Source organism: Neltuma alba, unplaced genomic scaffold (assembly GCF_004799145.2).
Source record: "Neltuma alba isolate B1F8T4 unplaced genomic scaffold, ASM479914v2 tig00011785_pilon, whole genome shotgun sequence".
NCBI classification, from domain to species: domain Eukaryota; kingdom Viridiplantae; phylum Streptophyta; class Magnoliopsida; order Fabales; family Fabaceae; genus Neltuma; species Neltuma alba.
The window spans coordinates 1-57,435 of record NW_021636408.1 but is presented as its reverse complement, the minus strand read 5'-3'; the positions used below and the strand labels follow the sequence as shown (position 1 = coordinate 57,435).

At 32.6% G+C, this 57,435-nt stretch overlaps 3 protein-coding genes across 6 annotated transcripts; 1 reads left to right on the top strand and 2 right to left on the bottom strand.

Annotated features, from left to right (window-relative positions):
• The first annotated feature begins 1,299 nt into the window (after window positions 1-1,299).
• LOC114717979 (uncharacterized protein At1g66480) lies at window positions 1,300-3,872 on the top strand. The gene is made up of 2 exons (XM_028903226.1): window positions 1,300-1,892; window positions 3,325-3,872. The coding sequence occupies exons 1-2, from the start codon at window positions 1,338-1,340 to the stop codon at window positions 3,382-3,384; spliced, it is 615 nt and encodes a 204-aa protein (XP_028759059.1). The 5' UTR covers window positions 1,300-1,337; the 3' UTR covers window positions 3,385-3,872.
• Window positions 3,873-5,508: 1,636 nt separating this feature from the next.
• On the bottom strand, window positions 5,509-13,949 carry LOC114717999 (putative 1-phosphatidylinositol-3-phosphate 5-kinase FAB1C). 2 transcript variants are annotated; one of them, XM_028903249.1, is made up of 12 exons: window positions 13,471-13,949; window positions 12,525-13,381; window positions 11,439-12,227; window positions 11,174-11,327; window positions 10,756-11,100; window positions 9,775-10,533; window positions 9,336-9,667; window positions 9,110-9,233; window positions 8,779-8,946; window positions 7,074-8,567; window positions 6,669-6,926; window positions 5,509-5,998 (listed from the first exon to the last, which is right to left on the bottom strand). In XM_028903249.1, the coding sequence occupies exons 2-12, from the start codon at window positions 13,049-13,051 to the stop codon at window positions 5,738-5,740; spliced, it is 5,211 nt and encodes a 1,736-aa protein (XP_028759082.1). In that variant the 5' UTR covers window positions 13,052-13,381; window positions 13,471-13,949; the 3' UTR covers window positions 5,509-5,737. The 2 variants fall into 2 exon arrangements, with proteins under 2 accessions (XP_028759082.1, XP_028759080.1); XM_028903247.1 differs by having other exon boundaries at window positions 13,588-13,949.
• A 7,741-nt stretch (window positions 13,950-21,690) lies between these two features.
• LOC114717984 (nicotinate-nucleotide pyrophosphorylase [carboxylating], chloroplastic) lies at window positions 21,691-27,134 on the bottom strand. Of its 3 annotated transcripts, XM_028903232.1 has the most exons (12): window positions 26,901-27,134; window positions 25,567-25,602; window positions 25,061-25,203; window positions 24,609-24,742; window positions 24,469-24,532; window positions 24,270-24,352; window positions 23,369-23,452; window positions 23,124-23,276; window positions 22,666-22,842; window positions 22,353-22,420; window positions 22,043-22,176; window positions 21,691-21,901 (listed from the first exon to the last, which is right to left on the bottom strand). In XM_028903232.1, the coding sequence occupies exons 1-11, from the start codon at window positions 26,990-26,992 to the stop codon at window positions 22,080-22,082; spliced, it is 1,131 nt and encodes a 376-aa protein (XP_028759065.1). In that variant the 5' UTR covers window positions 26,993-27,134; the 3' UTR covers window positions 21,691-21,901; window positions 22,043-22,079. The 3 variants fall into 3 exon arrangements, with proteins under 3 accessions (XP_028759065.1, XP_028759064.1, XP_028759066.1); XM_028903231.1 differs by having other exon boundaries at window positions 21,714-22,176; XM_028903233.1 differs by lacking the exons at window positions 21,691-21,901; window positions 25,567-25,602 and having other exon boundaries at window positions 21,996-22,176.
• Window positions 27,135-57,435: the final 30,301 nt, after the last annotated feature.

Below are 57,435 nucleotides of genomic sequence, written 5' to 3'. Positions count from 1 at the left end.
CTTTTTTCAAAAAAGTGTATACTCGGGGACAGGGTAGGGCTGGGCTTGGCCTTAACCTGATGCTAGTTTATTAAAACCCACACTCTTTTTGACGTATTAGTTGGGTAATAACTAAATCATCAATCTTCATTTATTTGTTCAAATTAAAGTCCTACGTAGAAAAGTACATGTACACCAAAATCCAGATAACATGTGTGTGTGTGTGTTTAAAAGAGAAGGCCACATGGAAGAAAGGAGTTAAATGGATGAATTAATAAATATGCAGGGTTGAATAATTGTGCGCCGCGATTACCGTTAAGAGGAAGCCTGAGTCACATCAGAAGATGGTTGGCTTTTTGTGGTTGGTGGATGCTTTACAAGGATTGGGTCCTACCGTTGAATTAACAAAAATCCCAACATACTTGATCTCCTTCTCCTACCAAATGTCTCTTCCTCTTACACATTCACATTATTTAATCTCTCTTTCCTCTCCAGATTGCGATCTGTGCTTTCTTGTTTTCTGTTTTCTGCTGTGTTTTCTCCCTTGCTTTTTCCAGTTGTTGACTCTGCCATCTCTCCCAAGTCCCAACACACATATATTCTCTCCCTCTCTCTCTCTAAATTATAAGCATTAAAAAAGAAAAACGATTTCATTAGAGCCTTGTGTATTACCTCTGGTCCTATTTATAAAATCTCGTTTATAGTCTACAAAAGAGGTCTTATAAATAGAATTGGAGGTAGTATATTTGGATGCATTATTATTAGAGAAGGATATATAGAGCTAAAAAGATCACAAGTGTATGCAATGATTAAATATGAGTTCCACAAACATGTACCATATATATTCTTCTGTGTCACTTACTTTGTTTGAATGTATAAATATAAGAATATATTATTAAAAGAATCTAATAGCTTGTCAAAAAGAGTTGGCTTGCTGAGTTAGTGACGAATTCCCTTGAATAATATTTTTTTTTTACTCTATGTTAAGGTTAAGCGGTCTTTAATTAATTCGATCACAGTAATGGGGAGACCCGTTTTGATTAGTGAATTAAATAATTAAAAAATAGTCATATTAACTGATCAAATCAAAACATAACTACTCTATACATTAAGGTTAAGTTAAGTACATCATTAATTAATTCGCAGTCATTTTTTAATCAAACAACATTATGACAATCACTCACTGATTCACTTTTTTGTCAGCCACTTGTCTAATTTTCAAACTTTGCCTTCTTTGCTGACCAAATTCACACCCTACCCCATCAACCACCCATAAAACAACGTTGTGATCCTCTCTCTCTCACACCCACCATCCCCACTTGATCCTGCTTCGTTTCTTTGACCTTCAAACCCTAACTATGGGCAATACCTTAGGAGGCAAAAAAACCACTAAGGTAATGAAAATCGATGGAGAAACCTTCAAGCTCAAGACTCCATTGAAGGCTGGTGATGTTCTCAAGGACCATCCTGGCCTGGTTCTGCTAGACTCTGAAGCAGTGAAACATTATGGTATCAGAGCCAAGCCTTTGGAACCCCACAAACATTTGTTGCCCAAGAGACTGTATTTCCTTGTGGAGCTTCCCAAAGACACTGTGACTGTTCCAAGAAGAGTTCGTTCTGAGATCAACATGAGCGCCAAGGATCGCCTCGAGAGCCTCATGCTGGCTAGGAGGTCTGTGTCAGATCTGTCCATTATAAAACAAAGCAAGATGAACGTGAATGATGTTGCCGAGAAGGACGTTAACGGCGGTGGCGTGAGGTTGAAGATGAGGCTTCGTAAGACTGAAGTTGAGAAGCTTGTAAGAGAAGCCAAAGATGAAGCAGAAGCAGCACAAAAGATTATGAGTCTTTGCATGGAGAAAACTGGTAGTAATAGCAGCAAAGAAGCAGAGACTAGTACAAAGGCACGTGAGGTATGTTTCATGAGTAAGATACATAAAATGTTTTGGATATTGTTTCTGTTTCTGTTTCTGATTCTGTCTTGTCTCCTTCTTTTGATGCTTATAGCATTTTTGTGTTTGTGTTGACTCCTAGAACTTTTGCAAGTACAGTAAAAGGAAAGAGGTTAATAATCTGAAGTAAGACAATGTGTGAAGCAAAAAGTTTTGACATGTTTAAAGGATCTCAATTTTAGTGTCTCCTAAAAGTTAATCTTCAGCCTCTTTCATTGCTCTAAACACTCCATTTTCGACTGAGTGCAGATTTCGAGTTTTCTTTTGTCTTTTTCTAAATTTATAAATATCAAAATAAAATATATAGGGACTCATGTTATTCATAATGTGTTAATAATGTGCTCGTTAATAGTTATATTATTCAACTCATTAAAACTTAAAGAAATTAAATTGTCCTTTGCTGTTGTGACTTACTGCTGCTTGGGGTTTGATTGATCAAATGGCTCGATATATGACTTGAACTGCCGGTTTATTTAGGATATATTATATTTTTGGTAAATATTTAGGATACGATTTTTTTATTTTTCCTAATTAATACAGTGATTCCGTGTACTTTTGTTTAATTTTTTATATTTTACTTTAATGATTTTTTTTAGTAATTAATATCTTTGTGTTCGCTTGTGAAGTGAGAAGCTAGCATAGTTTTTTTGGTACATCCCTTTCATAATACCTTAGAATCCGGTGGTAAGGTGAGTCCGTGACTTGTTGATAATGATCAATGAAAAGCACGTTCATATTATATATGTGCGTGTATGAACATCCATTATTTTCAAAACACAGGGACAAGATGGAGCCACAAGGAGGAATAAGATACTTAGAATATTGAATTACAGTAGGGAGAATTCCTATATGAGCTCTCAAATAAGAAAAATATTTACTAAAAAGTCCAAATGACAAGTGCACAGCTGAAATCTGTTGTCATTTCCTATTCTAAACTTACTCTTCTAGTTCTATTTACAAGGCAGAGAGAGAATAAGTTTTTTTATCCTATTTATAAGTCACTTGATCAAATTTTTAGTACGAATATACTATTTTGTCCTTAATTTGTTATAGTGTAGATAGTTTTTTTTTTTTTGAAAGGTGTATATGCTAAATAAAGGTAAAGTTAGAAGGTTGTTATTTTAATGAAGAGTTAATACAGTTTAAGATTTTTCTTGGTTTGTGTAAAATATATTGAAAGTGCCTTATAAATAGAACTAAAGGAGTATCATTTTAAGCTGCTTAGTTATTATAGGACTTTTTTTGTTAATATTTTTTTCCCTTGAGATCTTATTGCAGTTCTCCCATGATATAGTTTTTTTTATACATATTAAATTTGAAGTTATCAAATTTAAAATGTTCCAATGTAAATGGGCTTAACTATTTTTTTGTTTTTTAATTTTTTTTTTCACAGAGGAGGGTGAGTTTCGTGCCGATCAGCAAAGGAAGCAGTGAAATAGTTGTGGCTTCTTGATCATATTTCTCTAGTTTTCCGCACGAAGCCAAAACACTACCCGACAAGGAAAGCCGGTCAAGGGGGGTCATCTGAAATATAATATTTTAGTCTTGATAGATATATAGGTGAATTTTTAAATTTGGTCTTTCATACATAGTTTCTTACAATCTAATCCCTCAATCAATCATTGAACGTCTTGCAATAATATAGCGTTCCCTCATCGCATTTTCATCAGAAAAGGGTTAAGTCAACGACGTGTTAGGTTTTCTGTTGAAAAGGATGAAAATGGAACAAAAAGTTAAAAACATGTCAATGATTGAGGGATTAAATTGGAAGAAATATTATATATGGAGCACCAAATTTAAAAGCTAGCTACTTATCACGGCCAATCTAAGAGTTTTGTCTTGAATAAGGTTGATGCTACATTATATTAGGTTTGTAACTCTGCCTATAATTTGATGGCTACTTGAATATAAACTTCACGGTGCAGAAAAGTTAACGACTAATTCAATAATTATAGAAGCTATTTGTTTGGTTACTGTAAAGAACAAGCATTTTCAGGAATGAATAGATATATAGTACTCATCCGGTTTTAATATAGAACCTAATTATTAAGTTGATTTTGGTCCTAAATATAAGACCTATTTTTATATTTATCAATTTTTTAAATTACCCTTATAGATACTCCATCAACCATAATCAGTTAGAAGATGGAGGGAAGATATTAAGAAAGATGATTATGGTGTTTTAGGAAAAACATGTTATATTTCTTATAATTAACTAACTTACCTAACTTCCGTAATCTAATTAAATTAGTTAAATAGGTCTTATATTGAGGATTGGAGGAGTATTAACTATTAAACTGCTCATCATGCTTTGCGTTCCTTTAATTTGCAGCTAACTCTGCTGGTCTGTTTGATAAGTGTAAGTTTTAAAAAGTCTATTTCAATCTCATGAATTTCACACACAACACACAGTTTAATGAGATCAGTAACATCTATATAAAAAAATATAACATTCATTCCAAATTCATATTTTTCCGACTCTAAATACACGAGCTAGTAAGAAAATTAGTTTTTTTAAAAAAAAATTAAAGATCAATGAATAGGCTCTCATAAATCAGACTCAAAGGAGCAATTATTATTTATTGTGTAGTCTTCGTGGTCCATTAAAAAAGAAATCAAATCGTTTTTTTTTTTCTGAGCAGATATCATCCTTTTAAAGATAATCATATTCGAGACACTGTTAGTGATTAAATCATATTGGTTTTTGATTCTAACAACAGGTAGATTAAGAAATATGTGGCTCAAGTGGAGTTGAAATTAGAAATGAGTGTAGAACACATAAGCGCATGTCATAGGAAAGCTGAAGACCTGTTTGAAAAACCAAAATTGCCCTCGCTTTTAAGTGTGCAAAATCCAAAACCAAAAAGCAGGTGTAAAAGTGCATAAACGTGCTAGAATTTTCCTTATTGGAGGCTCAATGTCAAAACAATCCAACAACTGCATCATGGATTAAGCTTAGTCAAAGTCCAATGGAATCAAGAGAACTAGGAATCATGGGTGATAATTTCCGTTCCACATCAAAATCTGCCTCAACATTACATTAATAACAATTTGAGCTTTAAAAGTAACTCTCCCTAAAGTTATTTTTTTTCCCCAAAAGCATTTTTGCGATAATCGTCTTGATTTTTTCTATAAGGCACTTGTTATATTATCTACTGTATCAACTGTTTTTTTTATAACAAAAATATCCTTAATTATTTCATATTTTAATAATTAGGTGGAAAGAGATTAAGAAAGTGGGGTTCTAACGAATTTAAGGATAATCTTGAAAAAAAATAATGCGCTTTTCCAATGAATTTAATGTTATTAACTAAGTTTACTAAATTCTTTAATTCCCTGAATTTTTTTTAAAGTGATTGTAAGATAAATATAGGATCATAGATATTTTTCATTTCTTGGCCTATAAAAATGAGGTATTGGCATTCTCTCTCACGTCAAAAGTTTAGGATGCTAATCACTCTTTCGGACAAACTTTCAGCTTAAAATTAAATTGCCCTCTTAACTCTTAAAAATGTTCAACCAATAGTCAACGTTAGTCAAATATTACTAAAAATACCAATTCTACTTGGCAAATAACTTCTAGGAAAAATTATCCATTTAACACTAAGATAAATGAACAATTATGTTGAACAATTTTGGTGCCAAGCTCTGATCAAGGTTATTATTTTCCCCTTTATATACAAAAATTAAAGGTCTACACTTATCACCATCAAGTTTCCCCATGGATGTATGTACAATTGCCCCCACCAACACCGATATTTTTATTGACGAATCACCACACAACTCAGAAAATCAATTATGATACATTACCCTGAGGACGACAACTGATCAGGAAGAGTGAGAAAGTAGGCAGTCATGGCCTTCCGGAATCTCTTCTTGTAGAGTTTAGGAGAAACTACAGTGGGAGAATCATCCTTAGGACCACCAAATATCCCAGAGGCCTTAACCCATGTCTCCAAATGCTTGTCCCATGTGTACTGCCTCATGAAATCAATTATCCCCAACACCAGCTCCTTCCTCTCATCATCCACCCCTACCAGCAACGAGTAATCCATCACGTCCACTGACTGCTCAATCATGCGACAATGTCAGTAACAACCTTAACTAAAATCTGGGAAGAGCTCGTCTTTGAATTAGAGGGGCATGCACTAAAAGCCTAATGTTATAATTGACAACCAAAACCGCAACTCCTTACTTACGAATAAGCTTTCATACCACTAGACTATACGGCTATTAGCGAAAAGAACTCGTTTAATATACATAATGGAATAGAAGAAAGAAAAAAGAAATCGTTACATGCAGACAATATGCATGTCAAGCATATTTTTCAGTGTTGCCACCATATTGACATGCGTAGTAACTCTCTATAATTGGCTTGGTCTTGCTTAAGAACCTATTAAAAAGTGGCTGTTAAAATCTCTTTCCCCAAAGTGGTTTGGCAGCACAATTGTCAAGATACCATTTACTGCAACTACGTGGAATATAAGAATCATAAGGGATGATATATCTAACCAGTAAAGTTAGGCTTGATATGAACCAATAGGATGGGCACAAAATAAGGAACAAATTTTCAGAAACCACAGAGTGAGAAACCATTATATGTTAATGCAACCTATTATGCCTTTGTCTACCGCATGAGAACCTTCAAATTCTAAATAATTTCGGGTATATACACTAAAATTAAGCAGCCACGAATTTAGAGTTGATTTGGAAACCAGAAAACAAAATGAAGCTCACCCCCAAAAAGGCTGTGTCATTCCATACAGCTCTCTCAAGACGTCTCTTCGCCATGCTCCCAAGAAATATGGGTTTCGTTCTCAATGCTTCTAACAAATTCAAGTCTAACATTGTCCCACTTGTTTCTGAATTGTACCTAGATCTTTTTGAGCCCTTAAGATCATATACTCTAGATATATTTCTCTTGTAGAAGATATTCTCCATTAGCATCAGATCTATTTTTGTTTCCTTCCCACCTTTTGGGTATTTGACAATAACCTGCCACCACCACCAAACACGATCAAGATTATACATATAAAAGTAACATCAATATCACAATGTTGAGTTGTTAGCCAACGAAAAAACAAAAAAAGAAATATTGGGCTTGATGATGCATGCATGCACCACCCTAGAATGAAAACTAACCTGATAAATACCAAGAATTTTGGCTAGGCATGTAGGGCTTCCTGACTTAAGGGAATCCATCAGGTATGTAAAGTATTGAGGAGCAAATTCTTCAAAGGAATCCAGTTCTGTCTTTTTAACCTGTTTAATGATAAACCTATCATCCAAAGACTTAGCAAAATATACGTTGCTTTTCCCTCCTTGTGCGTTCCATCTATGGCAGCGGCTCAAGGAACGTATAAAATCAACTTCATCAGGGAAGCACAATTTTCTAAGTAAATCAAACTGCTTTGCATAATAACAAGTGACAGAAAAATTCACTTTCCCACCAGCACCCATAGAATCATCACCAAAGGAAATTCGCAAGTGTAAAGATTTCTTGGAGTCCATTAGAAGAGAAGCAACAGATGATGGAGCATCTTCTGACCTATATCCACCATAATGAATATACTCTAAGTCTGAAAGACCAACAGATTGATGTGATGAACAGGAAGAAGAAGCTGAATGTTGTTTGCTTCTCTCATGCATAACCAAGCTTCCATCACGAGGATCCAACTTATGCACAACCCCATCTTCGTATTCCTTAGAACTAAGGGCATAAGATATTATGCTAGAGTAATCGTCATCATAAACAGCAATAACTCTATGACCATGACGTGTTTGGGGAAGCAGCAACCGAACACCTTCAGCCACATGAGACGCAGCGGAGATGAATAGTGGTCTGGCGTTCAGCATTAGGTTTAGCTTCTGAACCTCCCAAGGTGACAATTGAAAGTGAGCCTGTAATGGATTAGATACAGGATCTCTAACCATATTCATGTAGTCACCATAAGCATGAAAAGATCTAACTGTTGAAAACTGTAATGAGGGGGGCAAGGCTTGCCTGCTTCTTTCTCGAACTCTTAATGCTGAATCAAAAGAATGAACTCTCACTGGTTGGATCAACCTTCTAAAAGGATGAGTATCATTTAAATTAGACCGCCTGGCACAGCCAGCCTGCAGATCATCTGCTTGAAACGCATGAAGAGGTTCGACTTTTGAAGGAGACTGGTCAGCTCCAGTCCAGGCAGAATCTATTCTCTCAGAAAGATTAGATTCCTGAGCGGGAAAACAATCAAAAGATGTTTTATTGACAACAAATTCAATATCTAAAAGTAAATTCTCTCTATTTTTATTAGATGTACATGCTTCAGAACATGGTTCAAGACACTCATCCATTTGTTTGAGAATACAACTTTCAGGATGCTCCTGCAAGTTGGATGGCCAAGGGCTACTTTGCTCGGGCCAATGGTCACAACTGTGATCCTTGCGAAATAACTCTACGAAAGATTCATCATTTTCTTGTTTGAACTTAGAACCAGAAATCTTTTTAATTAAAGAGTCCAAATAGCAAAGCCGGTGATCCCAAACATGTGAACCAATCAGAAGGGAACGTCTTAAGCGATTTAATTCCAGAATATCTAAAGCCATCTTCCTTGGTTGTGAGGTTTCTGTAGTTTCTGATACTAGCAGGCTCTGTACACACAAATAACAAAAGAAAAGAGGAAGTAGAAACATTAGAAATGAATATGTTAACCGTTAAGTATAAGAGCAGGCACACTTGCACCTATGGGCCATGTCTGCTAATATAAAAATTATACATAGAAATTAGGTGTACAATTTAGGTTTGTCCTTTTTTTTTTTTTTTAAACTCTTGGCCAAAGGATATAGTTTTTAGTTTGCTTACATGATATTCATCTCTTTCCTTCTTAATCATATCTTTGAGCTCCGCCACGTGGTTATGAATGTCACAGGTATTACAAAGCTCATATCCGACACCAAGAGATATTCTCTTCTCCATGCATTCAAGCAAATATGATATTTCCCCGTACAATGTTTCCGTTTTACCCAAAAGCTGTGAAAGAAAGGGAGTAAATTAAAATTTTAATGTGAACAAGTATTTAATAAATTAGTAAATAACAAAACCTACAACCTACACAGTATATAATTAAAGTCACTTTCAAGTTTCAAGTTTCAAGATAGAATAGCAAATATGAGCAATAGTTTCTTAAGAGCACCTCTCTTGCTTCCTTTCTTATCCACTCCTCCTGCATATGGCCAAATTCCAACACAGATGGGGGCAGATGTACTGAGAGTATATAAGAAGGGGAATACTGGAAGAAAGCAACCATGCTTCCAACACTGTTATACATCAAGATGTTTACCAAATTTAAATGTCATTTACTAACAAAATTCTCACACAAAAACATAATCAATTATAGATTCTCAATCTGAAAGCCATACCCATAAAATCGGAGGCAGTGCCTCTGCAGAGAATGACCACAAGTTGCAACTCGATTTGCAGTTGCATGGTCTGAGAAGCTAAGTTCCAGGAACTTTCCAAAAGACAAGCCCCAGGCAGCATCTGACATAACCACTCTTGGAGTTGCTGGTGGAACTCCATTTACATGAGGGCACCTAAGGCATCGATGCCACATCCAAATTTTGCCATCTCTTTCCCCTGGTAATTTTGCCGATGAAAGGTGCTTAACCTTGATTGTAAGATTTCCTTGCTGGTGCATAAAACACAGAACATGGGCCTCCATACGCTCTTTACAAGATTGACAGTGAGATGTCTGGGGAAAATAGAACAGTCATTTCTTTTCATATTAAGAGTTGGTACCAATCGTGGCAAGTGACTAACCCAAGTACCAAGCAAAACAATAAGAAGCTCAGGGGTTACCTGATCAAAAAGATTCTCACGAAGATATCTCCCAAGAGGCTTGTCATCAGAGCCATAAAACTTTATGCGAAGCAGCTTAGCATGCTCACAGACCATTCCCTTAGACACACAGTGGCTAGTAAAGTACACCAATATGCTCTGATTACCATCAGCGGCAGAAAAGTATTTAGCAGAGAATTCATTTTCATCATTTTCATATTTCTTATCATTTTCATCTTTAGTCAACTGAGTAATTTCACCATGCTGCCTCCCCTCTTGAACAACGCTTTTATGCATATTAAGTTGCAACCAGTCTCTCCTACAAGAAGGAAGTATAGGACCCCCCTCTGATTCATTAGACGGATTCAAACAACCTGATTCTACGGCGAGGTTACCTATCAAGTCATCATGGCCTGCATTAGATAGTACCTTCCCAACACTATAACCAATTGTGCTCGCATGAGAAGGAGAACTAAGGCCATCAAGATGCTCTGGTTCTGATCCCAATCCTTCAATCTCTGATTCAAGAACCGTTAATTCTTTCATGCTATCCATGTTATCAGCCTCTGACTGACTGTTAGACAATATAGATATATCATTATCAGCAGAAACCCTCTCTGTCAAGGCTACGAAGTTTTTTGATCTCATTTTAGGCAGAGTGGCACCCTCATCAGCAAGGAATGATGTCTCAAGAGATAAATGATAAGCTGCAAAAACTGCATATTGAACCACATGCTTAATTTTCTTTAGCTCTTCACGACATGCACCCTTCAGTAGGACCTACAATAAGAACCAAAATCAAAGACAGGAACCATTTCACAAATCAATTATCTGCCATTCCATCATACCAAAGTGTAGCTTACTGAAAAAGTAGAAATATTAGCGCATAAGACAAAATTATGCTCTTCATTCAAAAACAAAAGGAAGAACGTACTGCCTATGTTCCTTGATAATGAACTAATGATTTCAAAAAACTAATAATACAAAGAACATTGAAGTTACCGTACAGCCCAAACGCCTTGGACAACCTTCAAAAAACATTAAGGTTTTGGATGGCTTTTTGTTGAACTGATTGGAAGTCTCATGATCTTCTACCATTCTGTTCAATTTGAATAGTTCACAGTGCCCCAGTCGTGCTGTTGATAAATAATCTATTGATGGAGCGATAAGCGCACCACTGCAACGAGCTATACGCTCTAGCAATGACCTTTTAACATTCAACACCAGTGAAATTTCTTTTGCTAGAAGATATTCCTGGGCACATGAAGCTACAGTTTTTTCCACAAGCAAAACATTTGGTTGAAGAGCCTCAATTTTTGAAATAATCATCTTCATATGATGATTTTCCTGCCAGCATTTAAAAATTAAAATTATATTTCTACAAGAAACTTAACTTTACTTGAGGACACAATAGGGTCACCTGCTGCAACAATGTATTAAAAGAAGCCAGCTGATTTGGAGCCTTCTGATATTCCAGTGCTCCAGCTAGAAGAAGTATTCTAGGCCTTTTATATTGTGAAGTCATGCGCTTATGCTTTATACTTTTTGTACAAACTACTCCCTTTACAAAGGTACTGCAAACCAAAATCAGAAAAGACTTAATGGTTAATTGGCCAAAAAAGAAAATTCAAGGAAAATGGCTTAAATCTATACAAAATACAGGCACAATTTGAATTATAGTATACCTCTCACTTGGACTTCCAGATGCTATACATTTAACTTTCACATAATCACCAGGGTCCATACTACCCCCTTTGCTGGTATCTGGCCTCACAAAGTTGGCAGCCTGCCATGCTATTGTTGCAACAATCTCAAGCCAGTCATTAGAACTACTTTCCTTACTGACTTCAATACCCTCTCCTTGCAAAAGCTGTGAAACAAGAGCTCTATAATGCCCCTGTATAACAGCTTTTAAAGGTTCTTTATTTTCTGCACTATGTTTTTCCTTTGCTGGAAACATAGTAGACAGACTGCTACTGGATGAGAACAAGGCACCTGAATCACCAATATCATCATCTTCATCATCAAAAGCAAAAATACTTCCTTCTGTGTCATCTATCATATTATCATCAGGAGAAGGGGGAAACCAGATAGGGTCATTGTTTTGAAAATCCAATGGCCTATGAGAATTCTCATTCTGGCTCCAGAAAATTGACAGGTCATCAGAAAAATAATCAGTATTATATGCATCCTCAGTCCCTTGATCAGGCTCCATAGCTTGTTGACCAAAGGAACCACTGTACTGAGAGATGGGGCTTCTTCCTTGCCCCCATTGTACAGGAAGTCCAACCCTGCTGTAAGCAAAACCAGTCCTAGAGGGGCTCTCGATAGAATTTGGCTCCTTAGACTTATAGTTGTATGTCTCGTGGCTAGCACTAACATTACTCGAATATGTACCAGAACGAATATGGCAATATGTACTTGAAGGGCTATAAAGATGCTTCTCAGAATCAGCTATCCCATTTTCATCATTCCTACATTGATACACATGACTTCAGTAAAAATGAAACAAAATAATCAAATTATGCAATTATGCCTTCAGAAATTGATTTGCTGACAAATAACTAAATAAAACGTTTGTTAATCCACGTACGAGTGAGAAATCACAAACAAGACAGTTGATAATGCCAATGACAATTAAGTGATTTACACCTATTGCAGTATCACATAACCGAAAACAAACTAATGATGCATACTAGATTTTCCGAAGGATATAACATTATATATATGCAACTGTGTCACTTTCTCTAATAAAAAACAGAGCATAATACCTCCTTGCAGATGGATGAGCAGTTACTTGAGGAGGTGGAGAACCAGACAAGGCCATACTCCCGATGCTCATGACTTGGGGAGCATATGCATAATCTTGGGCTTGAAGATAGCTCTTACTTGATTCACTATTCAGGGAAGAACAGGATCTTTCACTTTCAATACTGAAACATGGTGATAGTGGCTCAAGACTCTGTCTTGGACTCTCTTGGGTATCGCTATACGTCTCATTAACGTCAGAACAGAACTTGCAAGAACTGATTGTTTTCCTCAACGCACTGCCCTCAGATTCAAGATTGTCAAGATCACAACCTTCAATACATTTCCCACACAACCAACGCCCACAGCTTTTGCAGTTGTATTTGAGGAACATTTCATTGTTGTTTCTATGACAATTGCAACACATTTGATAGCTACTTTTAAGCATATCGAATTGGTCAGACAAACACTGCAGATCACTTCCTCGCCAAGAAACCCAGGACCTAATCTTTACTACCAGGTCTAGTAATGAACTATCAGGTATTCCCATAAGATATGATGGTCCCAACAAAGAATTTAACCGGCACCTCAACAGATATTATAAAATTCTCCTTCTCCTCCTCCTACTAACTTCAGTACACAACTTGATGCTCAGAAAGGAAAAAGAAACAAATATTTTTCCTCTGGAACTGCATTGCCGATTGCTAAGAAGTATTAAAATTATAATACAAAAATGAAGAGAAAATTATTGAAACAAAATTCGAGGGAAATAGGGGTTGTAATCAGGCTACGAATGCTTTTTTTTGTCTTTTTGCTTTACTCTGTTTTCCTTTTCCTATTTTGATGACCAAGACATTCAGAAAAACAGAAGCAGATCCACCTGGAATCAAATAATACCAAATAAGTCGACAACTATATGACGAAAATCTACGATGCATCCACTTAACACTATCTACACCAAACTCTTACCAAAAGGACATAACACAGAAAACAATTTTGAACATTTCAACAACGAAGAACTGTGATCACCTTAAACCAAGTAAGCTCAAAACTTGTAAGCAAATGTTAATGACCTCATAGACTGACCGATCCCAGAATTATCCAGAATGCGTTCGAAGACGAGTTTAACTGTTTAAGCAGCACTCCCATGGCATAATCTCAAAAAAAAAAAAAAAAAACAGAGAACCCTCAATGGAACATGAGCTTATCTTTGAAGCTGTAGCTTTGGAAGCTTAAGTCGTTAATCCGCAATCGAACAAGAATAAGATGAAGAAGAAGTTCATTGAGACAACAGAAAAAGGAAGAATGGAAGCAAAGAGAAAGTTTAAATACTGGGAAGGATTAGAGTCATAAGAAGAAAGAGAAGAAGCACGAAGGGTCCCTTTCTACCGGAATCGACTTGCATCACCAACAATACTCCCGTTTGCTTCATCTTTTCCGTTCGTCACCTCAGTATCCTTTTCCTTTTTCTTCTCGTTCTCTCTCCTCATATATCTCCCACCTTATTATTATTATTATTATTTGATTAAGTAATTCTAAAAAACACAATAATTATCAGTATTTTATTCCTTATTCCACACAAGCTAATTAAGTCAATAAAATGTTATTGATCTTTGTGTTTAAATTAAATCCCTCTTTCTCAGTATGTATCAATATCAGTTTGGCCGGAAAAAAATATTAAAGAAAGCAAAGGGTCAATATCCTCAGGCATGCAGCCTGCTTAACCCCGGTTTGAGAGTAGCAACTTGCTCATAGCATCCTATTCTTTTTAAATAATAAAATGACTTATTAGATAATAATAAAATGATTAACTCTGGTTTGAGATCAACAACTTATTTTTCTCTAGGTAAAGGTCCAAATTTATCATTGATTTTATTTTTCAGGTCCACCCAACATCCAAATTTTTTTACTGATATAATTTTATTCATGGTCTTTTTTTGTACAGTTTCACCCATGACTATCACCGAAAAAAAGTTTCACCCATGACCTTATTTTTTAGTACAATTTTACCCTTAATCAAATTGCATTACTAAAAAGATTAAAGTGTTAGATGTATCTGAAAAATAAGATCAGGGATAAATTTGTACTTTTATCATTTTCTTTACCTTTTGTCTCATAGAAATAACTCATGCAGTCATTATTATAGTCATAGCGAGATGAAATAGCAGCCTCACGTTTAAGAAAAATTTAAAAGTGGTGTTTGGCGGTATTGAAATATTATTGAATCAGAAACATTTAATGTCAGGATATAATTTAGGATTACATGCAGAATCATAACATAAAATGTTTTTTTTAAACAAAAAGAAACGCATATATATATATTGAAATGATAATGTCTAGACATTGTAATGTCAATGACATAAAATGTGAGAAATATTTGAAACAAGACATGTGCAAATATGCCTCTTATTATTCTGGCCGCTTGACGGTGAGGAAAGGGTTTGGTTGCTTTAAGGTAATTAGGTGCATGTGCATGTGTTGAACACCGAACATTTATTTCTTTTACTCAAAATAATTGGGAAAAAAATACAAATTTACCTTTCTGTTAATGGCAAGAAAATTAGGGAGGAAAGATTTCCCAAAATAGTAAATTTCAAAGTTTTTCTTTCTGGTATTATATCTTCCTATTTTCCTTCTATTCAAACATAGTCTTAAACTTGTGCAAATTTAAGTCTAAAATCTTCTCTTCACCAAAGAGTTGTTTGTGTCATCATGGCAACAATGACAATAGGCTTTATCTGATTAGATGTGGTTAGCTACTTAAATTAAATCAAGTCAATATTATCAATAATAAACACTTTATGATCCCGTTTGGTATGAAGCATTAAAAATAAAGAATAAGAATTGTGATTGTAATTAAAAAAATCATTAAAATAGTATTAAGCATGAGCAATTGCTTGTTACATGGGATTAGACAAACTCATAAAGGTAGGATTAAGGAATACTATTTCCTTTCATGGTATTTTCTAATCTCACATCCATGGGTTTGACTAATTTTATATAAGAAGCAATCTTTCATACTAAATACTTTTTTAATAGATTTTCTCGATCCCAATTCTAATTCTTAAGCCCTTAATTTTTAATATTTTGTACCAAACAGACCTATAATCTATACCTATATCATTTGCCAACATTTATAAATACCTGACTCCTCATAAAAATAATATTTTATTTAAAATATAGGATTCATACTCTAATCTGGCCAAATTAATAGGATTATCTTCATTCAAAATTCACTTTAAATTTCAGCCGCAGAAAATAAACAAGAAATTAGAGATCTCATTTTGAAGTGGAAGGAATTTTGTTTGGAGCGCTCAAATTGGACGTAGGTTGGCAATTTTATAATGCATAAAGTTTCGTCATCCCTGCACGCAAACAGTGGCATCATTATGCTCACAAACACATACTCTTTTATTTAATTTATCCCACAAATAATTGACATATTTGTTCTGTTATACACTCCTACATCACCTTTTTATTAGCCATTTACACTTTCCCAATTGGCATTATTTGTTATAATGGTTCCGATCAAATAATATATAATATGCACTCTTTCAATCATCATATATGCTTATAGGTTCAGTTAATATTTAATGGCAATTTATTTAATTAAAAGCCTCAAAGTGTCCCTCGTACTATATTAAATTCGCCAATTGTCGCATAAGGATAGGGCCCAAAACCCCACAACTTACGTATTCTTTTTGTATAGGCATCTCTAATCTCTAATCTATAATAGTAATAGTAATATAAGATTATCTTAGTACACCATTATAAACATGTGGTCCTTGTACATTAACTAATATTAGGGACAGAACCACTATTATGAAAAGAGAAGTATCCATGTCAAAACCATTTAAAACTAGAAAAAAGGGAGAACTGTGACAAAATCTCAAGAAAGAAACATAATTACTAAGATATCCAAATAATAATTGAGCAGTCTGTAATAATAAGTTTCAGAATAATAAAAAATAACAATCTTTAACATGTCATTGAGACTTTATGATAGTGTGTGTATAAAAATATATATGTATATATATATTTTTTGAACATCATTGTAATTGTTTCAAAACGAAAAAAGAATAGGGATAGAGCCCACGCATCGGTGCCATGTTGGTATTTTATCATTATATTGTAAAATTAGCAATTTCTCTTTGGAGAATTCAGATTTTTAACAGAAACAATCCACGACGAATGTGAATAACCTTTGCCAAGCAATTGATTTGCTTTCCGATTCATAAAAGCATTACAATGAGCAGAAGATAAAGTGATTACACAATTAGTAATAATTATAAGTTGTCCTCACCTGCTAGTTATGAAAGAGTAAGTCCTTTTTGGCCAAAAAAAAAAGATTAAGTCCTTTAATTAACCAAATGGATAATTAATAACCATAATTAGTAGTACGTTTTGGGAACAGCCATTGACCAAACAAACAACGCCAAGAAGGCCACGTCGTCTTTGAGCTGAGTGCATGAATGTCACGTATGTCTCCTTACAGTATGGTCGGTTGGACATATCCTTAATTTCTGATGCCATGTTGCTTTCACTAAGGTTTCTCAATAATTAATTAGTGGGTAGCCCATGCAAATTAATTAGTCCTATTGGTGAAGATATTACTCAAGCTTTATAAGAATGATGGCTCAAATGCCTTATGTAAATGTAAAATTCTAAGGCATCTTCAACCACTTCATCAGAATCAATGAAAGGTGATGAAGTTATTAAATATGTTTGGAAATGAAAGTGTTTGCAAATTATCCCTATTGAAAATCATGAACTATATACTGAAATGTGAAAGAAAAAAAAATTGCATCAAACTTTAAGTAGAGACGATCTTAAAAAATGTAATTAATACTCCATTTATTAGTAACTTATAATGAGAATTAAAATAATATTATATGTAAGTATCTCTGTAAATGGTTTTGAGGCATGATATTTATGTTGACCCTATGAGCTTTAAGGCACAATTCTCTTAAACCTTTTGTCATAACAATTAAAATTATAATTAGTGGGTAAATATCATAATCATATAGAGGCCATGCTAATGCTAATGTAACGTCAAAATTCACTAGTCTCGATATGCTTTTATCGTTGAAACTTGAAGGAGAGGGACAAATGGAAAAGATGATTTATCAAGGGAATTATGGGGATAGTTAGATGAGGATTATGGACATATTAGAGCTGGATTAATAATAATAATTAAAGCATTTTTGCTTTCTTAAAATGTTTGGCAGCTCCTTTTTAGTAGTCAATTAGGCTATTTTATCAACGATTAGGATATATATATATGTATGTATATATAAGGGGAAAAAGCCAATAAAAATCAAACTGAAACCCATCAAACATCAAATTTCTTACGACTATAGTGTCATGTGATTTATTATATTAAATCATTGACGGTTTCAAATTCATTTTTGCTTCCATTTTCTTGTTTGTTTCACTTTCGGCAACTTCCTGAATTTTTTTTTTCCTGAGGTGCCTTTTCGATTTAAAGTCAAATTAAAATCAAATTCACTGTAGAATTACCGTTTTCCTCCTCCGTTAACAAGTGAACAGTCAACTATGCAAAATGATTTAACTTTAATCATATATGTTTAACTTTAATTACTTATATATAAAAATAAAATATATTACTAATAAAAATTTACTGTCATTTGATCCGTGAGCAGTAATACAATCAAATAGTAAATTCTATCATTAACTTGTGGACCCAACCCAACTTGGTTTAATTTTGCCAACCTCCCCCTAGTTATAACTTTCAACAACTAGCAAGCCTTGTTTTTATCTGCTTGTCTTGTGTAAGCTTTGGTTCTGCTTTTTCTCCCTTCCTCTCTAATTATTGAAGTCTTTATGATAATTATACTAATCTTTTTAGCGTTTAAGTTCAGTTGAAATTTGTGTAAAAATATTGTAATAAGAACATAAGCAAAATTATACAGGGTGTAAGAAGTACAGGGTTGGAGTGAGAAAGATTAAGAACCTTACCTTATATGCATTTGTTTAATAATTATAAAAATCAATATATAGTATAAAATCTATTAAAAAATTATATTATTCATAAGTCATGAACATTTTTTTAGGTCTTGTTTATTTTTAATATATTATTTTATGACTTATTATTTTCTCATTCTAATTGTTAATTTTTTTGCCATCTAATTACATGGTTAATAATACATAAACGTATGCTTCTTCCGATCCATTTATAAATTATATTTTTTTATAAATTGGTCTTTTTTTAAAAAAATTACACTTAAGATATCTAAAATTTTAGTGTACTTTTTTCATTTTTATCCTTAATTAACTACATATCTTTCTCATCTATTTTTTTTTTTACCATTCTCTCTCACTCACACTCTTTATAAATAGGAGTATATTTGAAAGAATATATTTCTTATATACATATATATATTTATATAAATTATTTTTAATTAATTTTAACTATGTCTTTTTAATTGATGTCATACGATTATTTGCAACCAGAGTAAATTCACCAAGGAGTCATGTAAAATGAATTCAATTCTCTTTAAATAACATCAAGATACTTAACTATTGTATTAGATATTACCTCTGATCCTAATTATAAGAACTAGTTGATTAATTTGAAGAGAGTAAAGAAGTAAGTTGAGTTAGTTATTTATCTTAAATAGGTGTTGTCTTTCCTAAAATATTCTTACTAATCAAGTGTATTGGCTAGAACTACCGTTGTTAGAAAAACTACTTTGAAAAAAATGTATAAATATATAAGAAACAAAGTAGATTAGAATCTTATATTTAGGATCAAAATAAAATTAAATAAGATTTTATATTAAGAACAGATGTAATATTATAATATATATATAGAGAGAGAGAGGGGGGGGATTCAATCAATTTTACTCTTGTTTCACACTCTTTCCCACACTACACATAGGGCATAGGATGAAAGAAAATCTCTTCTACGTCATCCTAAATCCCTAATTACAATTCACACACAAATAGACAAAATATAATACGTGGCGGTGTGTGGTGCTTGTACTTTTTCTGACTTTCTGGTGAGACAGTAAGATTGAAGCGCAGGTAAATTTGCACATTTCCCTTCCAAAAATGGAGGCAACAATATATACCTCACTCATAAAGCCGCCCAACAACGCTCACCAACTTTTGGCTATGATTCACATTCACGGTTTCAATTTTAAAACAATCAATCTAGGGTCCTGCACAGATTAAAGATGCCTACTGCTTTAATTTATTTCATGTACGGTCACACTTTGGATTAATCCTGTTGGTTAATACTAGTATTAAAGAGGTTTTGTCCCATATATTTTGAGCATTTCATTAAGGGCCTGTTTAGGAGGGTTTAAGAAACCTCCTATAAGCACGTTTCACGTAAACCAAAGCAAAACTTTTCTCACATACTTGCCTCGTATTTTGTAAATCACTATTAAAAAACTACTTATAAGTTGTTCGAAACGGGTCCTAAGACACACAAGACTTAGTATACACTGTGTATGATATCTTACACTCACTTCAACTCTAGTTAAGTTATTTATTTATCTTAAATATAAGATCTTTATCCACTTTATCTTCCAAAATTATAATTTTTCCCCCCAAATCATGCTTATAAAATGCATATAAATACGAGGGGTTTCCATCAATTGCATAATGATTAAGAGGATATTTTAGAGAAATCAAAATATATTTATTATAAATAATTAACTTCACTAATTTTTTTTAATATACATAAATTAGTTATTTATCTCTTACGTTTGAGACAAGAACCAGTATACTATTAATATTTGTGTGTCTGTCTATCAATGCTATCAACGTGTGTGCCTGTCAGCCATATGCATTTTAACAAGAGTCGTATGTATTCAGTGTTATATCTGTAATCAAGGATTTCACGAATCACTTGCCAAATGATTATACTATAGAGAGAAAAACTACTTATAGACTATAAATAATACAACTTAATCCATAGACTTCATGTAATGAGGCACAAAAAAGCATGTCTAGTAACTGAAAACATATATAAAAATGAACTTGCCTTTGACATTAGGTCATCATGTCATGCCAACAATTAAAAAATTAAAAAGGCAGATTCAGTTGAGTTTTAAACTTTTTGATTTCACTGAAGTGATCATCATCACGGGCAAAGTGGAAAATTATGGCAAAGTGGAAAATTATGGCTCCTATACACTTCCATTGAACTTACCCCATCGAAGTGAGAAGGAAAAATGACTCTTTTTTCCTAGTTGTTTTATTTTATTATATTTTTTGGTCTGGATTGACTTTGCTTCAGTAAGTGGAGTTCCATCTTATGCCGACCAAAAAGAGCAACCAAGTGATTGATATTTCAAGTCTGGCATTAAGCTAACAAGTTCATGTCATGTAGCCTCCGCACGCAGTACGGTTTTTTTTTTTTTTTTTTCTGTGGGCATATGCAATACATTTATTTTTGCTAAGCACATAATTCCCCTCATTAAAAGTAATCCTGTTTGAGGTATTACTGAGCACTAAATGTGAGTATTCATCTCAACGAGAATTTGAGTTACATTATGAGAACTAATTATTTCTGTTAAATCCAACCCTCGGTGGTTATATGCAATACAATCGACTTTGCCATAAAAGATAAACTTAGTCTTGGGCCCCCTCTAGAGCAACAATTTGGACCATTCAATTTTCTTCATTTCTTTTTCCACCCTTTATCATTTATTTATTTTATTTTGAATAAATAAAATAAAAAATATAAATTGGTTTGTTAAAAATAAAATATTTGCATATATTTTATTTGTTTAATATAAAGTAATGAATGTCGGGAAAACTATAAAAAATACAGATTGATCTCCACTTGGATGAGACTAACAAATACTCCTCCGGTCCTTAATATAAGACTTATTTAACTAATTTCATTAAATTAAAAAAGTTAAGTAAGTTGGTTAATTATAAGAAATATGATATGTTTTTCTTAAAACACCATAATCATCTTTCTTAATATCTACCATCTCTCTTCTATTTGATTATGGTTGAAGGAGTATCAATAGGGATAATTTAGAAAAAACTGATAAATATGAGAAATATGTCTTATGTTAAAATTAAAATTAACTTAACAATTAGGTCCTATATTAAGGACTGGAAGAGTATTTACCTTCCAGTATTGTCGGAAACTACAAATAATTAACCTACAACAGACCCGAGCAGGTAAGCTGGAATAAAAATATGAAAATGAAAGGGAGTTTTCTTTGCCCCTCAGGGAAAAAAACAGTTTACTTCGATTGCCAACCCTCCAGGGTCCAGCCATAAAATGGGAAAACCGTACTTCATCCTATATGTGCTAATTACTAAAAATGGAAGGAAAAAAAAGGGTTTCAAGGTTTTCCTGACGACTCAGATGAAATTTCCAGCAGCCATGTGATATATCTTTGATGCTGATCTGACCAGCATACAGACATTATATTCAGGTTACAGATAACGCTGAAATTTAGACACCATCGGCAAAAAGAAGCCACATGATTTGAAGGCCGAAAAGCGAGAATTGGCAACAATTTATTGCATCAAGAGGATAGAAACATACGTTATTTATTAAAGAGAATCTGCTATTTAGCGCACAACTAGGCTCTTCCGGTGCGCCTTCCAACTTTAAGTGCCAGCTCAGTATCAATTTTGAGTGAGATGTCAAGTGCTTTCACAGAATGCGTCAGTGAACCACTACAGAATCATTAGGTAAGTGATTATAGTAATCTTGCACAGAAATAATACAACTAGTATAATCAATTTTGAGGGAGATGTCAAGTGCTTTCACACAATAGCTCGAGGAAAAATGGAAGAAAAATGCATTCCCATATCATAGGTTCAGAGCTGTACTTGCAGGACAGTGCTTTTACCTGGAAATGTAGGTTACTCCTGACTGCCCAATTTTATGAACCGTATCAAGAGTAACATTGCCAGATGCCTGTTATCACAACAAAGACACATTGGCTAGTTATTACACTGAAAAGAGACAAGATTTACTAAACCTCGACCTATTATAAGATAGGAAGCATCATATTTCAAGCGAATGGTTACATAAACAAAAACAAAAGGAATGGAGAAGTAGCAGGTAAAGTCACAAGTGCCAAAAAGGGGACTTCTGCAAGGAAGATAATAATCTTCATGGGTACCAGAAATATCATATGGAAATTAGTTAGTATTGCATACCTCAGTCTCAAATCTCCCATCGACGAGCTGTACAGCTTCTTTAAGCATAGATATGTCAACATCCCCATTTGCTAGAGGGACAACCATATTATCCAACATAATTCGGCTCAGAGAGGTCTTTGTTTGGGATGCATAATGCAATGCTTCTTTCACCTCCTCAAGTGTCCTGGTTTCAACCTGGGAAAAACACAAGTACCTTAAAACTACCCTAGCTTCCGCAATGCTTGGTCCTGCACATGCATGGCCAGCCAGCGAACAAGCACCCAAACGGACATACATTCACAGTCATCATTTGGAGAACATAAACTTGAAGTTGGTAATTAACAAAAGAAAAATAGTTTATTGAAGTTGTTGACACAAGACATAAGACCAGAACAATATCCACAACCATTGCAGGCTAACAACAGCCTTGAAATGAGCAGATACAAGATATGTAAAAGTAACAGTGTGAGTACTACCTCTACTGGCATTTGAAGGTCCCTTTCCTTTAAATACAGGTCAGCAGCTCTAAGAGCATTAGTCACACCTCCAGCTATAGATATGTGATTATCTTTTATCATTATCATATCAAACAAACCCATCCTATGATTACGCCCACCACCAATCAATACCTACAAAAATAGATGCGTACAAACTGATCAAGTATGAACTTCATAGAAAATAAATAAGTCTACAACTATATATATAAGGAAGAGATCCAGACCGCCCACTTATCCAATAGTCGTAAACCTGGAGCAGTTTTTCTGGTCTCCAAGATATATGCTGGGTAAGCTGCATCTGCCATTTTCTACAAAGAACATGAAAGTCAGAAAGCATCACAGATACACAACAAACACAAACCAAAAAAAAAAAAAAAAACTGATCCCTATGCATGGTGAGATGACAGATTTTAAATCCTTTTCTACTTGAGATGGATGATTTTTCATATATATGGCGAAAACATAACTAAATTAACTACAAAAATACATGTAAGGCCCATATTACACATGGTTTATGATATTCCTTTAGAAAACCGATATAGCAGTGAGGTGTGGCAGCAAACATATCCTTTTTTCATGTAATGTAAAACTTTAGTTTAGAATGCAAAAGAAGCGTCGACAATAGGCTAGCCTTCTTTTCCTAGCATTAGCAAATGATCAACAAAGACACCATGATGAGTCTATTAATGACAATTAGATAGAGTATGCTCAGGTTACTTATACACTAAGAGTCTCATAAGTAATGTTTAATTAATCACTTAATGGCAGCTGGACTATAAACTAAGATACAGCCAGTGCAACTAATTGTGACTATCCTGACACTTGACAGCCTAGGTCCCTCTCCTTCTCAAAAGTTTAAAACTGGACCGCCAAAGTCATGAGCAGCTGAGCTACATACAAATCCTAGAGATCTAATCTAATTTGACCAATTGAATATATTGCAAGCATTGCTATTAAATGATATGATCACTTTTCCATATCCCAACAGGGGCAATTAGAAATGGAATCCAGTACCAGCTAATGTAATTCACTAAAGAGGTTCCATGGCAATCAATTGTTAAAAAAAAAAAGGTATATCATAGAAAACTTAATAAAAAAAAAAAAATGCACTTATAGAAACAAAACCTTAGTTAAAGTTGCAACGCCACTCATCCTCTGCATAAAGTTTAGCACTACCCTTTCAGCTACTACAATGTTGTGCGCCCTTCCTACACATAAATTATGGACAATTAGTAAAAGCCTCTCAGAATATTATTCAAATTCCACTGATGCTCTTCTTTCTTTTCTGCTCTTCTGTGGCTACTTGTCCCATTAATTTTCTTACCATGAACTTTTCCAAACTGAAGCCCTTTATGGATATAATCTCCATCGTTTTGAGACCATTCCACCTGAAATTAACGCTACAATGAATCAACCAAATGGTAACCAAACACGTAATGTAAGCTCATGCCATTACCTTCATACCCTTAAAGATGGATCAACCTCATGAAATATCATCTCTGCTAGTGCAATCCCGGCAATAATGCCATCTTCCTTCGCCAAAAAATAAGCGTCAACTTCCATGTTATAAGGAATGGTGGCCAAGCATGTCACGTCACCTACAAATGAAACACACTGTGCTCAATACCATTTATGCATTTACAAATTTTTTTTAAATAAAAAAAAATTTAGATGAGTTGGGTCCCGGGACTCACCAGGGCTAGTATTATACATTTACAATTTACTAATACCAAATAAGACAGTAAAAATCCATATTGCTTTTTAGAGAATCCCAACAATATTACAAAACAATACAGTGGTAAATTATAAGAAACAAAGCAGATAGTGACTCATCAATGTATGTATTATTATAAATTGTGCTCCAGAACAGGAAACAAGTTTATGCAAGACCCTCAGGAAAAAAGTTAAACACAAACCTTTATCACCAGCATCCTCTGCAAGTGCTAACTTGATTATGTTCTTCAAGTCATAAGTGGGATGCATGGGAGGCTTAATTGCAAAGGACTTGGGTGTTGTTGTAGAGCTTGTGACGCCAGTGGAAGACATTTTAACAACATTCCTGCAGTTGTGCATGACTGAAATGAGTTGGCCAGCAAATACGTGAAAACTGAGTTTGTAGTCATACAGAACTATTGGGCCTGTTTCATATATGATTCCAAAAACATTTTTCATGTTTTTACAAACAAAAAAACTTGTTTGACATAACAGTTTTTGTTCAGTTTTCAAGATATGTTACTATACATAGAAAACAGAGAAAAGCTGACAAGGTTCCCCCTTCCTTTCTATGTTGTCTCTCAAAAGATGATAAAAAAATTATTAACAGTCTTCAATAAATAAATTTTGAAAAATCACTAAATTAGTCATTTACATTTTTATTTTGAATTACAATTCAGAAAATAGTGAATTGATCAAAGGAACTTGCCTGATTTTAGATTGGCCAGGAAAATTAAGTGAGGAGCTGTAACAAATTTTGTATGATATAAGCATTAGAAAGGTTTCAAAAAATTGTTTATTCATTACAAACATAAACCAAGGAAACCCAACTTAGTTACCCGAAGCAGATGCATTTAAGGAATGCTTAGTAGACATAAACGTGAGAGGAGTGAAAATGAAAGGTTTGGGGGAAAGAAGGGAGGGGGAAACTAATCAATTAAAAAGACGGAATAAAAATGTAATGGTTACTATTTGCCGTTCAGCCATTAACAAGAACTTGATTGCAATGATTTTATCATGCTATTAAAAATATAGCAACTTTACTTCTTCTATTCTTTTACTAAAACAAGGGCATAAAGGAAATTTATTTTCAATAATCTCTTTCCACCTCTCTACCAAGCACACAGGAAAGAAAAATTAATATCCACTCATCCATCCATCTATCCCCATTTTAACTATCTTATCCATGTTTTAGCCTCCCATTTTCGAATTCTCCTCCCCAGCCAATTGGACTATTTTCTGTCTAAAATATGAGTGAAACAAAAGGAAAAAGAAAAGAGGAATTTCTTTCCCGAGTCCCCCGGGTGTCAGACTAAATTTTCCTCTCTCTTTTTCTTTTTCATCTTCTATATCTTTTCAATGTCAACAGTGCATCCAAGGCCTAATTTTTACCCAACTCTTGACACCTCAAGACTCAGTGGTTTCCTCCTGTTCTCAATATATCATTATTTGGATACCCTTTCTCTTGGTGCATTTTCCTTTCTATTCTATTGGCATTTAAAAATTACTTTCAAGAGAATAGTAACTCCAATGTGTATATTCAATTCTCGTTACATTGTAAAGGAAGAATGCCAAATACTTCCAGAGGGGCTTGCTCAATTTTTCTACAGAAGACACTTCCTACAACACTATGTGTTAAAAAGAATTAGGGAAAGAGTAATTCCATGTGCTAACTCAATGGGCATACAAAAAAATAACGGAATAATCATTTTCCACTTTTTGGAGCTAAAATAATTTGCCTAAAACCATATAGCTGCATAATTCTAATAACACGACAACAGGATAAAACAATTGCAGGCTTCAAGATTAATCAAAAGTTTGACTCCGTTACCTATAAATGACTCTAATTTGTGGTTTTTTTTCACCTAACACGCGTCAAAAACAGGCAAACCAGCGAATAATGAAACCACGAATTCAAAATTTAACAGAACTAAGCACGTAAAATTGACTAGAGCGCAAATTGCAGTCCTGATCATAGAAGAAAAGTATAATTACATTGGAGAATATGAAAAGAAAAATGCGGAGATGAAAGAGAAAAGCAACCGGAGGGGAAATGGAGTTCTATGACGCAGTGTCACCACCGGAATCGCGGGGGCCAGCAACCGCGACGAGGAGACCAGAGAAGAGAGAATCATCCAGAGGGAGGAGAACCTCAAGGCAATGGCTGAATTCGACGGAGAAGAAGCCGGAAAGTGAAAAACCTGCCGATCGCAGCTCAAGCTCGGCGGGGAAACCCGGCGAAAGATTCTTCTGAAAAGTTGTTCAAAGGCCGAAAGAATAAGAACACGGCATCTAATTCGTTCCTAAAATACGAGCCTGCAATTGAGAAAACAATGGACCCAATAGCATCCAGAAAAACAAAAATCTAATTAAAAATGAGAGAAAATTATTAGACTTAATATTAATTTTTATTTTCTAATGTAAGATCTAAGGAAGAATTATTGTAAGGTACCAAGAGAAGAAAAATGATTATTAAAAAGTGCTGTTGTTATGAAATTTTTTGTGAATTTTTTTTTTGAGATTTTAATATAATTCGTGAGTGTAACATATCTTCTGATATGTGTAAATGACTTATGTATTAATAATTGTTACATATCATTGATTATAGGCTGCACATAAGAAAAAATATGTTATACTCATTCAAATTTAGGTCTCTTTAGCCAGTTAAATTTTTAAACAGGAATTTTTTACCAAATTTCTTCTACTTTTTTGCAATCTTCTAGTTCTTTAGATTTTAATTTCTGATGGTCTGCTTTTGTAATTCTTTTATTTTTTTAAATTTTAAATTATTCTTCTTTACATTGTTGAATCGTTTCTCTTTTTTAATTTTTAGAATAAAATATTCTAACGTCTTTTACATTTTTACTTAATTATAAGAACATTCTCTCTATTTAAAAAACATATAGTTAAGCTCCAATGATTAACTTCGTTAAAAAAATTCTAAAAAGATGCATTTTTATTAAAATTTATATTAAAAATTTTTTTTACCATTTTACCCTTCATCATACTAAATCCCTAATTTTGACTAGAATTATTTTGAAGAATATTTCAAAGTTTTTTCCCTTAATTTTATTTTTATTTTTATTTTTAAAAAATATATTTGTTTAATTTTTTTGGGACAGAAACTTAAATAACGTAATTAATGTAGACCAAATAAATTTGATTAATATTTTAAATAAATTCATAATTAACTAAATATGTCTATAAATATTTGTAAAAAATATTAAATTTAAATTATTCATATAATCACTCAAATTTACGTTATTTATATCATATGATAAAAAAATACGTTTAAAATTTTTTTTAGCCATAAATAGATTTGAATTGATGTGGTGAAAAATTAAAATTATAAAATTTTATAATATAATCAAAATTAATAAATTTTATGACATATTAGAAGGTTTGAAAATAGGTGTATTAAAATAATTTTTGGTTGTACTAAAAAGTAGTTTTTTTACCATGTATAAATGTTTGGCATGAAAATAAGTATAAATGTTTAGATAATTCATATGTTTATGAGGGATATGTTAGTCAACATAAAAGTTCGAGAGGTAAAATTAACAATAAACTAACATTGGAATGGATGGAAATAGAATTCCAAATATATTAAAAAAGTTTGTGTAACATATATTTTAATTTTAAAAGAAGTCCAAATACGTTTTCAAAATAAATGAGAAGTATCAGAGTATTTTACTCTAATTTTTATGTACACGTAATTTAATTTTATTATATATATAATCTATTAAACTTAATCAATTGACCGGCAGTCGCAGTGACACTGCGAAAGGAATTTTTTTTTTTTTTGTTATTCTTGATAAAGAATTAGATATATCTATCATAACTATTTTATTATCAAATTGTTTTATGTTTGGACTAAACTATACTTTTTGTTCATTATTACTCATTAGCCTCGCTTTATGAAAGCCACCTAAAGCAAAACAAAATTCCAAACTACCTAATAAAACAATTTTCATAGTGCCTGTTTGGCAACACTTATTTGAAGCTTATAAGTAGCTTATAAGCTCTATAAGCTCTATAAGCTCGATTGACAAAAGTAGGGTCTGTTTGGATCAGCTTTTTTGCAATCGGGCTTTTGTCTGAAAAGCTACAATAAGCTATAAGCTAAAATTAACAGCTTATGACTTATAGTTTATGGCTTATGGCTTTTGAAATATGGAGAGAGAGAAAGTTAAGAAATTTATTACTTCTTTTGGTTCTTATTATAAGCCTCAAATAACTAATTTGTAGATAATAAAAAATCAATTAAAATTAGTTGAAAGTAATGAATAAGTTAGAAATATATTTTTATTTTTAAATATGCTCCTAAAAATATACTTTTATTTTTTCATGTTTCACTTTATATTTAAAATATTTTTTATGACTTCTCCATATTAAATTATTTTAATTTCATTGTATTATGTGAAATTATTTTTTTAATCATGTTTCATTATTTATTAAAACCCATGCCCATTTTGGTAATTTTTCAGCCAAAATTACTTTTACTCAACTATAATCCAAACAAGCTTTTTCCAATCTCATTTTTGTAAACTAGCTTGTCTGAACTCCAATCCAAACACAATTCAGCTTATCCAATTTAACTTTTACCAACTTCACTTTTCCGTAAGCTACTTTTTCTATAAGCTGCTTTTCCAATCGCTGATCCAAACGGACCCATAATCCTTAAAGTAATGTGGCTTCTCAATCTCAATTTTTCGTTCTTTTTTCTTTTTTCTTTTTTATGATCAAACAAAGGACATTCACTCACAAGTCGCAACACATAATACTAGAGGCCATATTTAAATACTCCGCCGGTTCTAATATAATTATTGAGTTGATTTTGGTCCTAAATATAAGATCTATTTATCATATTATCAATTTTTTCTAAATTACCCTATGGATACTCTCTCAACTATAATCAAGTAGAAGAGGGAGGGAGGATACTGAGGAAGATGGTTATGGTATTTTAGAAAAAAAAAATCATACTACCTCCGGTCCTTAATATAAGACCCCGTTTGACTTTTTGTTTGGTCCTAATTATAAGACCCCAATCCATTTTATCTATCATATTTATGCATTTTTTTCCAAGATAGTCCTTCTAATAATGATAGTTCTAGCCAATACACTTAATTAGCAAAGATATTTTAGGAATGATAACACTTATTTATTACAAATAACTAACTTAACTTACTTCCTTAATCTTTTCAAATAAGTCAACTGGGTCTTATAATTAGGACCGGAGGTAGTATTTCTTATAATTAACTAACTTACCTAACTTTCTTAATCTAATCAAATTAGTCAAATAGGTCTTATATTAAGGATCGGAGGAATACAATCTATAACTAATTACACGACATAACCTGGCAAAAAAATTAAGTAATGTATTATAATAGTCTATGTAATTAATTAATTAACTCTGCCCCTCACATCTTATATGGGACGCAGGAAAATAATGTCTTGTATGGAAAGGGAGCTCAAGAGATCACACCAAAATTCTACTTGCTTTATCACCCTTCTCTTTTTGGGGGAACATTAGGTGAGATCCAAAAAGAAATATTCATTACCCTAAACCTTAAATTTTGGTTCTTTCAATCTATCTCGCATAAAAATAATTTCTTTAACGTTTTAAGAAAATCATCCCAACCAAGCTACGGTCAAATGGTCTGGCCTAATTGAATGAAAGTCAAATTATTTATTTAATATATTTGAATATATATATATATATTAAAAAGCACGTATATGGTAACCAATAAACCATAAAAATATTTAAAACATACAAATTTTCAAATATTTTGCATATAATAAAAAATTCACGCCAAATAAATTGTGTAGAATCTATTAAAATATATCTACATATACACACAGCACGACAAAATATCAAAATAAACACAGAAAAGATGGATTTTGAACTTATTCAGGGGCAGATGCCTAACTACTTTATTTCATGGGCGATATAATAACTAATTAATAATAACTAATGACAGCTCAAGCAACAAAATTTCCAGAAGTCCCCCCCCACCCATTATGTCATTCTGTTTTCTTTTCTAAAGTGGCTGCTGTAACCAAAATGTCAACACATAAGCAAGAATTTCAAAATTCAAAGCACTCTTGATTCAAAGTCAATCCATAACCAAAACCAAAAATATTCATTCCCATATAGAAAAAACATCAGCTTTAAACCTAAACAAAACTCTCGTCAAGACACACACACACATATCTCCCAGTTCATAGCGGAACCATTATTTCAACGCCCTCCATTATTCTTCTTCTCTATAACTACGCATATAAATACTAATACATCAACTCTCCTTTCTGAACACAGCAGATTAATCAGAGTTAACTATATAATTAGGGTTTCTGGGGAAGCAAGAAGAAGCCATGTGGGGTTTTGGAAGATCTGGTTCGATGAAGTTTCATACAATGTGTGTGTTTGTGGCAGTTATGATAGTTTTGAGTATGGTTTCAAGAAGCGAGTGTGTGAGAATCATAAAGAACTTCAACTTGAGAAGCAGATTCGGAGGCCAACTTCATAAAGGGTCTGTGCCGCGTTCAGGGCCTTCACGGTGTCACCTCGAGCTCAGTCCTCTAAGTTACGACCCTACGTCTTTTCCTGGTAGTAATAATTATAATCATCACAGCGATGATGAGGATTATATTGAATGCCCTTAATTAAATTATTATTGAAACATGATAATTAAGATTTAATTATTCCATATATATCCTGTTTTTTCATCAGTGTTTTTTTCTTTCTGTATATGTATTTGCCTGTGCTGCTGATGTACTGTACAAGAAAATAATATGGGCCATCCAGGAATACACATATGATTATATTGCAACTTCGAGTCGATTAATATTTATTCTATTTATTTATTTCATTATTGGCTCTCTTTGTATATGTTTTCTTTCTTCATTCTACTTTTAAAATCTTTCTTGTTTTAGATCTTAAGCACAAATAGTGCCTAAGCAATCTGATCTAATATATAATATTTCATATGTGCGCGTGTGGGTTCAATCATAATTCAATTCAATTATAATAAAATCATTATCCTGATGATTAACCTTTTCTTATTTCTTGATTCGCTGATTCAATTCAATACGGTGTGCCGCAGCCACGAGACATTTCTTACTTATGAATAAAAATGAGGAGGATATAAGGAAGAGGTGAAAGACATTAAACCTAAAGTCGACACGCTTGCTTGGAACAAATTAAGCAAAGAAACAAAGAAGAAAATTCTGAGGAGCCATGGATCAGCTTTTAGAGCTGGAAATATGGAATCACAGTGTACTTTTGAAAGGGACTTACAGCGTTAAAATGGAATGAGAGAGACAGAGAGGGAGGAGGGTAGGTAGCTAGGAAGAGAGAGATCTCATGCCTTATTACATATCAGTTCCTACCCATCAGCATTTCATATCTCACGAGCATATCTAACCTTTTCTGATATCTACTATTCAGTTTTGTTATTCTCGACTATATATATATAATGGAGACTCTAGATTTGATGTGTCACTATTTGGTTACTATATATCCCATACATTCTATTTTATTATTTGGCCAAAACATGTTGAAACTACCCTATTTGCCCAAAATTATATTGGATCTTACCAGCATAAAAAGGATAAGAAAAATGGGAGAATTTACTTCATTTGGGTTGACATGATACTAGCTACCATCCGATATTGAATGATTAATTGATTATTCTCACAAAAGACTTAACCTTTTTTCGGCTGAAAGATGTTGGAAGTACTATTTTATTTAGAGTTAGGAAGTCGGGCCAGGCTCATAAAGTCGCTTATTTCCCCATAGTTTTAACTCATGTTTAGAAAATTTGGAGGAGAAGCCCAAAAAAGTGCAAAAAGGCGAAAACAAGCTAGGCTTGAGCTAGGTTTCATTTTTTTTAATTTTATTTGATTGATTTTTTATTTCATAATCAAACCTAACTCATTAACTGCTTGCCTAGGTCCTATTCCTTTTAATCCTTATTATAAAGAATTTCTAATAACAAATTTTCTCAAGTGTATCCAATACTCTAAAATATTTTGTAGTACGCTCAACAACCTAAAATACTTTTTAGATGCATATAACATTTCGAAGTATTTTTTCCTTTGTATTGGATACACTAAAAAATATTTTAGGGTGCTATATACACTAAAAAATATTTCACGGTACTGGACGCATTTTTAAGAAAATACTTTAGAGTACTCAACGTACCACAAGATACTTTAAAGTACTAGATGCATCCAAAAAAAACTTTAAAGTGATGAATGCATCTCAACCTTAATGAGTTGATTAATGAGTTATATCTGGGGAAAAAAAAATTACTTTTAGAAGATGCCAGAGGAAGTAACTCTTAATGACACTCACAATCTACCTCATAAGTTCATACAACCGCTCTCTCAGCCTCTCATTTCTTGATCGATACTCTCTCAAGTTCAAAATATAAGATAACTTTTATCTATTTATATTTATTAAGAAATTGGTTAAAATCAGTTTAAAACAATAAATGTGTAAAGCTTGTCTTTCTTTTTCCAATATGCCCTTATTAATGAAGAGAATAAGTAAAAGATATAATAAGTGAATCAAAGAGGAAAGAAAATATAATGGGATAAAATTCAAAAAAAAAAAAAAGTCAATAAATGTGTAGACAAAAATAACTGTTATCTTGTAAAAAAAATTAAGCCCCTTCAATAAAGTTTAGTTTATATTTTGAACCAGAGGGAGTATCATTTTCATTTTCTCACTCAACCTCTTCGCGGCGCTTATGCCTCAATCTCCTCGTCATACCTGATGCGGTCCCTAACCACAATAATCCTACCCTCGTCAGAATTGATGCTTTATACTACTCCGAGTTTTTAATATAAGATTAAATTTGTACTTTGAATTGAACTCTTAGATTTTATACTACCTCTAGTTTTAAATATAAAAATTAGTTAGAAATTTAATTTATCTTAAATGTAAAATTTTAATCCACTTTTCTACATATTTATTTATTTATTTTCAAAATAATCCCCATAATGATTGCACATGTTAAGAGATTTTTCATTCTAATGTACATTATTAACAAGGTATTTAGAAAAGACAACACCCATTTATTACAAATAACTAACTTAACCAATTTTCTTAACATTTATAAATTAGTTAGCTGACTCATATATATTAAGAACCAAAGGTGGCATTAAAGACCTAATCTAGTGTATGAAATTTGGACTTTATTATGTGCACCTTTGTCTATCTCGTGTTTTTCTCAGGTTCCGTTTGGTCAGAGGGAAAGGAAGAAAAAAATTGAATGAGTTTGATTTAAAAAAATTAAAGATATGGAGTTAAAAACTTTTAATTAATTTTTATTATTCTTTTATCTTACATTTTTTATTAAAATTTTAAAACCCTATTTTTCCAATTTTTTAAATCAAGATCATTAAAAAAAATTTCTCCTCACCTCTTTTTCATTTCCTTCATACCAAACATAGAGTAAGCATTTTTAGTGTACATGATTTATGTCAGTAATCAATAACCAACACTAAATAGATTAAAAAAGTCAGATATATTGTCACATGGGATGTGATATATCACTGATGGATTTGAATGAATTGTTACGAATCATTATGTTTTCTTGGTCGTCCGAGAATTGTTATGAATCAAGAAAAAAAAAAGCAAAAAAAAAAAATGAAGTTGCGACTTTGTTCCCATTTTTTCTTATTTACCTTTAGTCCTATTTATAGAACAGAGAGAAAATATTTTTTTATCCTATTTATAGGGTATTGAAAGAAAATTTTGTATGAATGTACAATTTTATCCTTTATTTATTATTGTATTGATTTCGTTTACATGAGGTATAATATATATTAAATAAGGATAAAATTAAAAAGTTATTAAATTTGAAATAAGAGTTAACGAAATTTAAGATTTTTTTTAATATGTATAAATCATGTTGAAAATGAGTATAAGGAGTATAAGTTACTTGTGCTCCAGGTCCGCAAATCAAAAAAATGCATTAAATTGATATTTTTTTCACATTTGTCCTTATCAAAGAGAGAGTATTAAAAAATGTTTTATATTTTCTCTCATTTATTCAAGTTAATGGGAGTAAAATTGAAAAAAAAAACCCATTAATTATCCTACAAGTTACTTATAAATAGTAACAAAGTGGTAAACAAAATTTAATGCTGTATCGTGGAACTTTAATGTCGCAAACTCAATTACAAACTTCTAAACTATACTTAATTATTGATTGAATTGATGTTGACACGAAATTATTGAGGCCAAATTGATGCAGTAATAATTACATACTATGTAGAAATATACCCAAAAACAAGCCATTAATATTATTTTATACCAAGTAGTACTTCTCTGGTCCTAGTTATAAGGTACTTCCAACATATTTCACACAAACCAAGAAAAAGCTTAAAATGTATTAACTCTTCATTAAAATATAACAAATTTTCAAATTTACCCGTATTTAATATATACACCTTTTAAAAAAGATAACAATCTACGCCATAATAAATAAAAGACAAAATATTACATTCACATAAAAAATTTAATGAAGTGACTTATAAATAGGATAAAAAAAATCTTCTCTCTACCATATAAATAGGACCGGAGGAGTAACTCATATGATGATAGAAGGCTCAATTAAAGCCAGCTGGTGGTCCAACTCTAAGAAATAATTTAAACTTTAAAGAGCCAATCTTAACCATATATACATTTAAAATTAGATACATAACAAACTGTTAAAAAATTTGTTAACAAAGCCACATCAAAGTCTAATCTGATTTATCCCTATTGAATTAGCTTTTCTTTTTTCCAGAAAAAAGGCCAAAACTTACTATTTGACTCAGCCAATGCTAGATCAAATATTATCGAATCAAACAGTTAAAAAATTATGTTCATTTAATTAGTCGGACTCTTTAACTTCCCAGCAGTAAATTTCAGACTATATATATATATATATATATATATATTCCTATATATACTCCTCTGTTCTATTTTTAAGGAACTTCCAATATGTTTCATACAGATTAAGAAAAATTTTAAACTATATTAACTATTTATTAAAATATAATAGCTTTTCAACTTTACCCCTATTTAATATATACACTTTTCAAAAAAATAATTATGTACCCTATAATAAATGAAAGACAAAATAATACATTCATGCCAAAAATTTAATGAAGTTACTTGTAAATATGATCAAGAAAAATTTCTCTCTCTATCTTATAAATAGGACAGAGGATTATATATATAAGAATTTCCAATTGTTGAAGATATACACAGTAGTTAATAGATATGGTTCGTTGAATCTTGTGTTGGCTGTGAGAGTGAGTAGTGCGTGCGTGAGATTCTTACCTGCTAGTCAAAACATCGGGCTTCTCACATGTCAAACGCAAAACTCTCAGACAGGATTAACATGGCTGTGTTACCACAGGAGTTAATCTTATCTCTATAAAAATCTGCAGGCGGAACAAAAGTATACCATAGAAGGAAGGGAATGCTTCTTTCTAAAGACAGACCCAACCGCATAAATATATATATGAGTGCGTTCGTGTGTATCTCTCAGAAAGGTACTTGCTCAATTCATCATATTCATCTCCTTTTTATTGCACTCAGTTTCTCCTCATGTAGATCCTCCTCCCCCGGAGATTTTTTTTTCCTTCTAGCTACTTTATTCTTTTGGTATTATATCGGACTTTGTCCGCTTTATTCTTACATAAATTAATGATCTTATAAAGGATTTTGTTTTTCTCTTATAAGGGTTTTGAATCGATGGAAGAAGCTTGGATTTCTGAAGATAGGTGAGTGGATTCCATGCCATGCTCGTCAAGTGAGCAGTCTCTTCCTGTGTAATACCCTTCTTTTCGTTGTCTGTTCGACCCTGAATTTAAGCTTCGATTCAACTCTCCATATATATATATATATATATATATATTGCATGGGAAAACATGTAAGTATGCAATATTTCGTTGATATTCTCATTCTTATTAATTAGATCAGATCGTTTTATCAAACCGCTAGAAATCTAAATGAACGTATGCCGGAAAAAAATGGATATAACAGAGAGAATATGGATTAATAACTCCCGAAATTAGTTAGAAAATGCTTTGGAGAGATCACAAACTTTGATGTTGTATGTAATTAATTAGGATTTCTCTAGGGTTTTGTCTTTTAACATACGGCATGGGCAAACACTTATCACGTTTATCTTTGCATCATATATCATAGTGGCATGAAATCATTCTTTACTGTCTTAATTTTATAAGTAAGATGCAATAATGAGAACAAATTCTTTGGAGCAAGGCTATTAAATGAGTTATATATGATTTGGTTAGATGCAACTAAAACAAATTTCTGAGGAAGTTTATTAAACGAGTTATACATGATATGGTTGGACATAGCTAAGGAGTATCCTAAAAGGAGGAGGTCTTCATATGACCTGAGAGTTTTATGAATATGTGTGTGGTTGTATATTTTAATCTATAACTTTAAGCTGGTGATTTACAAGTTATTTCTACTTATATGCATTCTTTTCCAATCAATTCAATCCTATCTGATGGGAAACTTTCTTATTTCTGTAGTCAACTCACTTTTATCAACAGATATTTCTAGTTTTATAAGGCTTCAAGCATTTTAGATTATGGTCTCACAAGAAGCATTCTAAGGCCAGCTGATATTAGCCAGTGTTTTTAATCAATTACACTTGATCTTTCTTTTCATCATTGTTTGAAAATTAACCATATCGATGAACTGGATGTGAGATCACTCAGCCAATTTTAATAATTTTTTTCTTAATTACAAATTACTTAAGAAGCAAAAGTTATCTTGGAAATTAATAATTAATAAACATTTCAAATAGAAGATCGGAAGAGAAAATCAACACAAAATTAAAAATTTAAAGACAAGAAAATATAAGGGAAAAGAATATGCACTTGATCTTGTATACTTGCATTTCTTTCATATTATCAATTATAGGCTTGTGTTATATAGTACTCATTTAAATCACCAACAACAACAAAAAATATACTCCCCTGACTCTAAATGTAAAACTTATTTTGTAATTTAATTTTACAATATAAAATAAGTGTTATATTTAGCATCACACGAGCATATATATATATATCTGTGTGTGTGTATAAACGACCTACCCAATAATAATCTACCTTGAACAAAAGGCTTGCCTGAATATTTGGTTTGAGTAGTAACGCGAACTCCTAACAACCAATACTGCTCAACTAACATTAAGCTCTGCTATTCGAGTTATATAAATGTGGAGCCATATAATATATATATATATATATTTAAATATCTCTGTGTGTGTGTGTTTACGCATGTGAACTTGGTTATTATAAGTAGGGTTGAAACTATCAAACTCATATATAAATATAATACTCCTCAAGTCCTAAATATAAAATATATTTTATAATGTAATTTATACTATAAATGGGTCTTATATTTAGGAACGGTGTATATTATTATGGTGGGAGTTCATATTTCTTCTCTGATTATTTAACCAGACAGTCACAGATTTGCTTTAGCATTGTCTGTTATAGAACGTTATCGAACATATGCAAATTATATTAAGGGTCAAAGTTAAAGTAATCAGTTACTATATAAACTAGTTCTTACATTAAGAACTGGAAATAATAATTAAGAAGAATCTGGTAGCAAACTTTGGGGTCGAACAGGCAGCGAATTCAAGGGACACAAGTGCAAGGGACTACTCATTTGACGAGTTTCTGCCATGGAACCCAACACCTTTGGATCGATGCTCTGATCTTTCCGAGTTGAACGAGATTACTGGAGTGAGATCAAAATTCAAAAGGTGTAATTCCATCATCTATTTATTATTTATGATGTTTTCATAAAGATCCCTGTGGTAGATATCCGTTTCGAAACTTTTAAAATTTCAGTTGCGCTTAATTATTAGCTTGTTGATAGTATGATTGAACTTTATTATCAATACATGTGCCTAACGAGTTAGGAACTTATATTTGGGTTTTTCGAAAGGAAAAACAAGGGCTAAGGTCGATTGTTCTGTGCAACGTAGACAGGTTGGATGTCCATTTACAACGAATGCACTCCTTTAGTCCTATTTACAGGGCAGAGAGAAAAGATTTTTTTAATCCTATTTATAGGATACTGAAAGAAATTTTCTGTATGGATGTACAAATTTATCCTTCATTTATTATTATGCTGAATTTGTTTACATGAGGTATAATATATATTAACTAAGAAGAAAGTTAAAAAGTTGATGAATTTTAAATAAGAATTAATGAAATTTAAAATTTTTGTTTGTTTGTGTGAAACATGTTAGAAGTGACTTATAAATAGGACCAGATGAGTATTACTAATTTTTCAGAAAAGTATAACCCGAACTACTTCTAATATTTTTACACGAGTTCTTGCAGTAACCATGCTCTTATATTATATTACCTGTTAGGCTTGAAGAAAAAATCCTAAAAAGGATCTGATTTGTGTTGGAATTATATATGTATCAAGTGTAATTTTTTTTTCCATGCATGTATTTAGTGTAATGGGATGGTCTCATTAGTTTTTTTTCTTTCTCATGTTAATAAATAATGAATTTCGAATGAAAGAGTTACAATAACTTTCTGCACTTCTAATCAAGCAGGGAATTTAGGAGTTAATTATGGGGATAAAATGTGCATGCCAGTTAGAGATATCCCATATTTGAAGGCCGCCTAAAATAAAGCCAAAATTTCAGAATTTGCATTGGGTGCTCATCAAAACTAATGAGCACCCAATGCTCATCGGATCTGGATCGTCCAAATCAGATCTAAACAGTCCAGATTTATTTTTATTTTTAAAAAAATTATTTTAATAGGTATAAGATAAAAAATAAAGATGATCTCTTAACTATCATTTTTTAAAAATATAATTTTTTCTATTTTAAAATAATTATTTAAAAATATTAAATCTAGACCCTCCAGATTAGATCTGGACAGTCTAGATTGCTTATCACCTGATGAGCACCAAATGCGGACCCAAAATTTCAAACTAGTTAGTTAAACTTTTTGGTAACTAAAAAACGAATTAATTAAACAGTATTCATAAACTGTTATGACCTTCTAGATTTTTTGTTATAGTTTTAGGTCACATTTAAATTATTTTTTTTTAATGTTTTTAAAAAATCACTACTCCGAATCAAAGTCAAATAAGGGTCGGGGAGGTGAATTAAAGTCAAACTATTTGTTTAATTTATTTGATGCAATTAAAAAATACATTCTAAAAACATGTAAAATTAAGATCAATGTTAAAAAATGCAAAAGCACTTCAACTAGACCCAACCCATTCAAATAAGTATTTTACTTATGGCGATAAACTTAATTATGAGATTGATGATATGATCACTTGATAATTAAATTTTTTTTACTAGTTTTAAAGATCAAACAAACTAATTTCAGGATAGATACCATATTTCCATTCATTTGTTGGGTTTAGTGTGAGGATATAATAATAATGATAATCAATAATTAATGCATACTCAGACAAGCATCTCACGATGCATTATGCCGGTTTCTCTTTTCTAAAATTGCTGCTGCTCGCACATTTTCAATCCATATAACAAAGGTTTACACTTCAATTTCAAGCACTGTACTCTCTTTGCTTCAAAATATACCAAAATTAAAGAGAAATCATTCACTCCAACACAGGAAAAACGAAACCCCTCATCATAAGCCTTTTGTTCTTTTCTCTTCTTTTTCTAAACCAATAGGTGAAAACCACCTAATGGGTCATATATATGCAGCGTTACGAATCAAAAACCAGAAACAAAACACAAACACCCAGATCGTAACGGAACTACTCAACTATTTCAAGCTAAATAAGCCCCCCATTATTCTTCTTCATCTCTCTATATATAGATTCTTCTTATTCTGATGCATCATACAACTAACAGATCAGATCTCAGAAGAAAGATAAGGCATGTGGGGTTCGGGAAGAAGATCTGGTTCGATGAAGCTTGGAGTGTTTGTGTTCCTGGCTGGAATAATAATGATAGTGATGTGCATGGTTCCAGGAAGCGAGGGCGTCAGAATCATAAAGCAATTCAACTTCAAAAGCCCTTTGGAAGGCCAACTTCCAAAAAAGCCAGTGCCACCTTCTGAGCCTTCTCATTGTCACTACATTGCCCTCAGTCCTCGAACTTATAACCCTACCTCTATTCCCGGCACTGATTCTCAGGATTACGTAGATTGCCCTTGATTGATTATAACTAGGATTGCACACATGTCCAGTCCTAGAATATAATAAGCCAAGTACCTACCCCACACATACACACACACACAAATATTTGTGTTTGCAATAAGTTTTGATTATATTTTTAGTTTCAGTATACTATCGGTTATTACATGCTTGTATTGTAAGACGATTAATAAACTATATATGCATATTTGCTCTCTTATTTGGTCAATGTGTTCTCTTGGTTCATTGGAAACTAACCCTGAGCCCCTCTTCCTTTTAATTACTTCTTTCATTATTTCTTTAGGAAGGCTACAATGTCTGAACGATGGTGTGTATATAAAACATAACACAGGAAATTTAACGTGGCAAATTTTAATATGATGAAGACGCATTAGTTGGGCGTCTCCATCAATTAGAATTACCTGCTTTTATAAGATATCTATTATTCTAAAGCATTTAATAACTGATAGTGGTTTAAATCTAAATTATAAGACTTCTAGCATATAATTCCAAAATTTATTTATTTTGATTACTAATTTTCTTGTTGCCTTTTAGCTTTATTTCAATCATTTTTCATATCCTATAATTTTGGAATTAAATTTTTAATAAATACTGGATTATGATAATGAAGCAATTAATGGCAAACTTAAGCATCAGTCCCAGGAGTCCCGCATACATCCCATCATTTCATTCTGTTTACAATATATATTCTTCTTATTTTCTTATACTCTATAAATATGTATATAAAGTGATCTGATGTATATATTCTTCTTCTGAATATATACAACAGAGTACGTAGAGTTAATTAGGGTTCTTGGGAATGAAGCAAAAGGAAAGAAGCAGCAAGCCATCCAAGTCGTGTGTTGGAAGATCTGGTTTAGATAAACTTAAATTGGAATGTTTCTGAGCCATGCGCACAGGAACGTTAGTTTTGTGTATGATGCGTCAGAATCATAAAGAAGTTCAACTTCCAGAAGAACTTTCTAGAGCCAACTTCCAAAGTAGGGGCTGTGATAGAAATACCTTCAGGTCTTCACTACAGTCACACCTTATTCTTTTTACTTTATTCACTCTTTCTCTGTATTTGACTGTGACTTGAGCTTCTCTGCTGCTGTGTGTGCGTGTGTGTGTGGATGATTAAATGGAGAAAGAAATTAAACCTAACTAGCTACCTAGGAACGCATGGCACCGGCCAGAAACAACAATTAAATTCTGGGTGGCCATGGATCAGCTTTATTGCAGCAAATATGGAACCATATAGTGTACTCTTGAGAGGGACTGTGCATGTATCGCCATCGAATGTGAATGAGAAAGGAGAGTGAGAAAATAGAAAAGTTGGTTGGCTAGTTCAGAAAATAAAAACCAGCATAAATGGATGAAAATGAGAATGGAGGTAGGGGAAAAATTAATTAAGTTAGGTAAGCAGACACAAGATGCATTAGAGAAGAGTCTACCTATCATCATATTTCATGCCACACGAGCACATCTAACCTCTCACTTCTCAAACTCATACATCTACTATTCTTTTTTTTGTTTAAATTTAAGATTTTATTAATATAAAAACTAATTGACTAATTTGAGTAGACTAATAAAGTGTGTTAAGTTAGTTATTTGTAATAAATAAATGTTGCCTTTCATAAAATACTCTTACTAATAATGTGTATGTATTAGATAGAACTATCATTTAATAAAACTTTTAACACGTGCAATCAGTACAATAACTATTTTGAAAAGAATAGATATAAATAATATAAGAGACAAAATATATTAGAGTTTTATATTTAAAACCAAATTGAAAGTTAAATTAGCTCTTATATTAAGAATTGGAAATAGTATTTATTAAGGGTAGGACGAAGGATGCATTAATTAATTAAGATCGGGAATGTGTTAGTTAGTGACTCTGATTATATATAAAGGGTACTCTACCGACGTGTTGCGATGTCAAAGTAGTTGAATTCTCACCAAGGCAGTGCTTGGTACGAGGGATTTGGAGGGAAACGAATGGAAGGAGAAAGATTTTGCTCCCTTCCCTTGTTTGGCTCTATGAAATTTTCAGGCGGGGAGAAAAGGTTTTCTGAAATTCTCCCTTGCTTCCCTTCCTCTAAAATTAGGACGATCTGGAAAGAAAAAGTAATATTTTCACTTATACATGCTATTATTTTTCTAGTCTTGTTTATAAAGTACTTTCAAACAGAACAAGTTTCGAGACTTATCATCTTGATAAACACCCTAAACTCATTAGATCTGAATGATTCAGATCTCATTTGAACCATTCAGATTTTAGATTTTTAATTAATTATTTTTAAACAGGAAAATTATTTTTTTGGAAAAAATGATGGTTAAAAGATTATCTTTATTTTATATAATATACCAATTAAAATAATTATCTTAAATAAATAAAAATAACACATAAACCTAAACCATCCAAATAAAATATGAATGGTCCAGATCTGATGAGTTTAAAATGCTCATCAAAGTAACGAGTATCGTAACTGGTTCCGTTTAAGGTACACATATTTCACACAAACTAAGAAAAACCTCAAACTGTATTAACTCTTTATTAAAATATAAAATTTTTTTAACTTTACCCCTATATAATATATACACTTTTTTTTTAAAAAAAAACTATCTACACTATAATAAATAAATGAAAAAATAGTACATTCATACTAAAATTTTTATGAAATAACTTATAAATAATACCAAAAAATTTTTTCTCTCTCAATCTTATATATAGGACCAAAGGAGTATATCTTTTATTATTTTCAATATGCCTTAGTTACCCTTCTCATCTTTTAAAAAAGGAACCTTGTTTTTGTCTCGTCGTTGTCTTCGAAGTCCAGCCCGATCTGAACACTTCTGCCACTGCAAACTCCATTTCTGGACGAAGTTTTCAATATCTGGGCAAGCGTTTCGAAACTATGGAACTTGTCAAACTGAAACTTCTACTTTTTCTTGCTACGGCTCTCATCACCAAATTTCAATTTAAAGTTTAAACATGCTACCAAATATAATTATTCCTTATAATTATATTTATTTAATATTAATAATTATAAAATTATAATTTTATATATTAAATATTCATAAGTATCCTCCGGTCCTTATTATAAGACCCCATTTGACTTTTTATTTGGTCCTAATTATAAGACCCCATCCATTTGTCTCTTATATTTATGCATTTTTTCCAAGATAATCCTTCTAATAATGATAGTTTAGCCAATATACTTAATTAGCAAGGATATTTTAGGAATGACAACACTTATATTATAAATAACCAACTTACTTACTTCCTTAATCTCCTCAAATAAGTCAATTGGGTCTTATAATTAGGACTGGAGGAGTATATTTTATTAAACATTTACGAAGTTTGGAAAAACAACTCAAATAAGATGAGATTAAAGATGTCCATATAAAATATTTTTTCCTCCCATCTCATACTGAACTAAATAAAGTAACATTAAAATTCCTCTCCTCTTATTAATCATCATATTAAGCCAAATAAGATAATATTAAAATTCCTCCCCTTCCTCCACCTCCCCTCCCCTCTATTAAAATCCTTCCTCTTCCCCGTTCCCCTCCCTCTATTGAGCCAAACATTGATTATTGTGGACCGATTTGGAAGAGGTGTTGTGAAAGATGGTTAAACCCTCACCAAAGAGAGAGGTTAATTAACGTACATCCTCACCTTTGATTAGTTCTATTGTAAACATTGATTATTGGTTAACGAGATTCATTTTTGTGCAGTGCATCTTACACAAACTTATTGGTGTTACTTTAAACTTTAGTTTCTCCATATTTTACCGTAAGTGAGAAACCTATATATAGCTACTCAGTTCATGGATTTGGATGTCAGTTGTCCCCTCTGCTGTCCTCAACCCTACTTCCCAAAATTTTTTCTTGTGTCTTTTTATCATTAAATTTTACATAAAATGAGTAAATTTTTGATATCTTATAGGCTGAAAATGGCGCAATTTTCAATGTTTCTATGATTTTTAAAAGAATTTGTAAAATAAGTTACACCAAAATTGGAGCATCTATTTTTTTTTTTGAAAAATCATAAAAAATTGAAAATTACGCTATTTTTCTCATAGTAAGGTATTAAAATTTCATTCATTTTATGCAGAATCTAATACTAAAAATGGCAAGGAAAAAACATTTGGAATTACAAGTAAATTAAGGGACAGCAAAGGAGGCAGCCGACATCCCAAATCCTCAATATACTGGGTTGGTGAAGCATCTCAGATGAATTCAAGCATATACCTGTGCGCGTGAATTTGTCACCTGCTAGTCAAAGCAAAGCTAGAATTCAGATGGCTTTAATTATCTCCCACGTTCATGAGATGCTACTGTTTCCCCTTTTATATATATGGTCACATCTCGTATATATATCCATGGAAGGAAGCATACATATATACACATGTGTGTGTGTGTATTTATGGATTGTTGTTGTTGATGAAGAGGCATGGGTGAGTGGGATTGGGCGCTGTGCTTGTCACTTGAGCAGTCTCTTCTTGTGGACTACCCTTCTTTTCATTGTCTGTTCGACCCGAGGAATTTAAAGAAAAAAGCTTTCACTATACGACAAACTTTTTTTAGGGTACTATGGCGAACTTCGAGGTCGAACAGGCAGCGAATCTGAGGTATCAGCAAGGGACTATACATTTGACAAGCTTCTGCGTACAATCCAGCATCACCCCTTCAATTCCTCACTCGATCGTCTCGTACGTTTTGGCCGGCAACAAACCTGTCAGGTACTCTCTCTCTCTCTCTGGGTATAAATTATTTCCTCCGGTCCTACTTATAAGATTTTATCTATAGTTTACAAACAAGATCTTATAATTAGGACCGAAAATAATAATATGATAGACCTCCTTTGACTCTATGTTTGTATGCCAAGTATGTTTATGCATATACCATATTCTAGTCCCTAAGACACTTCCAACTACTTTATCAGAACATCAAAGAAAGGGAGGGTTAAGTCATTAAATTTGTTTGAAAAAGAATTCAAACCTTATTTGAAACCATGAATCAGATCATGAAAAAGTGAAGAAAAATTGCATCAAACTTTGAATAAGGGCAATATTGAAAACATAATGCCTGAAAAGTGCCTTATAATAAGAATTATAGTGGTGTATATGAATGTGTTAAATGTCGTTTGGGTACGGTTTTTGAACAAGAGGAGATGATGCTTATACTCGGTTTGTTCTTGAAAACAGACGCGTATAAGAACAAACGAGCATAGTCCCATATCTTTGTTTTTTTAAGCTGAATAGTACGAAAATTTTATTCCAAACCTTATAGGAAAATAACAGAATACAATCGGAAAAACTAGAAAAAAGACCCAACAAAACTCCGCCGACAAAGTGCAGACTAATACAAACCAAAGATGCCACAAGTAATTAGCCTACCAGTTTTTGTGACTGAACCAGATAAAAGGGAAGAAATATCCTTTTGCAGGACAGAATTTAGAAGGGATGATGGCCTTGAAAGCCATCCACAGGGTACCATTCCCTTCATAACCAGCACTGCCAGACAATCTACAGCATCATTACCTCTCTTGGAAACCAAAGAGACCAGTTATTTGATGCATTCCAACGTTTGTTTGATGCACTGATCAAGACTTGTTGCTTCAACCAACAAAATAACTCTTTACAATCAGTCTCAATATCATTTTTAATGATATCAGGACAATTAAAAGCTTCTAAGTCTGCCAACCATTCAGCCATGAACGGGGAATTTGCTTTTACTTCCTTTCCAAATCCCCCTACAAACTCTCCTCTCCTATCCCATATATTTGTTTATTTTGAAAGAATAGATGAAAGTAAGCACGTTATACTCATCTGTTCCTATATCAGACAAATTTAAGTAGTTTTTCTTCTGTTTTACAAAAACAGACAAGTATTGGAGACAAAAATGATAAATTTTGTAGTAGTGCTATTTTGGGAACTTATGTGTCTCTATCATAGGTCATTTACTCATTTGTGTAAGCTAAAATTGGAGTGGAGTCCTTTCATTAGTGTTTTGTATAATTGCAAACATGATTTGTTCTCGGTAGAAATGTAGCAGCTTTAGGGTCAGATTTAGCACTCATCTTCACGTAGCTTCTCCTTCTATTTGGTTGGAGACCTCTGTATTTTAAAAGAATTAGCTCTAGTACTCATCACCTTAATGAGCACTATAAGCTAATCAGATCTAAACAGTTTATGCCTGATTTAAACAATCCAAATTTAAAATATTTAATTAATTATTTTTAAATAAAATTTCTTTTTTGAAAGAATGATAGTTGAAATATTATCTCTATTTTAGATTATATATATATTAAAATAATTATTTTAAACAAATAAAATTAAAAAATAAATTTGAACCATCCAAATCAGATATGAATAGTCCAAATCTGATAAACTAAAGTGATGAGTAATGAAACTAGTTCCATTTTAGATGCATTGTTGGCCAAAAAATTTACATGCATTATTGAGGGAAGTATAGAATTGCGTATTAAAAAAATTAAAATAATCAGATTGAAGAGTATTAATGAGGTATATTATTGCTTTACTATGTTTACCCCCTCTAGTAATAAATATTGAAAGTGGTTTATAATTAATGCCGGATAGAGTATATGAAGAAATGAAGAAATTGGAAGGCTTTGGCCAGCTTTGACCCCTTATCATTGCGAACATTTACTTAAAGTATTGAAATCTGGACTAATATAAAGGTATAGAGGGTAATCGAGAACATTTACCTTATCCTATATTTCTCTGGTCCTATTTATAAAACACTTCTAACATCTTTCACATAGACTAAGAAAAACTTTAAACTGCATTAACTCTTCATTAAAATATAACAACTTTCCAACTTTACCCCCATTTAATATATACACCTTTCTTCAAAAGAATAATTATCTACACTATAATAAGTGAAGGACAAATAGTCCATTCATGCCAAATTTAATAAAGTGACTTATAAATAGGATCAGGAAAAACCTTCTCTCTCTGCCTTATAAATAGGACCAAAGGAATATTTCCTCCTTTTTAATTTATAAACCATTTTTAGACCAAATTGCAAATACCAATAAACCTCGTTAAATTAGCTAGAAATATTAATTCTTTTCCAAAAAGAAGCATAAACTTTGCGCCCTTCATTTAACACGGACTTCTAATTAACTCACACTTCATTAGTGAAGGGTTTTATTTAAAAACAAAGCCATTAATGATCATTGTTCTCTTCGAAATTCTTATATTAAATTATTCTGGAAAACTGTTTTATACTAAATCGAAACAGAGGTCTAGAGAGTTGTATCCTTTCTGGCCAAAAAAAGCATATATTTAAAAACTTATTTGGATGTGGAATAATTGAGAATTAAATTGGAACCAGTCAAAATATTAAATTTTAAGCACTACCCACACATTGGCCTCTTTTTTTTTTTAATAGTACAAAGGCAAGCTTAGAGCTTGAGAGAGCTCAGGGGTAGTTAACTACCGGTTACAAGTCCACTAGCTATTTCTGACATATTACCCATTTCAGTTTCCACATATCCTGTACAAAAACCAGGGATATCCTGTATTACTAGAAATCCCTATTGTATCAAGTGGGCCATCCTAGCAAGCTTATCACCACATTCTAAGTTCTCTCTAAAGGAGTGTATGATCTCTAAATCCCAGTTACTGAAAATAAGGTCTCTCAATCTCTCTGAATATTTTCCTTTAACGGGTGTGACTGATCACAATCCATAAACAACAGTTGAATAGCCTCCAGGGAATCAGTGTACAATTTGATCTTTTTGTATCCTAGCTCTTGACAAAGTCTTCATTCTGACTCGATAGCATGGATTTCAGCCGCAGTTGATGGAATGAAACCTAACTTCTGTTGAAATCCACACTTCCACTGTCTGTTCTCATCGATGATGAAGCCTCCACAAGCTGCCTCCCCTTGTCCTCTTTTTGATCCATCTACATCCACTTAAACATAACCCATTGGTGGCAAAGCTCGGTGTGCTTCTTTCTAGTCTTGAAACTAGAAGATCTTGTGATGATATTAATCTTCAGCTACCCCTTCCATGAGATGGAATAGGATCTTGTGCATTAGGTCTCTAGGTTGATCTAGATTCTCCCCGAACGCTTTCCTGCATCTGTTTTTCCAGATGACCCAGCAAATAGTTCCAAAGATTCTGTTCCATGGCCATCTTGCAGATTTCCTCCCCCCTGGGTTGTTCTTCATGTTCCACCACAACCACACCTGCAAATTTCCAAAGAAAAACAGAATAATAAAGGGGGTAAATGATAAGTAACCACACTCTTTTTGCCGCCTCACAGTCTCTCAAAGTATGAAGTGTATTTTCCTCCCCATCACACTCAAAGAGGCATTCATTATTTTCATTGGGATACAGTTTTGCTCTAAGTGCATTTGTGGGTATTCCCTCGTGTAAAACTTGCCACATAAAGAATTTAGCTCTTTCAGGAATTCCCCAGTGCCAGATTTGCTTCCAAACAGGGTCAAAAGGATTTGTTCTAGCTTCATGGACCATGAGATAAGCCATTTTAACACTAAATTGACCATCAAAGACATTTCTCCAGATCAGGATATCCTCTTCTATGCTGATTGGTGACCTGGCTAATTTAATTTTGTCCAGTACCCAATTCGGCAAAAACATTCCCCACTTATTCATGTTCCAATGTCCAGCTTCAGTGATAAACTGGCTAACAAAGTCATGGGTATTGATTAGATGCCAGTTCCTGTCAACATAGTGATATAAGGGATATTCAAGGGGAGCCCAGAGATCTGCCCAAGCCCTTGCTGTATTGCCACTTCTAATTTTAAAACCCATTCCTGTTTTGAATTGCTCCTAGACTGAGGTTATTGCTTTCCACACTTCTGATTGGTTTCGTTTTTTATTCACTTCTGGTATGAAGTTTTCACCACAATCATACTTTTGTTTCAGGCATCTTACCCATAGCGCTTGAGGTTTGTTGATGAGATTCCAGCACTATTTCATTATGAAAGCCACATTCTGACAGTGTAAGTCCTTAATTCCCAGTCCGTCTTCTTCTTTGTTTTCCTTGATTATCTCCCATGACAAGGGGTGGAGCTTCCTTCTATCATTCTCATGATCCCAGAAGAATTTTCTACTCGATGTCTCTAATTCCAATAGAATCCCTTTTGGAACAAGAAGCGTTTGCATCTGGTAGAAGGGCAAAGCTGAAAGTATAGATTTTATGAGGATCATTCTTCCAGGTAGACTGAGGAATCTTCCCTTCCAATTTGCCAAACGTGTTCCCACTTTCTTCAGGAGAGGAGCAAACGTTAACTTAATTGCTCTTTTGTGTAGCATAGGGACACATTGGCCTCTCTGAATGCCTCTTAACAAATCAAATGTGATTCAATTTTCGTCATCATTATTTATCAAAACTACGGAAGATGCTAGAGCTCCGATATAATATAGAGATTAATTAATTTAATAAATAAAAGACTTGACCTGATATAAAATAAAATTTTGAAAATACTAATAATAATAATAATTGAGAGTAAAAGTGATAAAATGAAAAGTTTTAAAAGTATGAACTAGATAAAAAAATGATATATAAATTAATTACGCAATTTCATCTTGTAAAAGGGAAATATAAATAACTTGTCATCATAAATTCATAATTACGTCTTTTCATGCAAAGGCTGGGATGAAGTACTCTATTGCTTTGCACATGCGCGAGGAGGTCCCACAAAAAATATAAATAAATTAAATATTAAAAAAAAAAACAAGGCCCTCCTTTCAACCCAAAACCATCTCAGCCTCACACAAATATCAGACTCACGAGCATCCAAAATATCTTCTTCCATAGTCATTCACTAAACTTTGATTATTGGTTAACGAGATTCATTTTTGTGCAGTGCATCTTACAGAAACTTATTGGTGTTACTTTAAACTGTAGTTTCTCCATATTTTACTGTAAGTGAGAAACCTATGTATAGCTACTCAGTTCATGGATTTGGGTGTTAGTTGTCCTCAATTTTTTCCTCCTTCCCAAATTTTTTCTTGTTTCATTTTATCATTAAATTTTACATAAAATGAGTAAAATTTTGATATCTTATGGGTTAAAATGGTGCAATTTTTCGTGTTTCTATGATTTTTTAAAGAATTTGTAAAAGAATTTACACCAAAATTGGAGCTTTTTTTTTGAAAAATTATAAAAAAAAATTGAAAACTACGCTATCTTTTCTCATAGCAAGGTATTAAAATTTCATTCATTTTATGTAGAATCTAATACTAAAAATAGCAAGGAAAAAAACATTTGGAAGTACAAGTAAGTTAAGGGACAGCAAACGAGGCAGCCGACATCCCAAATCCTCAATATACTGGGTTGGTGAAGCATCTCAGATGAATTCAAGCATATACCTGCGCGCGTGAATTTGTCACCTGCTAGTCAAAGCAAAGCTAGAATTCAGGTGGCTTTAATTATCTCCCACATTCATGAGATGCTACTGTTTCTCCTTTTATATATATGATCACATCTCGTGTGTATATTCATGGAAGGAAGCATACATAGATACGTATGTGTGTGTGTGTGTGTGTATGGATTGTTGTTGTGAAGAAGAGGCATGGGTGAGTCAGTGAGTGGGATTGGTCGCTGTGCTTGTCAATTGAGCAGTCTCTTCTTGTGGACCGCCCTTCTTTTCATTGTCTGTTCGACCCCGAGGAAATTGAAGAAAAAAGCTTTCATTGTTCGACAAACCATTTTTAGGGTACTATAGCGAACTTTGAGGTCGAACAGACAGCGAATCTAAGGTATCAGCAAGGGACTATACATTTGACGAGCTTCTGCATACAATCCAACATCACCCCTTCAATTCCTCACTCCATCGTTTCGTACGTTTTGGCCGGCAACACACCTTTCAGGTAGTCTCTCCCTCTCTCTGGGATATAAATTATTACCTTTGGTCCTAATTATAAGACCTCGTTTGTATTTTATAAACGAAGATACAAACAAAATCTTATAATTAGAACTGGAAGTAGTAATATGATTGGCTTCCTTTGACTTTATGTTTGCATGCTGAATTTTTTCATGCATATACCAGATTCTAGTCCCTAGCTAAGACACTTCCAACTACTTCATCAGAATATCAAAGAAAGGGTGTTAAGTCATTAAATTTGTTTGAAAAAGAATTCAAATTTATCCTTATTTGAAACCATGAATCATATCATGAAAAGGTGAAGAAAAATTGTACCAAACTTTGAATAAGAGCAATATTGAAAAACATAATGCCTGAAGAGTGCCTTACAATAAGAATTATAGCGGTGTATATGAATGTGTTAAATTATTGTTGTTTGGGTGCGGTTTTTTAATAATAGTATATGATGCTTATACTCGTTTGTTCTTGAAAACGGACGTGTATAAGAACAAATGAGTATAATCCCATATATTTGTTTCTTGGGAAAATGACACTGAGATCCCATGTAACACAAAATACTACAAAAAAGTCCCAGGAAATTTGGTAATGATTCTGAAGTCCCAAAGAGACTTGAGTGCAATTTGATGAATTGTAAAAGACACTTCTGCCCCTGGTGAGATGTACCCACACTAACTGAAAGCTACCCTGTTTCTCAGTCTGAAAATCGGCACTCCATACGCAGGAAGCAAGAGGAAAAAAACCCAAACTTCATTCTACTTCTTCTCCCATTCCCATATGAATATTTCATCCACTCCATTAATATCAATCATTGGTAAAAATTGCTTGTGTTTTTGCTTGGGTGTGTGTTTGGTCATTCAAGTTGAGGTTTTATTATGGGTGGGTAGGGTGATCATGGATGTTCTATTTCTGGGTATATTATGGGTGGGTTGAAGGTGGGCTTACTCTGTTTGGACATGGTTTAGGGGGACTTGATGAGAAAGATGAAGGTTGGTGTGGTTAGAAATCCTTACTGTGAAATAGAAAAAATATTGTTAGTATGGGCGCGACAGTTGTCAATATAGCTCCTTAACTTGTCAATAGTAACAGTATTGTACATATTTACATTAACTAATTTTTTTAAATTTTTTACACAAAGGCCATAACCTTCTGTACCCTTGACTCATTGGTAGAGGTTACAAAAAGAGGAAGAAGAGGCAATGAAGAAGGGTGAGTAGTCACATGAGGCAAAAGAAAAAAAAAAAAGGAAAAAAAACACTTTGATCCTAGACAAATGATAGCAAAAGAATTTTTTTGTAAATAGAAGTGACAAGAATTTTTTTTGTAAATGTCACAATATACACAAATAATTAGTTTGATACTAGATACATGCAACTATATGTTTTTTTTAATGGGTTATGAGATTGGTATAATTACATGTATATGAAATTATAAATGAAAGTTAGCTGTGTATTACATTCTGATGCATAGTTAGTTGTCATTATCCGCATCATTCATTGTCAATATGCACTTCGTCACTCGTCACTCACTGCGCCATCAGTTGTCAATTAATGTGCTGATATAAATTTGAAAACAAATATGATTTTATGTTACATAATATTATACAACATCATACAAGATCATTAATTCCTCAAAACTAATCTATTTTTTATAATGTGATATAGAATCGTCATTAAAAGTCAATCATTACTGATATGAAGTCATAAAATCACTTGTCATGAATAGCGCATTCACTTGTTAATGGTGGTATTGTGACTTGTCAATGACATCATTGTGAATCTGCTTAAGTTTTGAAAAAATATCATTTAATTAACATAAATTTCAGTAATAAATTTTGATTATAAGATTATATAATAATTCTATTATAATTGAAATATAATAGAATTGCAAATTTGAATTAATGTTCCTTGCATCAATTGTTAATGTATGCATCTTGACTTATTAATAGTAGTACTATAACTTGGCAATTTTCCTGTTGATATATATGATTTTGAGAATTGGTTTACTTTTTGTCTTTTAAGAAATAAACATTATAACCCTGAAGAGACGTGAACACCACAACAATCATTATAAAAAATGTTCAATATGTAAGGATCAAGTAGTCTTTATTATAAACCATTACAAAGAAAGTAACTTAGGTTAGCAAAAATAAACTCATGTATCAATATAGACATTATATAACTTCAATTCACATTTTTTCCAAACTTATATCAGCAAATAAATTAATAAGTGATAGTGCAATCATTGACAAGTTACACTGAAACCATTAACAAGTGAATATGTTGTTCATGACAAGTGATTTTATGACTTCATATTAGTGATGATTGACTTTTGATAACTATTCTATATCACATTATAAAAAATGGATTGGTTTTGAGGAATTAGTGATATTGTATAATGTTGTATAACATTATGTAATGAAAATCATATTTTTTTGCAAATTTATATCAGCACATTAATTGACAATTGATGGTGCAATAAGTGACAAGTTACGAAGCATACATTGACAATGAAGAGTGCGGATAATGACAACTATGTATCAGAATGTAAAACACAACTAACTTTCATTTACAACTTCATATACATCTAATTGCACCAATTTCATAACCCATTAAAAAAAACATATAGTTGCATGTATCCAATATCAAACTAATTATTTGTGTATATTGTGACATTTACAAAAAAATTCTTGTCACTTCTATTTACAAAAAATTCTTTTGCCATCATTTGTCTAGAATCAAAGTGGCTTTTTTTCCATTTTTTTTTCTTTTGCCTCATGTGACTGCTCACCCTTCTTCGTTGCCTCTTCTTCCTCTTTTTGTGACCTCTACGAATGAGTCAAGGGTACAGAAGGTCATGACCTTTGTGTAAAAAATTTTAAAAATCAGTTAATGTAAATTTGTATAACATTGTTACTATTGACAAGTCAAGGAGCTATATTAACAACTGTCACAGCCCATATTGACAACATATTTTCTAGTTTCGCAGTAAGAGTTTCTAACCACACCAATCTTCAACTTTCTCATCAATTCCCCTTGAACCATGTCCAGACAGAGCAAGCCTACCTTCAACCCACTGACAATATACCCAGAAACAGAACACTCATAATCACCCTACCCACCTATAATAAAACCCCAACTTGAATGACCAAACACACACCAAATCAAAAACACAAGCGATTTTTGCCAATGATTAACATTAATGGAGTGGATGAAATTTTCAGATGGGAATGGGGGAAGAAGCAGAATGAAGTTTGGGTTTTCTCCCTCTTGCTTCTTGCGTATGGAGTGCCGATTTTCAGACTAAAAAACAGGGCAGCTTTCAATTAGTGTGGGTGCAACTCACCAAGGATAGAGGCGTCTTTTCACAATTCACCAAATTGCACTCAAAGTCCCTTTGGGACTTTAGAATCATTACTAAATTTTCTGGGACTTTTTTATGTGTTGCATGGGACCTCAATGTCATTTTCTCTTCTTTTTTTTTTTTTTTTTGAGCTGAATAGTACGAAAATTTTATCCCAAACCTTATAGGAAAATAACAGAATACACTCGGAAAAACCAGGGGAAAAAAACCCAACAAACTTATCCGACAAAGTACAAACGTCATACGAGAATTTTATTCCAAACCTTATAGGAAAATAAAGAATACACTCGGAAAAACCAGAAAAAAAGACCCAACAAAAACTCACCCGACAAAGTACAACACAAATACAAACCCAAAGAGGCCACAAGTAATTAGCCCTGTACCAGTTTTTGGACTGAACCAGAAAAAAGGAAGAAATATCCTTTTGCAGGACAGAAATTTAAAAGCGATGGTGGCCCTGTGAAAGCCATCCACATGGTACCATTCCCTTCATAACCAGCACTGCCAAACAATCTGCAGCTGCATTACCTCTCTTGGAAACCAAAGAGAGAGACCAGTTATTTGATGCATTCCAACGTTTGATGCTGATCAAGAACCTCCTCACATTCACGTCCTTCAAGACCTGTTGCTTCAACCTACAAAATAACTCCTTACAATCAGTCTCAATAATAATTTGATCATTTTTAATGATTCATGACAATTAAAAGCTTTAAGGCTGAAGCATTCAGCATAAAGGGGGAATTTGCTTTTACTTCCTTTCCAATCCCCTACACAAAGTCTCCTCTGCTATCCCATATATTTGTTTATTTTGAAAGAATATATGAGAGTAAGCACGTTTACACTCATCTGTTGCCTATATCAGACAAATTTAAGTAGTTTTTCTTCTGTTTTACAAGAACAGACAAGTATTGTAGATGAAAATGATACATTTTGTTGTAGCGTTATTTTGGGAACTTTTTGTGTCTCTATCATAGGTCATTTACTCTTTGTGCAGTAAAATTGGAGTGGAGTCCTCTCATTAGTGTTTTATATAATTGCAAACATGATTTGATCTCAGTAGAAATGTAGCAGCTTTAGGGAATGATTTAGCACATCATCTCATATAGCTTCTCCTTCTACTTGGTTGGAGACCTCCCCATTTACATACATTGTTGGCCAAAAAAATTTACATGCTTTAATGAATGAGTAGTATAGAATATAATTGCGTATTAAAAAGGATTAAAATATCAGATTGAAGAGTTCTAATGAGGTATATTATTGCTTTACTATGTTTTACTCCCTCTAGTAATAAATATTTACCTTATTGTATATTCCTCGCCGTCCTTAATTAAACTATAAACTATTGGACCAAATTGCAAATACAAATAAACCTCATAAATTAGTTAGCAATATATTTTTTTCAAAAAGAAGTACACTTCCGGTCCTTAATATAGAACCTAATGTTCAGTTGATTTTGGCTCTAAATATAAGACCGATTTCTCATATTTATCAATTTTCCTAAATACCACTATGAATACTCTCTCAACCATAATTAAGTAAGAAGAGGAAATAAGGATATTAAAAAAATGATTATGATATTTTAGAAAAAACATACATTTTTTTATAATTAACTAACTTACCTAATTTTCTTATTTAATCAATTAGTTAAATAAATCTTTTATTAGGGATCGGAGGAGTATAAACTTTGCGCCCTCCGTTTAACAGTGACTTCTAATTACCTCACACTTCATTAGCGAAGTGAAGGGTTTTAAGAGTTAAGAAAAAGTTATTAATGATCATTGTTCTCTTCAAAATTCTTAAATTATTCTGGAAAAAAATGTTTTATACGAAAACGACGAAACAGAGGTCTAGAGAGTTGTATTCTTTCTGGCGAAAAAAACATATCTTTAAAAAATTATCTGGATGTGGAATAATGAGAATTAAATTCGAACCAGTCAGAGATATTAAATTGTAAGCACCCACACATTTGTCTCCCTGAATGCTCTTGACAAATCAAATTTGGATCAATTTTCGTCATCATTATTTATCAAAACTACTGTAGATGCTAGGGCTCCAATATAATATAGACATTAATTAATATTTTTAAAATGCCCCCAATAAATAAAAAGACTTGACCTGAAATAAATA

What these genes read in the sequence shown, in the direction of transcription:
- LOC114717984 (XM_028903232.1), bottom strand. Translation starts at nt 26,992, where the DNA reads ATGATTCTCTCTTCTCTGGTCTCCTCGTCGCGGTTGCTGGCCCCCGCG. An exon ending in GACTATTGGATAAGTGGGCG is followed by an intron (nt 23,277 to 23,368) that starts GTCTGGATCTCT and finishes CTATTTTTGTAG; the next exon opens with GTATTGATTGGTGGTGGGCG. An exon ending in ACCTTCAAATGCCAGTAGAG is followed by an intron (nt 22,843 to 23,123) that starts GTAGTACTCACA and finishes TGTTTTTCCCAG; the next exon opens with GTTGAAACCAGGACACTTGA.
- LOC114717999 (XM_028903249.1), bottom strand. Translation starts at nt 13,051, where the DNA reads ATGGGAATACCTGATAGTTCATTACTAGACCTGGTAGTAAAGATTAGG. An exon ending in TTAATACATTGTTGCAGCAG is followed by an intron (nt 11,101 to 11,173) that starts GTGACCCTATTG and finishes AAATGCTGGCAG; the next exon opens with GAAAATCATCATATGAAGAT. An exon ending in AGGAAAGAGATGAATATCAT is followed by an intron (nt 8,568 to 8,778) that starts GTAAGCAAACTA and finishes TTGTGTGTACAG; the next exon opens with AGCCTGCTAGTATCAGAAAC.
- LOC114717979 (XM_028903226.1), top strand. Translation starts at nt 1,338, where the DNA reads ATGGGCAATACCTTAGGAGGCAAAAAAACCACTAAGGTAATGAAAATC. An exon ending in CTAGTACAAAGGCACGTGAG is followed by an intron (nt 1,893 to 3,324) that starts GTATGTTTCATG and finishes TTTTTTTCACAG; the next exon opens with AGGAGGGTGAGTTTCGTGCC.